General features: G+C 38.8%; 1 protein-coding gene and 1 gene segment (V, D, J or C); both read right to left on the bottom strand.

Annotated features, from left to right (window-relative positions):
* Positions 1-21,873: 21,873 nt before the first annotated feature.
* On the bottom strand, positions 21,874-71,012 carry LOC142988032 (uncharacterized). The gene is made up of 20 exons (XM_076137029.1): positions 70,961-71,012; positions 70,589-70,879; positions 31,795-31,863; positions 31,111-31,434; positions 29,860-30,186; positions 29,456-29,776; positions 28,990-29,364; positions 27,844-27,986; positions 26,157-26,496; positions 25,779-26,072; positions 25,383-25,694; positions 24,987-25,271; positions 24,487-24,786; positions 24,091-24,402; positions 23,695-23,979; positions 23,186-23,512; positions 22,775-23,089; positions 22,413-22,700; positions 22,140-22,294; positions 21,874-22,064 (listed from the first exon to the last, which is right to left on the bottom strand). The coding sequence occupies exons 1-20, from the start codon at positions 71,001-71,003 to the stop codon at positions 22,056-22,058; spliced, it is 5,115 nt and encodes a 1,704-aa protein (XP_075993144.1). The 5' UTR covers positions 71,004-71,012; the 3' UTR covers positions 21,874-22,055.
* LOC142987993 (immunoglobulin gamma-1 heavy chain-like) lies at positions 45,789-52,917 on the bottom strand. The segment is given in 10 exon segments: positions 45,789-45,854; positions 46,047-46,189; positions 46,648-46,986; positions 47,097-47,402; positions 47,531-47,815; positions 47,936-48,232; positions 49,138-49,180; positions 50,293-50,302; positions 52,428-52,740; positions 52,841-52,917. Coding segments are annotated over 10 exon segments (1,791 nt in total).
* Positions 71,013-72,089: the final 1,077 nt, after the last annotated feature.

Genomic DNA, 72,089 nt, shown 5'->3' with positions numbered 1-72,089 from the left:
AGCTTTGGATGTTTTTTGAGATGTTATTGGAGGAGTGATGTGTTTTGTATGTGTGTGTGTGTTTATTTAGTGAATGTGAAATGTAGAAAGCAAATCTTGACATTGTGCAGAGTGTTGCTCTCTCCTGTCTCACTGTGGCTCTCCAGCACAATAATAAACAGCAGAATCTTCAATATTAGAGGTTGTTGTAGTGTTTAGTATGGTGTTGATGTGGAGATACACCTGCTGCTGTCTGCTGCTGTCTCTGGAGATGATAAACAGACCTCAGATTAACTGACAGTGCAGCTCCTGTATATATACCTAAGTATAAAGACATTAACTATATGGGTATGTATGATGGGTATATCAGCTCAGTGTAAGCATGAGTACAGTAGGACTTTGTCCAGTTGCTCAGTTAACTTTAGTCCCTGTGGCTCTCCAGCACAATAATAAAGAGCAGACACAGATTAACCTCTGATTATTATTTATGAATATTGTCTCTATTGATTATGGGAATTTTCATCAGAGTTTTCTATCAAATCCAGCTTTTTATTTGTCCTTTGCTTGTCATTATAACTCATGATTATAATATTCATCATTACACTTTCATACATGCAAAGTCATTCAACCATAAGCACAGCTGTTTCTTTCACACTGACTTCACATCAACTAAGGAGCAGTCCTCATTGTCTTCATTTAAACCTCCTGCTGCCCCCTGGAGGTCAATATATAAAACACTTCTTTGGGTTTTTGTAAAGCCTCTCTCCTTGTTCTCATCACTGTGAGTCTCTGGCACAGTAATAGACTGCAGAGTCCTCTGGCTTCAGGTTGGGCAGTCTCAGATATGTTGTGCTTTGGGCATCATCTCTACTTAATTCTAAACGTCCTCTCAAACTGCTGACATACGTGTTTTTGCTTGCAGTAGAGTAACTGTTCCCTATCCATTCCAACGGTTTTCCTGCAGTTTGTCTTATCCAGGTCATAACACAGCAGCTAAACGTGAAGCCAGATCCCCTGCAGGACAGACTGAGAGTCTCCCCGGGATTCTTCACCACTGAACTGGAAGGAATGGACTCCATACTCTGACCTGTGCACCCTGCTGAGACAAAGAGATAGAGAGAAACAGAGAGACAGAGAGAATGACAAGGAACATAAGACAATGATCAATGAAATGTCCTTCTATCACTGAGTGATCATGAATCCATGTTGGCTGCTAAAAAGTCCAATCAACAAGAGGAGAACTCACGGGACAGAGAGAGAGCGAGAAAAAGAAGAAAAATCATCTTTTGACCTCTGAGGCTCAACACAAACACAAGCCCAGTGAGCAGGACAGAAATATACAACACACACCAGAGATTTGCATCAGGATGTCTTGGAGGGAGTGGCTACAGGGAGGCAGTAGCTCAGTGGGTAGAGCTTCCGCTTGGGAACCCTGCCGAGGTGCCCCTGAGCAAGGCACCGAACCCTCAATTGCTCCCCCCTCTGCGAAGGGTGGTAATGTAATGTAATGTAAGTCGCTTTGGATAAAAGCGTCTGCCAAATGCTCGTAATGTAATGTAATGTAATGCTACAGTACTGCCACTCATGTACAGCTTCTCTGTATCTACTGGATACACAGAAGCCAGAGACTGGAAGGAAGTTCACTTTGCATAGAAAAGGACACTGACAGGCTATAAAAGAGGCTCCAGGTCAGACTGTCCTATTACAAGCAGACAGTACTTGGATTGTGTGTATGAGTCATCTTTTAATATTTCAATACTTCCCCCAGAAAATGAGTTTATTTTTCATACATTAACTTAAACTGAATGTGTTGCAGGTCCTGCTGTATATGTTTAGATGATAATGTCCCTTACTCTTTATTTGTTATCTACATTTGAAGTGTATCAAGTATGTCACAGAAAGGAAAAACAAGATAATTGATTACAATGTGTTGATGCTCTTGTCTCAGACCTTCAGTTATTATTCAGTTCTCATCAAGTTTTAACTTGAAGGCTCCTTGATTTTGTTTGTGGTGCAGAGCAACAAAGTTTAAATATTTCATCACAGTATCAATAGATGAATTTGTCGTTTTGTGGAGTATATATAGTATATATCAATAATTATGTTTACTGGACTTCACATCTAAGTAAAATTTATATTTGTAGTCCATTATTTTTCAAAGCTCTGAAATATTTTGAATAAAAAAGTCAAAAAGTGATTAAGATAATATAATATTATGGAAATAGAGATTTTGTTCATGTCTGTATCACAAGTTCTGAATGCTAACCTGAGGAGCAAGAGATAATTTTACTTTCAATACCTGAGGATCCAAAAAATACTTGTACCTGAGTAAAAATTAACAACTACAGCATTTTACCTCATTGATGAATTATACTTGTAACAAAGTCATTTTTTAATAATAAATAAATGATGACTCTATACTTTTACACAAGTGCAGCTTCCAGGTACCTGCCCCTCCTCTTTGTTTCTGTTATATTTATTTTTCCACTTCACATAAAGATCATAAAACAGTTCTGAATCAGTGATCAAGATCATGTGTTTATGATCTTCATCATTATTGACAGTGATGAGTCAAATGTTGCTAAAGACTTTTTGGAGATTTCAGATTCACTGAGTGTCAAAATAATGTTTCAGCAGAATCTGTATTGTGCTTCATTCCTCTCTGTTGTAACTGCTCACATTATGAGTTAGAGAGAGAAAAGTCAAGAAATACAGTGGTGTGGTGGCGCCCCCTCTGGTGGCTTCATGAACAACTGTGCAGACACTGAGGGGTTTTTGTGCAGGTCCACTGATGGTTTGTATCATTGTGAGTCTCTGGCACAGTAATACACAGCAGAGTCTTCAGGCTGCATATTCTGTCCGTTCAGAGTCACTGTCTTTGTGGACGTTTCTAAGGAGATACTGAACTTGTTTTTCAGTGAATCTTTGTAGGAAGAGTCACCAGTATATTTCATTCCAATCCACTCCAGTCCTTTCCCTGCAGGCTGTCTGATCCAAGCTGTCCAATAGCTGCTAAGAGCATAAGTGACCTGACATCTGATGATCAGCTGTTGACCTGGCTGCACACTCACAGAGGCTGGCTGTGTCAGCTGTTCACACCTCACACCTGTAAAGAAAAACATGTTCAATCTTCAGTCGCTGTTGAACAGAGTGAGACCTATAAAAGAGTCTCAGTGAAACTCACAGGATCCAGCAGACAGCAGCAGCAGCAGCAGAGCTACAGAGAACATGGTTGGTATTGAAGGTGATCTGCTGGGAGCTTCTCTCCTTCTGCCTCAGCTGACAGCATGATAGGAAGAGTTTATAGCAGACTGGAAGGAAGTTCACTTTGCATAGAAAAGGACACTGACAGGCTATAAAAGAGGCTCCAGGTCAGACTGTCCTATTACAAGCAGACAATACTTGGATTGTGTGTATGAGTCATCTTTTAATATTTCAATACTTCCTATAGAAAATGAGTTTATTTTTCATACATTAACTTAAACTGAATGTGTTGCAGGTCCTGCTGTATATGTTTAGATGATAATGTCCCTTACTCTTTATTTGTTATCTACATTTGAAGTGTATCAAGTATGTCACAGAAAGGAAAAACAAGATAATTGATTAATATGTGATCATGCTCTTGTCTCAGACCTTCAGTTATTATTCAGTTCTCAACTAGTTTTAACTTGAAGGCTCCTTCATTTCAGATTATTGGAAAATTTCTGGGATTCATCATTGTAATTGTTTTTGTACAGAGTGTTGCTCTCTCCTGTGTCACTGTGGCTCTCCAGCACAATAATAAAGAGCAGAATCTTCAATATTAGAGGTTGTTGTAGTGTTTAGTATGGTGTTGATGTGGAGATACACCTGCTGCTGTCTGCTGCTGTCTCTGGAGATGATAAACAGACCTCAGATTAACTGACAGTGCAGCTCCTGTATATATACCTAAGTATAAAGACATTAACTATATGGGTATGTATGATGGGTATATCAGCTCAGTGTAAGTATGAGTACAGTAGGACTTTGTCCAGTTGCTCAGCTAACTTTAGTCCCTGTGGCTCTCCAGCACAATAATAAAGAGCAGACACAGATTAACCTCTGATTATTATTTATGAATATTGTCTCTATTGATTATAGCAATTTTCCTCATAGTTTTCTATCAAATCCAGCTTTTTATTTGTCCTATGTTTGTCACTATGACTCATGATTAATATATTCATCATTACACTTTCGTACATGCAAAGTCATTCAACCATAAGCACAGCTGTTTCTTTCACACTGACTTCACATCAACTAAGGAGCAGTCCTCATTGTCTTCATTTACACCTCCTGCTGCCCCCTGGAGGTCAATATATAAAACACTTCTTTGGGTTTTTGTAAAGCCTCTCTCCTTGTTCTCATCACTGTGAGTCTCTGGCACAGTAATAGACTGCAGAGTCCTCTGGCTTCAGGTTGGGCAGTCTCAGATAAACCATGCTGTTGCTATCATCTCTTGTGATTTCTGCACGTCCTTTCACACTGCTGGCATAAGATGTTGTGCTTCCATCGGTGTAAATCCACGCCAACCATTCCAAACCTTTTCCTTCAGCTTGTCTTATCCAGCTCATTCTAAAGCTACTGAAGGTAAAGCCAGTACCCCTGCAGGAAAGACTGAGAGTTTCCTGAGGCTGTTTCAACACTGGAGTGGAGGGAATGGACTCCATAGCCTGGCCATTCACAGCTGCCAAACAACAAGAGAACAGACAGAAGGTGAGAAAAAGGAGAATAAGGAGGAACTGTAAAACAACCAAAAACCTTTTTTCCTCTTTCAAGCAGCATGAAGCGTCACACACTCACAGGGCAGGAAGAGAGCTGTCAGCAGAAGGCACAGTTTGTTGGCCATCCTAGAGTTGAAGATGTGAAGTCAGCTGCTCCACACAGCACAGTGAGACAGCCAGTCAGTGTGAGGACAGATGTAAGCACTCTGCAGCTCTGTATTTGCATTGTGATGAAGGTCAGAGGTTATTCAAATACACCTTTACATACAAATGATGACATCACAACTGCCGGTGCTCCTGATCTTTACAAAGTGCACGCAACCAAAAACAGGGAGGAGGGAGTGGCTACAGTACTGCCACTCATGTACAGCTTCTCTGTATCTGAGTGGATTCAGTGTTAGTCATGTTTTATCTGTGTTGTTCCTGAAACCTGAGTAGCACAAAAATATGAAGAGTAATAATTGTAAATATATATTAGTAGATATTATGATGTTGATCTGCAGGATAAACTCCATATCTCACAATGTAACAGCAGGTCATGTTAGAGTTTACATCCAGCCTTGACTTTCTCGGATGTGGATGACATCATCATGTAATATTACTCATTTTACTACGCTGTCAGTTCAATTGTTTCTTTAAAATGTCCACACTTTCATAATTTTATATGAATGTCTGCATGATTGAATAACATTCAGTGGCCTCTAACATGTTAAGCAGGGAATCAGTCTTGAATGATTGTGAGGTCTCATAGCGCCTCCTCTGGTGGGTTTGTGGAACTGTGCAGACACTGAGGGGTTTTTGTGCAGGTCCACTGATGGTTTGTATCATTGTGAGTCTCTGGCACAGTAATACACAGCAGAGTCTTCAGGCTGCATATTCTGTCCGTTCAGAGTCACTGTTTTTGTGGACGTTTCCAAGGAGATACTGAACTTGTTTTTCAGTGAATCTTTGAAGGAGGAGCTACCAGTTCCTTTCATTCCAATCCACTCCAGTCCTTTCCCTGCAGGCTGTCTGATCCAAGCTGTCCAATAGCCAAGATCATAAGTGACCTGACATCTGATGGTCAGCTGTTGACCTGGCTGCACACTCACAGAGGCTGGCTGTGTCAGCTGTTCACACCTCACACCTGTAAAGAAAAACATGTTCAATCTTCAGTCGGTGTTGAACAGAGTGAGACCTATAAAAGAGTCTCAGTGAAACTCACAGGATCCAGCAGACAGCAGCAGCAGCAGCAGAGCTACAGAGAACATGGTTGGTATTGAAGGTGATCTGCTGGGAGCTTCTCTCCTTCTGCCTCAGCTGACAGCATGATAGGAAGAGTTTATAGCAGACTGGAAGGAAGTTCACTTTGCATAGAAAAGGACACTGACAGGCTATAAAAGAGGCTCCAGGTCAGACTGTCCTATTACAAGCAGACAATACTTGGATTGTGTGTATGAGTCATCTTTTAATATTTCAATACTTCCTCTAGAAAATGAGTTTATTTTTCATACATTAACTTAAACTGAATGTGTTGCAGGTCCTGCTGTATATGTTTAGATGATAATGTCCCTTACTCTTTATTTGTTATCTACATTTGAAGTGTATCAAGTATGTCACAGAAAGGAAAAACAAGATAAATGATTTCTTTGTGATCATGCTCTTGTCTCAGACCTTCAGTTATTATTCAGTTCTCAACTAGTTTTAACTTGAAGGCTGCTTGACTTCAGATTTTAGGAAAATTTCCTGGGACTTAGCATTGTAATTGTTGTTGTACAGAGTGTTGCTCTCTCCTGTGTCACTGTGGCTCTCCAGCACAATAATAAAGAGCAGAATCTTCAATATTAGAGGTTGTTGTAGTGTTTAGTATGGTGTTGATGTGGAGATACACCTGCTGCTGTCTGCTGCTGTCTCTGGAGATGATAAACAGACCTCAGATTAACTGACAGTGCAGCTCCTGTATATATACCTAAGTATAAAGACATTAACTATATGGGTATGTATGATGGGTATATCAGCTCAGTGTAAGGATGAGTACAGTAGGACTTTGTCCAGTTGCTCAGCTAACTTTAGTCCCTGTGGCTCTCCAGCACAATAATAAAGAGCAGACACAGATTAACCTCTGATTATTATTTATGAATATTGTGCTTTTATGAATATTATTTCTTTATTGATTTTGGAAAATGTCTTGCTTGTCACTATAACTCATGATTATAATATTCATCATTACACTTTCATACATGCAAAGTCATTCAACCATAAGCACAGCTGTTTCTTTCACACTGACTTCACATCAACTAAGGAGCAGTCCTCATTGTCTTCATTTACACCTCCTGCTGCCCCCTGGAGGTCAATATATAAAACACTTCTTTGGGTTTTTGTAAAGCCTCTCTCCTTGTTCTCATCACTGTGAGTCTCTGGCACAGTTATAGACTGCAGAGTCCTCTGGCTTCAGGTTGGGCAGTCTCAGATATGTTGTGCTTTGGGCATCATCTCTACTTAATTCTAAACGTCCTCTCTAACTGCTGACATACGTGTTTCTGCTTGCAGTAGAGAAACTGTTCCCTATCCATTCCAACGGTTTTCCTGCAGTTTGTCTTATCCAGGTCATAGCACAGCAGCTAAACGTGAAGCCAGATCCCCTGCAGGACAGACTGAGAGTCTCCCCGGGATTCTTCACCACTGAACTGGAAGGAATGGACTCCATACTCTGACCTGTGCACCCTGCTGAGACAAAGAGATAGAAAGAAACAGAGAGACAGAGAGAATGACAAGGAACATAAGACAATGATCAATGAAATGTCCTTCTATCACTGAGTGATCATGAATCCATGTTGGCTCTTAAAAAGTCCAATCAACAAGAGGAGAACTCACGGGACAGAGAGAGAGCGAGAAACAGAAGAAAAATCATCTTTTGTCCTCTGAGGCTCAACACAAACACAAGCCCAGTGAGCAGGACAGAAATATACAACACACACCAGAGATTTGCATCAGGATGTCTTGGAGGGAGTGGCTTCAGGGAGGCAGTAGCTCAGTGGGTAGAGCTTCCGCTTGGGAACCCTGCCGAGGTGCCCCTGAGCAAGGCACCGAACCCTCAATTGCTCCCCCTTCTGCGAAGGGTGGTAATGTAATGTAATGTAAGTCGCTTTGGATAAAAGCGTCTGCCAAATGCTCGTAATGTAATGTAATGTAATGCTACAGTACTGCCACTCATGTACAGCTTCTCTGTATCTACTGGATACACAGAAGCCAGAGACTGGAAGGATGGATTTTTTTTAGAGAATTATTACTTTCATGGATATGATATATTTTCAGAAATGATTATGTTTACTTCACTACACATCCAAATTAAAATATATTTTTGTAGTCCTTTATTTTCAAACCTTTTGGTGATGGAATATTTAAGCCACAGTAGTACAAAAATAAAGAATTAATTGCAACGTTTGTAAAAAAAAAACAAAAAAAATCAAATCAGAAAGATTTTGTAACTAGAAGTCAAAAAGTGACAAATATAACATAATATTATGGTAATTCAGATTAAGTTCATGTCTGTATCTGAAGTTCTGCATGTCACTGTGAGGAGTAAGAGATTATTTTACTTTCAATACTTGAGTAGAGTTATTATTAAAAATAGCTAAGTTCATTTTACTCAAACATTTTTCCTCATTGATGTATTTCACTTGTAACAAAGTCATTTTGGAATGAAGAATAAATGATGAATCTATACTTTTACACAAGTGCAGCTTCCTGGTTCTTGCTCCTCCATGTTGTATCTGTAATAGTTATATTTTCCACATCACATGAGGTTCACTAAACAGTTCTGATTCAGTGAACAATTCATGTGTTTATGCTCTTCATCATTATTGACGGTGATGAGTCAAATGTTGCTAAAGAGACTTTTTGGAGATTTCAGATTGTGTCAAAATAATGTTTCAGCATGTTTCAGCAACACTCAAACTGAATGTGTTGCAGGTCCTGCTGTATATGTTTAGATGATAATGTCCCTTACTCTTTATTTGTTATCTACATTTGAAGTGTATCAAGTATGTCACAGAAAGGAAAAACAAGATAATTGATTACAATGTGTTGATGCTCTTGTCTCAGACCTTCAGTTATTATTCAGTTCTCATCAAGTTTTAACTTGAAGGCTCCTTGATTTTGTTTGTGGTGCAGAGCAACAAAGTTTAAATATTTCATCACAGTATCAATAGATGAATTTGTCGTTTTGTGGAGTATATATAGTATATATCAATAATTATGTTTACTGGACTTCACATCTAAGTAAAATTTATATTTGTAGTCCATTATTTTTCAAAGCTCTGAAATATTTTGAATAAAAAAGTCAAAAAGTGATTAAGATAATATAATATTATGGAAATAGAGATTTTGTTCATGTCTGTATCACAAGTTCTGAATGCTAACCTGAGGAGCAAGAGATAATTTGACTTTCAATACCTGAGGATCCAAAAAATACTTGTACCTGAGTAAAAATTAACAACTACAGCATTTTACCTCATTGATGAATTATACTTGTAACAAAGTCATTTTTTAATAATAAATAAATGATGACTCTATACTTTTACACAAGTGCAGCTTCCAGGTACCTGCCCCTCCTCTTTGTATCTGTTATATTTATTTTTCCACTTCACATAAAGATCATAAAACAGTTCTGAATCAGTGATCAAGATCATGTGTTTATGATCTTCATCATTATTGACAGTGATGAGTCAAATGTTGCTAAAGACTTTTTGGAGATTTCAGATTCACTGAGTGTCAAAATAATGTTTCAGCAGAATCTGTATTGTGCTTCATTCCTCTCTGTTGTAACTGCTCACATTATGAGTTAGTGAGAGAAAAGTCAAGAAATACAGTGGTGTGGTGGCGCCCCCTCTGGTGGCTTCATGAACAACTGTGCAGACACTGAGGGGTTTTTGTGCAGGTCCACTGATGGTTTGTATCATTGTGAGTCTCTGGCACAGTAATACACAGCAGAGTCTTCAGGCTGCATATTCTGTCCGTTCAGAGTCACTGTCTTTGTGGACGTTTCCAAGGAGATACTGAACTTGTTTTTCAGTGAATCTTTGAAGTAGGAGCTACCAGTTCCTTTCATTCCAATCCACTCCAGTCCTTTCCCTGCAGGCTGTCTGATCCAAGCTGTCCGATAGCTAAGATCATAAGTGACCTGACATCTGATGGTCAGCTGTTGACCTGGCTGCACACTCACAGAGGCTGGCTGTGTCAACTGTTCACACCTCACACCTGTAAAGAAAAACATGTTCAATCTTCAGTCGGTGTTGAACAGAGTGAGACCTATAAAAGAGTCTCAATGAAACTCACAGGATCCAGCAGACAGCAGCAGCAGCAGCAGAGCTACAGAGAACATGGTTGGTATTGAAGGTGATCTGCTGGGAGCTTCTCTCCTTCTGCCTCAGCTGACAGCATGATAGGAAGAGTTTATAGCAGACTGGAAGGAAGTTCACTTTGCATAGAAAAGGACACTGACAGGCTATAAAAGAGGCTCCAGGTCAGACTGTCCTATTACAAGCAGACAGTACTTGGATTGTGTGTATGAGTCATCTTTTAATATTTCAATACTTCCCCCAGAAAATGAGTTTATTTTTCATACATTAACTGAAACTGAATGTGTTGCAGGTCCTGCTGTATATGTTTAGATGATAATGTCCCTTACTCTTTATTTGTTATCTACATTTGAAGCGTATGAAGTATGTCACTGAAAGGAAAAACAAGATAAATAATTAAATGTGTTCATGCCCTTGTTTGTGATGTGGAGCAACAAAGTACAAATATTTGAATACAGTATTAATGTATTTTTTCAGAGAATTATTACTTTCATGGATATAATATATTTACAGTAATGATTATGTTTACTTCACTACACATCCAAATTACAATACATATTTGTAGTCCTTTATTTTCAAACCCTTTTGGTGATGGAATATTTAAGCCACTATGGTACAAAAATAAAGAATTAATTGCAATGTTTGTAAAAAAAATAAAATGAGATAAAAAAAAAACCTGAAAGATTTTGTAAATAGAAGTCAAAAAGTGACAAAGACAACATAATATTATAGTAATTTAGATTAAGTTCATGTCTGTATCAGAAGTTCTGCATGTCACCGTGAGGAGCACTTGATTATTTTACTTTCAATACTTGAGTACTGGTATTATCCAAAAAACACTTTTGGTACTTGAGTAGAATTTACATCAACATCTAAGTTCATTTTTTCTCAAACATTTTTCCTCATTGATGTATTTCACTTGTAACAACGTCATTTTGGAATGAAGAATAAATGATGAATCTATACTTTAACACAAGTGCAGCTGTTTTCTGTTGATTATGGCAGTTTTCCTCAGAGTTTTCTATCAAATCCAGCTTTTTATTTGTCCTATGCTTGTCATTATAACTCATGACTATATTATTTCTTATTACACTTTTGTACGGGCAAAACCGTTGAACCATAAGCACAGCTGTTTCTTTCACACTGACTTCACATCAACTAAGGAGCAGTCCTCATTGTCTTCATTTACACCTCCTGCTGCCCCCTGGAGGTCAATATATAAAACACTTCTTTGGGTTTTTGTAAAGCCTCTCTCCTTGTTCTCATCACTGTGAGTCTCTGGCACAGTAATAGACTGCAGAGTCCTCTGGCTTCAGGTTGGGCAGTCTCAGATAAACCATGCTGTTGCTATCATCTCTTGTGATTTCTGCACGTCCTTTCACACTGCTGGCATAAGATGTTGAGCTTCCAGTGTCAAAATACCCCAACCATTCCAAAGCTTTTCCCTCAGCTTGTCTTATCCAGTGCATATCATAGCTACTGAAGCTAAAGCCAGTACCCCTGCAGGAAAGACTGAGAGTTTCCTGAGGCTGTTTCAACACTGGAGTGGAGGGAATGGACTCCATAGCCTGGCCATTCACAGCTGCCAAACAACAAGAGAACAGACAGAAGGTGAGAAAAAGAAGAATAAGGAGGAACTGTAAAACAACCAAAAACCTTTTTTCCTCTTTCAAGCAGCATGAAGCGTCACACACTCACAGGGCAGGAAGAGGGCTGTCAGCAGAAGGCACAGTTTGTTGGCCATCCTAGAGTTGAAGATGTGAAGTCAGCTGCTCCACACAGCACAGTGAGACAGCCAGTCAGTGTGAGGACAGATGTAAGCACTCTGCAGCTCTGTATTTGCATTGTGATGAAGGTCAGAGGTTATTCAAATACACCTTTACATACAAATGATGACATCACAACTGCCGGTGCTCCTGATCTTTACAAAGTGCACGCAACCAAAAACAGGGAGGAGGGAGTGGCTACAGTACTGCCACTCATGTACAGCTTCTCTGTATCTGAGTGGATTCAGTGTTAGTCATGTTTTATCTGTGTTGTTCCTGAAACCTGAGTAGCACAAAAATATGAAGAGTAATAATTGTAAATATATATTAGTAGATATTATTATGTTGATCTGCAGGATAAACTCCATATCTCACAATGTAACAGCAGGTCATGTTAGAGTTTACATCCAGCCTTGACTTTCTCGGATGTGGATGACATCATCATGTAATATTACTCATTTTACTACGCTGTCAGTTCAATTGTTTCTTTAAAATGTCCACACTTTCATAATTTTATATGAATGTCTGCATGATTGAATAACATTCAGTGGCCTCTAACATGTTAAGCAGGGAATCAGTCTTGAATGATTGTGAGGTCTCATAGCGCCTCCTCTGGTGGGTTTGTGGAACTGTGCAGACACTGAGGGGTTTTTGTGCAGGTCCACTGATGGTTTGTATCATTGTGAGTCTCTGGCACAGTAATACACAGCAGAGTCTTCAGACTGCATATTCTGTCCGTTCAGAGTCACTGTCTTTGTGGACGTTTCCAAGGAGATACTGAACTTGTTTTTCAGTGAATCTTTGTAGTAAGAGTCACCAGTATATTTTGATCCAATCCACTCCAGTCCTTTCCCTGCAGGCTGTCTGATCCAAGCTGTGTAATAGCTGCTAAGAGCATAGGTGACCTGACATCTGATGGTCAGCTGTTGACCTGGCTGCACACTCACAGAGGCTGGCTGTGTCAGCTGTTCACACCTCACACCTGTAAAGAAAAACATGTTCAATCTTCAGTCGCTGTTGAACAGAGTGAGACCTATAAAAGAGTCTCAGTGAAACTCACAGGATCCAGCAGACAGCAGCAGCAGCAGCAGAGCTACAGAGAACATGGTTGGTATTGAAGGTGATCTGCTGGGAGCTTCTCTCCTTCTGCCTCAGCTGACAGCATGATAGGAAGAGTTTATAGCAGACTGGAAGGAAGTTCACTTTGCATAGAAAAGGACACTGACAGGCTATAAAAGAGGCTCCAGGTCAGACTGTCCTATTACAAGCAGACAATACTTGGATTGTGTGTATGAGTCATCTTTTAATATTTCAATACTTCCTCTAGAAAATGAGTTTATTTTTCATACATTAACTGAAACTGAATGTGTTGCAGGTCCTGCTGTATATGTTTAGATGATAATGTCCCTCACTCTTTATTTGTTACGTACATTTGAAGTGTATCAAGTATGTCACAGAAAGGAAAAACAAGATAAATGATTAATATGTGATCATGCTCTTGTATCAGACCTTCAGTTATTATTCAATTCTCAACTAGTTTTAACTTGAAGGGTCCTTCATTTCAGATTATTGGAAAATTACTCATAGACGTGCGATTTATCATTGCTAATGTTTTTGTTTGTGATGTAGACCAACACAGTACTTTTCAGAGTACTTAACTTAGTAAATATATATTCAGAAATATTTGTGTTTACTTGACTACACATCCAAATTAAAATATATATTTGTAGTCCATTATTTTCAAACCTTTGATGATGGATGGATATTTAGGCCACTGTGGTACAAAAAATTAAAAAGAATTGCAATGTAGGCAAAAAAAATGTCAATGAAATATTTAAGATAAAAAGTCAGAAAGTGACAGAGATTACATAATATTATGGTAATTCAGATTAAGTTCATGCCGGAATCAAAAGTTCTGAATGTCACCAAGAGGAGAAAGAGATTATTTTACTTTCAATACTTGAGTACTGTTATTATCCACAAAATACTTTTGATACTTGAGTAGAATTTACATCAACATCTAAGTTCATTTTACTCAAACATTTTTCCTCATTGATGTCTTTCACTTGTAACAAAGTCATTTTGGAATGAAGAATAAATGATGACTCTATACTTTAACACAAGTGCAGCTTCCAGGTTCTTGCTCCTCCTCTTTGTTTCTGTTATATTTATTTTTCCACATCACATAAAGATTATAAAACAGTTCTGATTCAGTGAACAAATTCATGGGTTTATGCTCTTCATCGTTATTAAATGTGATGAGTCAAATGTTGCTAAAGAGACTTTTGGAGATTTCAGATTCACTGAGTGTCATTTAAAATAATGTTTCAGCAGAATCTGTATTGTGCTTCATTCCTCTCTGTTGTAACTGCTCACATTATGAGTTAAAGAGAGAAAAGTCAAGAAAAACAATGGTGTGATTGCGCCCCCTCTGGTGGCTTCATGAACAACTGTGCAGACACTGAGGGGTTTTTGTGCAGGTCCACTGATGGTTTGTATCATTGTGAGTCTCTGGCACAGTAATACACAGCAGAGTCTTCAGGCTGCATATTCTGTCCGTTCAGAGTCACTGTTTTTGTGGACGTTTCCAAGGAGATACTGAACTTGTTTTTTAGTGCATCTTTGTAGGAAGAGTCACCAGTATATATTGATCCAATCCACTCCAGTCCTTTCCCTGCAGGCTGTCTGATCCAAGCTGTCCAATAGCTAAGAGCATAGGTGACCTGACATCTGATGGTCAGCTGTTGACCTGGCTGCACACTCACAGAGGCTGGCTGTGTCAGCTGTTCACACCTCACACCTGTAAAGAAAAACATGTTCAATCTTCAGTCGGTGTTGAACAGAGTGAGACCTATAAAAGAGTCTCAGTGAAACTCACAGGATCCAGCAGACAGCAGCAGCAGCAGCAGAGCTACAGAGAACATGGTTGGTATTGAAGGTGATCTGCTGGGAGCTTCTCTCCTTCTGCCTCAGCTGACAGCATGATAGGAAGAGTTTATAGCAGACTGGAAGGAAGTTCACTTTGCATAGAAAAGGACACTGACAGGCTATAAAAGAGGCTCCAGGTCAGACTGTCCTATTACAAGCAGACAGTACTTGGATTGTGTGTATGAGTCATCTTTTAATATTTCAATACTTCCTCTAGAAAATGAGTTTAGTTTTCATACATTAACTCAAACTGAATGTGTTGCAGGTCCTGCTGTATATGTTTGGATGATAATGTCCCTTACTCTTTATTTGTTACGTACATTTGAAGTGTATCAAGTATGTCACAGAAAGGAAAAACAAGATAAATGATTAATATGTGATCATGCTCTTGTCTCAGACCTTCAGTTATTATTCAGTTCTCAACTAGTTTTAACTTGAAGGCTCCTTGACTTCAGATTTTAAGAAAATTACTGGGACTTAGCATTGTAATTGTTTTTGTACAGAGTGTTGCTCTCTCCTGTGTCACTGTGGCTCTCCAGCACAATAATAAAGAGCAGAATCTTCAATATTAGAGGTTGTTGTAGTGTTTAGTATGGTGTTGATGTGGAGATACACCTGCTGCTGTCTGCTGCTGTCTCTGGAGATGATAAACAGACCTCAGATTAACTGACAGTGCAGCTCCTGTATATATACCTAAGTATAAAGACATTAACTATATGGGTATGTATGATGGGTATATCAGCTCAGTGTAAGGATGAGTACAGTAGGACTTTGTCCAGTTGCTCAGCTAACTTTAGTCCCTGTGGCTCTCCAGCACAATAATAAAGAGCAGACACAGATTAACCTCTGATTATTATTTATGAATATTGTCTCTATTGATTATGGCAATTTTCATCAGCGTTTTCTATCAAATCCAGCTTTTTATTTGGCCTATGCTTGTCATTATAACTCATGGTTATAATATTCATCATTACACTTTCGTACATGCAAAGTCATTCAACCATAAGCACAGCTGTTTCTTTCACACTGACTTCACATCAACTAAGGAGCAGTCCTCATTGTCTTCATTTACACCTCCTGCTGCCCCCTGGAGGTCAATATATAAAACACTTCTTTGGGTTTTTGTAAAGCCTCTCTCCTTGTTCTCATCACTGTGTGCGTCTGGCACAGTAATAGACTGCAGAGTCCTCTGGCTTCAGGTTGGGCAGTCTCAGATAAACCATGCTGTTGCTATTATCTCTTGTGATTTCTGCACGTCCTTTCACACTGCTGGCATAATTTGTTGCGCTTCCATCGGTGTAAATATATCCCAACCATTCCAAAGCTTTTCCTTCAGCTTGTCTTATCCAGTTCATCCCATGGCTACTGAAGGTAAAGCCAGTACCCCTGCAGGAAAGACTGAGAGTTTCCTGAGGCTGTTTCAACACTGGAGTGGAGGGAATGGACTCCATAGCTTCGCCATTCACAGCTGCCAAACAACAAGAGAACAGACAGAAGGTGAGAAAAAGGAGAATAAGGAGGAACTGTAAAACAACCAAAAACCTTTTTTCCTCTTTAAAGCAGCATGAAGCGTCACACACTCACAGGGCAGGAAGAGAGCTGTCAGCAGAAGGCACAGTTTGTTGGCCATCCTAGAGTTGAAGATGTGAAGTCAGCTGCTCCACACAGCACAGTGAGACAGCCAGTCAGTGTGAGGACAGATGTAAGCACTCTGCAGCTCTGTATTTGCATTGTGAAGAAGGTCAGAGGTTATTCAAATACACCTTTACATACAAATGATGACATCACAACTGCCGGTGCTCCTGATCTTTACAAAGTGCACGCAACCAAAAACAGGGAGGAGGGAGTGGCTACAGTACTGCCACTCATGTACAGCTTCTCTGTATCTGAGTGGATTCAGTGTTAGTCATGTTTTATCTGTGTTGTTCCTGAAACCTGAGTAGCACAAAAATATGAAGAGTAATAATTGTAAATATATATTAGTAGATATTATTATGTTGATCTGCAGGATAAACTCCATATCTCACAATGTAACAGCAGGTCATGTTAGAGTTTACATCCAGCCTTGACTTTCTCGGATGTGGATGACATCATCATGTAATATTACTCATTTTACTACGCTGTCAGTTCAATTCTTTGTTTTTTTTAATTCTCCACTTTCATCATTTTTAATGAATCATCAATTCATATTTGAAGAAAATTAAAGAAAATATCTGCATAATTGAATAACATTCAGTGGCCTCTAACATGTTAAGCAGGGAATCAGTCTTGAATGATTGTGAGGTCTCATAGCGCCTCCTCTGGTGGGTTTGTGGAACTGTGCAGACACTGAGGGGTTTTTGTGCAGGTCCACTGATGGTTTGTATCATTGTGAGTCTCTGGCACAGTAATACACAGCAGAGTCTTCAGGCTGCATATTCTGTCCGTTCAGAGTCACTGTCTTTGTGGACGTTTCCAAGGAGATACTGAACTTGTTTTTCAGTGAATCTTTGTAGTAAGAGGCACCAGTACTTTTCATTCCAATCCACTCCAGTCCTTTTCCTGCAGGCTGTCTGATCCAAGCTGTGTAATAGCTGTTAAGAGCATAAGTGACCTGACATCTGATGGTCAGCTGTTGACCTGGCTGCACACTCACAGAGGCTGGCTGTGTCAGCTGTTCACACCTCACACCTGTAAAGAAAAACATGTTCAATCTTCAGTCGGTGTTGAACAGAGTGAGACCTATAAAAGAGTCTCAGTGAAACTCACAGGATCCAGCAGACAGCAGCAGCAGCAGCAGAGCTACAGAGAACATGGTTGGTATTGAAGGTGATCTGCTGGGAGCTTCTCTCCTTCTGCCTCAGCTGACAGCATGATAGGAAGAGTTTATAGCAGACTGGAAGGAAGTTCACTTTGCATAGAAAAGGACACTGACAGGCTATAAAAGAGGCTCCAGGTCAGACTGTCCTATTACAAGCAGACAATACTTGGATTTGTTTCAGAAGTTAGCATTTAATATTTCCCTATTTCCTGAAGGAATTTTGTTTACTTTTCAAATATTTGCTTAAAATTGCACTCTGTATGAGTACTGCACTGGAGTCCTGCTGTATGTGGGTTGATGATAATATCCTGTACTCTATTTTTGTGCCAGTCTGGTTCAGGCCCAGAAATGACATCATTCTTTGTCTGAACATTGCAGTAACACTCCTGCCTTCAACAAACTATTTGAACACTGGTGTAATTCCCTTAAGAGTCCTCCTCTAAGTTAAAACTGATAATAATTTTTTTTATACGGTTTCACATTCTTGTCTCAGATCTTCAGTTATACTACAATTATCTACTGGTCCCCGATGCATTCAGGAACCTTGACTTCAAATTACTGAAAAATTATGATTCAGGGTCAATGTGCAATTAATGATCATTATCGTTTTTCCTTTGAACTATCACATTCATGTTTGTTCACATCACAGCAAAGGTTTCTGAAAATGTTCATGCTCTTAATTAACTGTATAAAAGTCACTGTACAGCTCTTCGTCAAAACGTGTGGATTCGTGTTGGTCTGTATCCCCACCTAGAGGTGAAAACGATCATGGGCACGGTGGGTTCTACTCCCAGACATGTTGGTTGTATTGATTTCCTGCATTTCACTTCGGTGCAAAGGTAAAAATGGCTGACAGAGACGGAGCAAGTTGACTTCTGTTTTTCTTCAATCGGAAGTCACTTTGGTGGTTTAGGTGCAGTTTTATGGAAACATATCATGAAAGCCCACGTAACAGGAAACAAACCAACTGCAAATACAGCTGGTGCTTTCATTTTGACTTTGTGTGCGCTTGTGTATTTGTGTTATGTGTCCAGTTGTGTTTTTTTTGTGTCTTTTCTACATGTTTTCATAATAAGGCTTCCACAATCGCATAACCATAATAACTGTATTGATGTTTTGTTTTTCATTTAGTTGCATGGATAGTCGATGTACTTGCTAGGATGCACTTTAAATTATAATTAAATATGATGACTTGCTCTTTATGTGTCGGGAATGTTCATCGACATTGTCATGCTGTGCTGTGATTTATTTTAGAACTTCGGACTCAGAAGTTCTTACTTGTTTTTCTGGCAGAAATGTCCCACCCGGACTCAATCCGTCATGGTTTAAACCAGATTATTATTATTTTTTAATTACTGGGAAATGTGTGTCGCTGTCTTTCGACAACAAGATGGCGTCAACAGCTAGGAACCAAACTTTGCCTTAGCTGCTGATGTGTTATTGTCTTATTTAGAGGTGGTTTTTCGGACTTGTGATGCTTCTTGCTGAATGTTGAAGCTCTTACATGATGCTTACGCTCTGCTGTTGTATATAACTAGCTGTGGTATATAACTAGCTGTGGTTGTTACTTTCTTGGCTGTGTGTTTACCTTTTATGTTCATGTACAGCTGGAAATGTACAGCACATGCAATAGACCTTTTTCATTGCATATATCCTGCTTCTCATGAAAGCTGTTATCAAAAGTTTAGGATGTTGGGACTTCAAAATGACGTTCACCACTCTATTTGTGATATGCTATTATCCTAAGCTTTAACGAAGTGTTGAATGTGTTGCCGCTTCCGGTAAACCACACGAGCAGCTAACATATATGCCTTCCAAAAAACAGTCCAAGTTTGCTAGCGTCTGTCTTCATTCACCTGGAAATGTATTGGCTAATAGTGCTCTGGTGACACCAACAAGGATTAACTAGATTTACTATTGCACTTGACTTTTAACGAGCACTGAAATTGCAACACTTGTGTAGTGTACTGAAATGTCATTATTTTCATCCAAGCAGTTGGAAACTTGAGAGCAAGTAGGCTCGTCTCTAGCATTGACAAATTGTGCTCTTAGGACATCACCTACTCTGTCCTAGCTCCTCTGATGCTCTTGTTTTCTAATCTTTCATTTCTAATTTGTCCTTTTTTCTTTCATTTCTAATTTGTCCTTTTTTCTCATTCATCATAGTACCTAACTTATTGCACTTCTACTCTAGCTCTAGTTATGCTCTTAGCTGTTGGTTTAGGAAGGAAATGCGCTTACGATTTCTTGTGACCTGAAGTTCTTTTATCTACCTTTGTTGAACACACTTATTGTAAGTCGCTCTGGATAAAAGCGTCTGCTAAATGATCGTAATGTAATGTAATGTAATGTGCTATCATTACTAATCATGCTATCATTAAGTTCCAGGTTTAAATTCTGGGGTGAGTACTGTGGTTTTTACTACACCATCCTGCAAGTTTTCTGCTCTTCTATGTAGACTGAAATCCCAAATAACTGATATGTTATGTAATCTTCTCCTAGATCTTTAAGCATTGGTTCTCTGGGCCTTTAAGGCTGCATGAGTCCTATAGAGGAGTTAGCGATGACTCACCCAAATCATTTGAGTCACACCCCTTTGATGGAAATAGATTTTCAATTTCACAAGTACATTTTAGTTTAACAAATACATTTTAAACATAAACCTTCTTTTCCCCCTTCATTTATTTTTATTCATTAACTACATTCACCCATCACCGGGAGACATATTGTACATTGTATTTGTCAGTCCAAGTGTAAACACACATCGGCAGGATTTCACAACAGTCAAACCGGTGGGACAAAACCAAACCACACTTTTACTGAAAGTCGACTAGATGGTGCTATTTGACCACCTAATGAGCAACACATCAGCTCATCACACACTTCATGGATGGGATCAGGTTCACAGGAAAGCCTCACAATGTGAAATCCAACAACCATATTTCCGCCATCCACATAGCACATTATTCTATGTTTAAGGTAATTGTTGAATAGAAATGTGCTAAAGCAGACGTGATGGGACAGGGTGGTCATCTTTCCTTGGGAAAATGATGGAAAAGAATCACAACTGGAGGATAGCACTCCATCTCCCATTTCCTATGCATGGGCAATTTCTTAAAGTTATGATAGAAACACAGTATCTCCAACATATTTCACATCCATGATAGATATATATATATATAGATCTATATATCTATATCTATATATAGATATATAGATCTATATATAGATATAGATATATAGATATATATGTATAGAAACAGTCTAATGCATAGATTCATGAATAGATGTGTGTGTGTGTGGTGTGTTTTGTGCTGATGACCAACAGGTGGCTCTGCAGCTCTATCACAGCATCACAGCCTATAACCTCCTCCTATAAGACTCCTGTCACATCAATCTCGTTTTTCTTTACTATTTAAGTGTTGTTTATATATGTAACCTGATGAATAAATGACTCTGATTTGTATGTCTGAAGCATACTCTGTATTCTGTCCATACACATATGGAACAAAGAAGTCATAACCCTTGAAGGCTCAGATTTAGAGTTGAGGCTTTCATTTCTTTATGTGAGACATTAAAAATACTACATTCAATATTTGATACACTGTAGATATACAGTCAAATGTGTCCAACAGTACATGTATATACACTGGGCATGTGTGTGTATGTATCCAAATATAGCATAGTGTTCACTTTGTGTTTTTGTCTGTCTTTTCCCCTCTTGGTAATAGGACTTGTAGCCACATGTGAGCATTATTTCATTATTTCAGCATTCATTCAGTGACTCCATCCCACCACCAGCGTCACAGACTTGGGCCGGCTGCCACAGGGTCCTCTGCCAATAAAGGCCACGCACTGTGCTGTGGAGATGACTCCAGAGGCAGCCAATGGTTAGCCTGGATGAGCTAAGTGTCATCCCTCCCAGATGTGAATTCCTTCAAAGCTGCAAGCTACACAGCTCTTACTCACAGTGAGTGTGCATATATGTAAACTATTGAAAATGGAGCACACAGATATCTCTCTTGTCATGGGGATGTACCTTAATCTTGACATGTAAAAGTCCTCTTAAGACCTAACAGCACTGGCAAGCTGCAGCTCATGACGAGCATTTCATCTGGGAAATGTCAAATCACTACTGCTTCATGTAGAGCTATAGCTCACTCTTCTGGACAGTTTGAGTAACACAGAAAATGTTGGTACTGTGCCAGTGCACACAATGATTTGCACAAGTAACTTTAAAACAACAGACATGGAGTTTTGTGTCATAATGCATTTAATCACTGTATTCAAGAAGGCAGAAATGTGCTATTTTTCTCCAAAACTTTCTCCCGTTATGATGGAAAAAAAACACACACACACAAAATAACATGAAAAAACTAAACACAACTCAATATGTGAAGTGTGACAAAAATGCCAGGATTCTTTTGTTAAACCATGCTCCCTAAAAAATAAAAATCCATATTAGGGCCAGGAAATAGTGATCATCATCCCTCTGTGCTCCTCATCATTTGGTCTGAAATGAAAAAATCAGAAAATCAGACGGGATCTGTTGGACGGTTTTATATTCAAATTGAACTGTCAATCTCACCTTGATGAGCGTGACTAAGACATTATAGATGATGGACACAAGGAAAAGGAAGAGGACTGTGAAAACCATATACATGTACACATTCTCCTCCTCCAAGTCCCGGTTGACATCAGCATGCACGTTGTAATCAAAGACAGCACTTGTCTCTGGGATCACTGTAAAAGAATCATGTTGAGAGATGTCTGTTAAGTATGATCAACATTGACTTTGCTACAGTACAAGCTAGATAGTTGCATGGGAGTAAACCATTTCAATTTATGGAGCAACTGGCACCTGGTTTAGATATATTCAGGGCTATGGTGACAGTAGTGTGTGTCACGATGCAGTTGTAGACCACCCCAGATGCCCAAATGCCTGGGTCCAGACGAAGCCGGCTTTGGATGCTGAACTTTCCCTTTGGCCCTTGGTGGGGTTCACTGGTGTTATAGTCCAACAGCTCTGTGGTGTCATCCAGAAACCAGGTAATGTTGATGTTTGCGGGGCTGAAGCCAAACACCAGGCACATCAGCTCACCAGCGCCATGGAACAAGGTTGCAGAAGGTTGCGACGGGGTTACTGCAGCTGGGAATACACACATTGGTATGAATTGATGCTGGGGAGCTTCACGTTACTACAGCTATTGACTCTTTACTCACCAAAAATATCTGTTATTGTTCTTTTGAGAGGAATTTCAGATGATTCATGTTCAACAACACAAGAATACGATTCCTGCTCCTCTGTCCTGGATGCGTTGAGTCGACTGCTCAGTGAATAAGTGCTGCTCCCTGTGTATTTCCACGTAGGGCTGTTGGTGTAGTGAGATAAGGGTAGCTTGTCTCCCTCTCTCTCCCAGTACACTATGACATTGGATGGGAAAAATCCCGTAACCATACAAACCACTGTGAGCATGTTTGATGTTGTCAACTCAGACATTGTCGGCTGAATTATCTTCAGCATTGGTGGATGTAGGGCTTTAGAAAAAAAGAATGCACAATATTAATAGGGTTTACATTTTGCTGGGTCAGAATTAGCAATAACATTCTTATGCATAGTTGTTGGGATCCTACCTGTGCTTCTGCTTACACGGTCCTCGTAGACCTTATTGGAACATTTGTGCTTTCCTTCACAAGACACTTCTTTGTATGAATTCCAGGCCCTTGTTGATACATTGAGGAAGCTCAACAAAGTCTCTGTTCCATTGCTGTGACTGACGGGTGACATTGTAAGGACATTCAGTTGAGATTCTTTCCCCCCTATTTTCCAGGTGATCAAGAAATCTCGGAGACTCGGACCAACCAAAAGACAAGAGATATTCATCTGTCCACTGTTCTGGAGCTCTTGAAGGGTCGGTCCCTGAACATACACACCAACTATATGGGATGATGGTGGTGTAACTGAAAAACAGAATGTGATGGTAAACTTTTTATGGCACTTTTGTAGTGGATAAAATACCAATGTTTGACTCCACCTGAAGTTTGTTGTTATGGCGGTTGAATGTTTCTTTCGTACTACTTTATTTTACCTGCTTCCATTTGGCAGTGGGTTGAGACTGTTATTGTGTTAAGTTTCACTTTACCTGAACAGACGCTGATGTTCTTTGTTTCTTTTTTGATCCCTGACCGGTCAGAAACCTCACATGTGAAGACCTTCCCTGTTTTCCACTCTGTTTGAGGGACAGGAAGTTGACTTCTTATGCCCACACGTCCATTTGCACCCATGCTGATGTCACTGGTTGATGCAGGTGTTTGTGGGGACCCAGAAATCCATTTAATTTGAGGGTTGAAGCCCCATGCAGAGCATAGGAGTGTCTGTGGTTGTGTTTCTTCACTGGGGACAAGAGAGAGCTCCATTGATGGGTCCTCTAAATATATTGAAAAACATATATCAATCAAATGGTCCAATTAAAAGGAATAAAGAGGGAACTAAAATCTGCAAATCAACCGTTTAATGGAAGAACAGTAGCTGTGCTCACCAAATATACCCCCAATGGAGTTGGACTTCCAGCTGTTGGAGAAGCCTTGATTCACTTTGCATGTGAAAGTTTTCCCATCATTCCAGTAAAGCTCAGGGACAGGGAAGTGTCTTGTGACTGAATGGTGGCCTGGGGCTTCCGGGAGTTCAACAAACAGTTTTTCAGAGATGTCAACCCCGTTGGCCTGAAACGTGACATAAAGGTCGCTGGAGGAGAGCTGTGTGATGTCACACTCCAGCACAAACCTGTCTCTCTTCTGTACATCTGGCAACAATCTTCTGATGGCCACAGATGGAGTTGAAAGTGAAGGACCTGGGTGAGAACCAAAACATTATGTTTTTTCATATATTTCATTGGAACACCACAGCTGATTTGAGTGCTGCACAGTCCTCTTACCTGTAATATTCACAGGCTCCTCTTTGGTTTGGAAGCAGCTGTGTTTAGCGCTGCAAGATACATGCTTGAGGGTTTTCCACTTTTTTAAGGGAACTGTCAGATTGCTGATGATATGAGATGTGTTTCTGGCCTGGCTCACTTTCTTGGGTGTAGACCGTCCATCCATCTTCCAGGTCACTGTGGCATCAAAGACAGTGTTGACCAAGCATGTTGCCTTCACCTCAGACCCTGCAAGCATTACTGTCTTGAAGCTGGGGAGCTCCACATGAATGGAGGGAGAAGTCTCTGAATGAGTTGTTACTGGAACCACAGAAGAAGAATTATTTATAGCAGGATGCAAGACATAATCTTGAGTAGATTGCAATTTTACTAACAAAATATTTTTCATAGAATAAGACCATGACCCACTTAAGACTTTTCAATTACAAGCTTTTGATAAGAGCCATTGCTTCTATTTGGCAGTGGGTTGAGACTGTTATTGTGTTATGTTTTCACTTTACCTGAACAGACGCTGATGTTCTTTGTTTCCTTTTTGATCCCTGACCGGTCAGAAACCTCACATGTGAAGACCTTCCCTGTTTTCCACTCTGTTTGAGGGACAGGAAGTTGACTTCTTATTCCCACACGTCCATTTGCACCCATGCTGATGTCACTGGTTGATGCAGGTGTTTGTGGAGACCCAGAATTCCATTTAATTTGAGGGTTGAAGCCCCATGCAGAGCATAGGAGTGTCTGTGGTTGTGTTTCTTCACTTGGGACCAGAGAGAGCTCCATTGATGGGTCCTCTAAATATATTGAAAAACATATATCAATCAAATGGTCCAATTATAAGGAATAAAGAGGGAACTTGCATCTGCAAATCAACCGTTTAATGGAAGAACAGTAGCTGTGCTCACCAAATATACCCCCAATGGAGTTGGACTTCCAGCTGTTGGAGAAGCCTTGATTCACTTTGCATGTGAAAGTTTTCCCATCATTCCAGTAAAGCTCAGCGACAAGGAAGTGTCTTGTGACTGAATGGTGGCCTGGGGCTTCCGGGAGTTCAACAAACAGTTTTTCAGAGATGTCAACCCCGTTGGCCTGAAACGTGACATAAAGGTCGCTGGAGGAGATGGGTGTGATGTCACACGCCAGCACAAACCTGTCTCTCTTCTGTACATCTGGCAACAATCTCCTGATGGCCACAGATGGAGTTGAAAGTGAAGGACCTGGGTGAGAACCAAAACATTATGTTTTTTCATATATTTCATTGGAACGCCACGGCTGATTTGAGTGCTGCACAGTCCTCTTACCTGTAATATTCACAGACTCCTCTTTGGTTTGGAAGCAGCTGTGTTCAGCTCTGCAAGATACATGCTTGAGGGTTTTCCACTTTTGTAAGGGAACTGTCAGTTTGCTGATGATATGAGATGTGTTTCTGGCCTGGCCCACGTTGCTGGGTGTAGACGCTACATCCATCTTCCAGGTCACTGTGGCATCAAAGACAGTGTTGACCAAGCATGTTGCTGTCACCTCAGACCCTGCCAGCATTACTGTCTTGAAGCTGGGGAGCTCCACATGAATGGTTGGAGGGGAGTTTCCGTGAACTGTCACATAAAATAGTTCTGGTCAAAAACGTTACTCACTCTGATGGAGGCATTTCACGCTTTTACTGTGATACATTCACTTACCTGTACAAATGCTCATTGATGCATCGGATTCCCTGTTGCCATGGTTGGACTTGCATGTATACGCTGAGCCTTCTGTCCACTTCTTCATGTCCGGCTCAATCTGACTGGTTACACTGAAGGTTTTCCCCACCTCCTGCACACTCTGCAGCCTTCTTTGGATTGGCACAATGTTTAGAGTACTTTTGTCCACTTCCCATTTCACACTGAGTTCTCCTGGAAAGAAGTCACTTAGCGTGCAGATGAGTTTGACTGTTGAGGCCCCAAATTCACCTTCCCACACAGGGTAGAGTGTGATGTTTGGAGAGACAACCCGTAGCACTGAGGTAAGAACACAGGTTATTTTTTAACAATTAGTTTATTGTCCAAGCTCTGTCAGGACATTTTAGAAATGTACATCATTCAATCAGAAATGTAGATGTACATACCTTAAGTGATTGATCAAGGAACAACTATACAGTCTCAAATCTAGGTGCCTTATTCTTTTATTTAGACTAGATGGCAGACTTGTACTTTTACAGTTTCAGGTGGAAATGTAGCTGGAAGTCTGTTGCACAGATGTTGCAGAATGACAGAGCAGAGTGATCAGTGCGTGCAGCAAGCAGAAGCATTGGGTAACACCCAGAACACAAAAAGTCTCCGAAAAACAGAAGTGAAACATGACACTGAGCAACGGTGCATCACATACAGCAGGTGTGAGGTGTGGTTATGCCAGTAAGAGAAATATACTATACATTTGAATATCTCACAACTGTTTACATATGTTATCATTCAAATCCTTTTTACATGATAACTCGTGACTTTGATACAGGTTTCAGTTCTCATGGCTATTAATAATAGAGTTGAGAACCAACAGAGTATTTGCATATTGAATTGAACATGGTCTGTTGATTTCCAGATGCTGACCAGCTCAGAGACGTATGATAAAACATAATTATGAAGTAAAAAAATATGATACATAATTAAAGGTTTTAAAGGGGAAAGTGAGTAACAAACATGTTATAATTGATCATTCAAACTCAAAGATAAAATGGCTAAAGCAAGAACATGAAAAGTGTAATGGACATCATATTTTTAGAAATGGAAACACATTTTTAAATGCTATCTTTAGTTAAATGTTTATTTAGGTAGTAATGCTAATCTAAGTAAACCTGAACAAGACAGTGAGAACAATAACAAAGTATAAGAGGACGTCAATGTGGAAATGTTTTTAAACAGAAAGTTAATTTCTTTTCATTTGACCTGAAAAGAAAAACAAAACAAAAAAGTCTTAGTGCACAAACAATATAAACAAAAACACATACATTCTAATTCTATTTGAGCTTAATGCACATCATATACTGTATACAGATCATAGCTGCATCATGAAATGGAGGGAAACCCTCATGTGGGATCCATCTGGTTTGACCTGATTATACATCTCAAGGTTGAAATAAATCAATACATTGTTGCATGAACAACTCAAAACACTGAAAAATGTATAGATATATGCTAAACATATGATCAGTAAAATTTCAGAAAAAATAATGCTTTTGATAATATAATGTAACACTAAATTACATTATGATAATATAATAACTGTTCACAACTATGCACAACTATGTGTACAGCATATTTGTCATTATTGTCAGCACTATGCGATATGTATTTTGCCAACTTGATTTTAAGTCATTAAAAAATAAAATCATACCTTGAAAGCAGTGGTTCCAATGCTGTACAACAGAGTGATGAGGAAGAGGAGGATGAAGATGAGGCCTGTGATCTCCATGCTGTCTTCATATGCTGTCAGGTCTTTGCTTAATTGGCTGTCAGTCACAATCAGGTAATCTGGATCTATTTAGTATTAAGTCAGAGAGCTTCAGTTATTGCTTTTATGTAAGTGGCCATTCACAACAAGTTCTGGGTGTGTTTTGAAAATAATCACAAAGCTTTTTGTGCTGTGGCGTTTGTCTCTACAGGGGTCAGAATGCATTATGCCACATAGTTCATGGCTTCTTGGCAGTAATGAATATAAAAGAACTGCATGCTTGTTCTGAAATTAAAGTCACACTTAAGTCAATAGAAGGAGTTTTGGACAAGAGGGAGGATGAGAACCGAACTGAGATCCCAACCCCTTAAAAAACATAATTCTAGGTTCAGCTTTTTCTGCTGCCTCCAGCAGAACAAAGTAAGAGTGATATGGTGACCCTGACTTGCTAAATACAAGACTTCTACCCAGTTGTTGTAAAATTGACTTATTGCCGAATCTCCTTGAGCTCTCGTTTCGCATCATTAGGATAAATACTGGCTTGCAAAAGATTGGAGACCTAATTTCATGCCAAGTTATTGTGACTTGACACTTTTGTATCAAATCTAATAGTCAAGACCTATTTTGGACACCGTAGCAGTTACAATCATCCTGATTTGTTTCTGAAAGACCCCACAGGGATGCACGACTTGGACCCAGTAGAGGAACACAAGCAGACAAAGACGAGGCACAAACATTGATGGTGCACGGCTATATTTAGTTGGATTGAATGTTAATCTTAAAAGTAGTTGGGTGGATTAAATGTGAGAAAGTTTATGCCCTGCTATTTTCACTACACCCTGAAGCATATGTTTGATTGGAATACCTTGGCTTGAGGCTAATATAGATGAGCACAGCTGCACTTAAACACATAGACTGCACGAGACGTACATCAACAGTTACAACAGAGTTACAAAGTGATTTTTTTTTATTTTGATTTTGAATTTGCATTTAAAACACAAACAGCACATCATATCACACAAGCAACAAACATTTAACAACAAACAGCAGTAGACACAGCAAGACACCACAACATCTACTGGGCCTAGCACGTTTGAGGGACGTTCATGTTGAGGTTGACCAGGTTGACATTCTCACGTGATCTCTCAGCCATGGACCTCATAATGACGCCAGTTGAGTCCAAAATGGATTCGTGGTAAACTACACAGTTATATACCACATCATTATCTACCCAGTCCTCACGGCTGAGGGTTAACTGGCCATAGACAGAATAGGAGTCATTATTTTCTACAGGGATTGTGGTGGAGAATGTGCCCGCCTCTGCAGGCTTATCATCAATAAGCCAAGACACCGCAATCTGCTGTGGGTAGAAGTCTTTCACATAGCAAGTCAGGGTCACCATATTGCTTTTACGTTGTTCTACTGGAGGCAGCAGAAACACTGACGGACGCTGAAACTTTCCTCCTGCAATCAGGAAAGAACAATTAGGCCTTTATGCTGCAAACCTTCCCAGACATTTCTGCTTCAAACTACATTGATAATGACAATTTCTTACCTCTCTGCTTTTGATAAACTGTCTCAATTGGTGTCAGCAACTGTGAATGGTGTACATAACAGATTCTCTTCAATCCATCGGCCCAAGTTTCATAAGGGATTTCAAGAGAGAGGCTGAGTGATTTCTTTCCATTTTTTTTCATTGTTTTAAGCTTTTTCCCGTTCTCATCCTCCCAGATAATCTCGTTCAAATGGTCTGGATTTGACTTCAGTGTGACTTTGCACACCACGTTTGCTGTTTTGTTTAGAAACAATGTAGCAAGTGAAGGGGGGATGATCTCTACTTTCACCAAATCATCAGAGGGAGGCTCAATGGAAGGATCTGTCGGGTGAAGGATCAGTGATGTTTCATTGGGTTGTAATTAACTTACATTAACCAAAAAAAAGAAAAACAGGTCTACTCACCACTTCCACACTTCTTGCTCCAAGTTGCATTCCACGTTTGAGGACCTTCTGCATTTTCCCCGTTAAACTCGCATGTAAACACGCCGTCAGTCTCATTGGTCAGAAGAAAACTTGCTGCACTGTACACTTTGTTTCCATTGTGATACTCTGTTTCACCAGCAGGTGTTTTGATCTCATTATTGTCTTTCTGGATTTCCGTTCCATCTCTCAGCCATTTGATGTCATATTCTTTAGGTGAAAACTCTTTGGCAAAGCAGGAGAAGGTCCTTCCAGTCTCCTCATCAGAGGAGGCCAACACTTCAAGAGTTGGCGCCTTAAAAAACGGCACTGAAAAACAAACATATACACAAATATATGTATGCAGAAGCAGGGAATAATATATATGAAGAAGCAACGTGAACTATACCCTACAATGTTGTATTATTAGGTTATAATTTTCCAGGGAACTTGCATGTACAAATGCACACACTTGATGCGAACATGAAAGCTATTTGCTAAAGTCTGCAGAGGTGTCCAAAGGGAAAACAAACTAAAACGACTGAGCCCTTCATGCTTGCTTCTGCATATACATTGATTGTAGAGGCAACAGATTGAACCTTACAGGCTTTAACAGTGAATTATCATCGACAGATCAAGTGAAAGCAGTCAGCGAGGGGAAAGAACAGGGATTATGCAGATGGAGGGAAAAAAGCGGAACATTAACAAACCGCTAAAATAGGTGAAAAGAACATATATGAGTGTGAGAAAGTCAATGAGCATAAACAAACTTCAGCCTTTTCCTTCCACCTTCCTGTCTGGCACACAATTATAACTATTACAACTATCCATGGATCCATTTACATTAGTTTACAAACAAAATAGAATTATTGTTGGATCAGCAAAAGCAGCACAACTAGTTGATTTTGCTTACATATGTGGAATCAAAGTTTTCCAGACAAATGATCCTTATTGCTAATGGATTTAGTTATTCCCGTTTTACCAATCAAACGATGTTAGGTTGAAATTGTAAAAATAAATAGAACAGTACAGTACAGTGTGACTGATAGGACTTGGAATGCACAATAACAAACAGTCACTTTTGAATTCCGCCCCAATAAACTAGGATTAATCAATTTAGTACAAATAAATATAAACCAAGATATAGAGATTAGCTTTACGTAAAGATATAAAGGTGCAAATGGATATAGTATATATCAGTTAAATGACAAATTATTATTCCTATTAGTTATGTTGATAGTTTTAGAGTCTTACCGGGTGGTGGTGTTGGTGGTGGTGGTCGTGGTATCTGGGCATCAGTAGTATCTCCTCCTGGCAGTGTCGCAGAACATTTAAAAACGTTCGCGGTCGCGGTCCATTCTGCACGATTCACAGTGATCTTAGACACTCCGGTGAAAAAGTTGTTTTTCTGCACCGAAGGATATTGAACAAAGTCAGGCAGGTTGTTTCCATTTTGGGTCCATTGGAAGGTCAGTGCGGACGGTGAGAATCCGGTGGCAAAGCAGCCGAGAGTGACCGTGGACTCAGACCCAGAACGACATGATATCAGTGGAAACACAGTCGGTGCTCTTGGTGTGCCTGAGAGAAGACAAGCAAGCATGTGGCATTAAGATAATGAAGCAAAAAATAACCTCAGCATCAATTTTAATTCAAAGATCGCAGAAAACCAACAGTCACATTTAAACTTTGTGTTGCCCTATTCTTCATGACCTTCCTGATAATTAATCATATTTCATTCAGAGTAAGTTAGACAAAAAAACAAATTCAGCATTTCCCTCAAATATGAGAATGATATTAATGTCATTGATAGTCGATGATCATGGCAGCATTAATGTCACCCATATCATTTTATCCCCCTGAATATTACCGAATAAACTGTATATATAAGAAACTTTGCAATAATACAGCAATTATTTACAAGGACAAATCGATTCTTACCTGATGTCACAGTTACTGTTGTACCTTTGCCCCAGTAATCAAAAGCACCGTAGTACCACAGTGCCAAATCTACTACTACCAGTTAATATGTAAGGTCACTTTTGCTGAATAGTCAGTATAAAAACTCTGTCTTTACACTAACATGGTATTTCGTCATTAGATAGACAACTTGAATAAAAAAAGCCATGAAATACATTTCACACAGCAGTTTTCGACACAATGAGTAATACTGAGAAATAAAACTCTAAACATGGCGATGCCCAGTGTGAAACATGTGCCGCTGTAGACTCTAATGTATAAATATTAATCAAACTCTTACCTGATGATACTGTTACTGTCGTGCCTTTCCCCCAATAGTCAAAAGCCCAGTTATCACAGTTGTGAAATGTAATCTACACTGTTCACAAAAACTATCCTCCCATCATGTAGCACATTTGTACACTAAAGGTAATGTCATTTTCTAAAAATCACAATAACATTTCAATAATGTGATTACATTATTAACAGTCTCACAAATTATGTATTACTGCATTAAAAAACCTGCATCCACAAACCCACACAGGGCGTTGTATTGCCTTTATCTTGCGTTGGCTTACCTGTTTGGTTATCTGGATGAAATGAAATCATTTCAACCAACAAACTATTTTGCCGGGTTATCATGACACTCAAAGCATCACAATTGGTAAAAAAATACATTTCAATTCAAACATTTGGACACACTAAAATGAAGGGCTTACCTGATGTGACAGTCACCATTGTGCCCTTTCCCCAGTAGTCAAAACCATAGTCACAGTATAATATTCTGACACAATCAGCGTACAAAAACATGCTCCTAAAAGCTGTTGAATTCAGCCACTGTTTCGAATATTAATCATTAAACGGCGCATTTTGAGAATGAAAATAAAACAAAGCTTTTACCTGTTGTAACAGTCACCGTTGTCCCTTTTCCCCAGTAGTCAAAGTAGTAATCACAGTGACAGATTTAATAGCGCTTTAGCGCAAAAACATAGTCCAATTTGAATCACCGAATGAAATGATTCAATACATTATACGCCTAACACTTTCCCTGATCTACATTTGTAGTTTTCTGTATTCATCCTATTTAAAGGAAGGCTGCAATATACATCAACATAATGACAATTAAAATTGAAAAACAATATATCTTGACTTGACATTGATTCTAATATTACTTACCAGAAGTTACGGTGACTTGTGTTCCTTTCCCCCAGTAGTCAAAGTAGTCGTCACAGTGATGTCAAGTTATCTGTGTGTAATACAAATACCAAAACATAATTTAAATCAATAAAGACAAACGTTTTTCACTGACAAAGCCCCTCTTTATTAACCATATCCCATGGGATGTTCATTTCCTGTGGTCTGGGTTACATAAAATTAAGTGTGTTTGCTAACAGTTGGTGAAAACTTCCTCTTTTTCAAACATTCCTGCCAACTCTATTTCCTGCAGCATGTTCATACCACCAAACATACCAATGACAGAAAGAGGAGTGAATGACTATGGAGTTGAGATATGTACAATTCTTGCATTTTCAGAAAATGGCTTTTAGTATATTTAGGAAATCCTTCCAGACCATCGGTGAACTACCATACAAGTAGTAAGCTATTATAAGCTTTACATGCAAATGTGTTTGAAAATACAATACAATCATCTTCATTTCAAAAACCGAAATTGGCTACAATATTGAAACCTGTGGAGAGGACATCCAGGGCATTTCAGTAATATCTCACTTGTTGGGATTTGTGACCAAATCAACTCACTCTTCAAATTGGCAGATATGGTGTTTCTAAAGGCGGCCACGGGGACAGTAATCTCTATGAAAAAGGAAGGCAGCTACAGAAATGGTCATCAGAAAACGTTTGCAACAGTAACATAGGACGAGTGCAATGATTGCATATGATTAGTTACGATCAGATGTTAGGCCTGAACTGGGAAATGGACACAATGCTCAGATTTGTTGAACTGTGTGCCATTAACAGCTGAATCCAGTACAGATCAGACAATCAAGTTCTGGGAGACTTAGGGAAGACACCCATGAACATGATTGTCCAGGAACAATCTGATTGAAGTCCTCAAAGTCATGTGGGGAGCACTGATGATGAAAAAACAAATTCATTCACGGTCAAAAAGTTCTCATTCTTCTCCCAGGTGCACAATTCATACTCTAGGATAGATTATTTTCTTAAAGACAACTCTCTCAAATCCTGTGTCGCTTCCTCTGATTACCTAAGCATCCTAATATCTGACCATGCCCCCTGGATTATTACATATCCAACTGTCTACATACAAATCCTCCCCTCCCCTGTGGAGGTTTAACTCATTACTGCTGGCAGATAACAATCTCCGATTCCATTGATGACTTTCTTTTGTTTAGTGAAAACGACTCTACTTCATACTCATTGCTCTGGGAGTCGCTGAAAGACTTAGAGGTCAAATTATTTCCTACTCTTCTCACTCCAGTAAAAAACACAACAGCAAGGTTAAAAAACTCTCTGCTACCATCACCTCCCTCGACCAAGAGTGCGCATCGGATCCCTCCCCAGAACCTTTCAAGAAACGCCTTAACCTTCAGACCGAATTTGATCTTATATCCACCAAGGATACCGAGCGCCTACTACTACAAACCCGTGCTACTTACTACGAACATGGCAATAAACCCAGTCGTCTATTGGCACATCAGTTAAAAAGACAATCCACCTCCCGTCTGACACCCAAGATCTGTACTGAAACGAACACCCCCACTACTGACCCCGTGGAAATAAACACCACATGTAAATCATTCTACTCCTCCCTTTACAAGTCCGAATTTCCTTCAGACATCACAGAGATGAATCAGTTCCTTGCCAACCTCAATTTCCCAAACATCAAATCCGACATTGCGATAGCACTGGATTCTTCAATTTCTCTTGAAGAATTACACTCCGCAATCAGAGCCATGCAATCCAACAAAGCCCCAGGCCCCGATGGATTTCCCATAGATTTTTTCAGGAAATTCAGTACTAAACCTGCACCCCTACAATGTTTAATGAATCTCTAGAGAAAGGCACCCTTCCGCCCACCTTGGGTCAAGCTTCAGTAGCTCTCCTCCCCAAAAAAGACAAAGACCCCACCGCCTGTGGCTCCTATAGACCTCTATCCCTTGCAATGTCATGTAAAATGCTTGCTTCAACTAAAAACAACATTCACACCAAGTATCATAATCTAACCATCAAATAATATAGTCTAGGTCAAATAATACATTTGACAAACAAACCAAATATGTTTAATTTTAAGATGGAAATTTTAATACTAGATATCCTGATTTTTTTACTTGATTTGGGCATTTATCATCGGATGCCTGCCAACATTCAATATTCAATGTGGCCTTCTTCCTTCAGTGTGGCATTCTTTGTGTGCACCTGTCAGTCAGAAGTGTTACAACCACAACGACACCCGTGCCTCACCTACAGGTAAGGTCGGAAACTTGGGGCTGAGTCTGACACTAGAAATGTGTTAGTTTGGGGAAGCAAAGTGTGTGAAATGTTTTGTGATTGAATTTGAAGGTGCAACTTCTGTATATCAGTCTGCAGGCTTTATACGTAATTGGCAATCACGCCATTGTTGATTCGTCAAGAAAGCTGCATCGACTGAAGAATGCCACACTGAATGATGAATGCCACATCAAATAATGAATGTCGGTATAAAAAATGTAATGGTATGAAAAAATGTAACTGGGCACGAAAAGCAAAAGAAAGACAGAAGAGACAAAAATGGGGATGGGGGGTGCAGTTGGAATGGCAGAGACATGGGGGTCGGGACCCTCACCCATTTTAATTAGTTTTAGGGATAGAGTCAGCATGCTTAAGAGCCTGAAAGCGTTACAACAGCTGAGCAAAGGTTTGTCCAACAACAGTAGAGGATGGTATCATTTACATTAAAGTGATGCATTTGTAATTGTAGAGTAAATTTTATTGATAGATAACGAGAATTGAGAGTGGACCTAAACAGGAGCTTTGTGCGACATCTTAATTACATGTTTAGGCGTCAAAGGACTCTTACCACTCTTACTACATTTTATCTCCCAAAGGTACTAGTTTTTTCAGTAGACTCAGTAGATTCAGTGCAAACAATTCATTTATGTGTACCGGACAAACATCTTTTCTAATATAATTGTTTGAGTGAGTAATTCCAGAGCTGTTCTGCAGCATGAAATTTGCCACTGGTGTGAGAGCCTTTGGCCGTCACATTTAGTTAATAGGTTCCAGTCTGTGGTTTCAGTTTGTTAACTGGATGCGGAAGCACCTGTTGTGGTGAAGTTTCCTGTGTGTTATAGAAATATTACCCAGGAAGGATGTTGATTGCCAAAATGTTCAAAATGTGTACAGTTCTGAAAAATACCCCCAGATACTTTTTGAGTACAAAGGAGGAAGCTCACTACAGCCAACAGAGGTTTTTGTCATGCCATGTATCACTGTGCCAGTTCCCGTATACACAGTGACACATCCTCATACAAAAACCTCTGACCTTCTCTTTTAATGTTGATGTGTGGCAACGTTTTCTTTTCTTCAGCAGGCTCATTTATTTTGTAGTACCTTTGTTCCACAATCAAAGTCATCATAATAAATGTAATATTACTCTAGTTAAGCAAAAACAATAAAAATGCGACTTTCAACTTTTGACACTTTTCTATCTATAATTTTAATTATTATTTTATAATATTATTATTTATTATTACTATTTTATGTGTATAATATAATATAATCATAACACAAACCCTCTACACTCTCCTGGAATCTGAGGCATTAAAATTCAATTTCCTCACACATTTTTTGCCCCTTTGGATGACCTTACCTAAGAGGGTGATCATCTTTAGTTATTTAGAGAAGTGCAAGTAGTGGTGGTCTCTGTTAAAAATCAAATGATCCCGTTACACATGTTATTGTTATCTACAATCATTTCTTCTATGGAAAAAGCTCATATTGCGCATCAACAAGTGGATTGATTGCACATTAATAGAGACATAACTTTCAAGGATTGGAACGAGTGTTGTAATATAATATATGTAATATTATTTTCCCATTAAATCACTGTTATGATATTACTTTTCACACTTATGGGTAGTTGCTAACTGGTGCATGTGCTTGATAATGCACTCTATGTGAAATCGTATCAAATGTGTCACAAATTCTGCATGGACTCACTGTCGCTACATTTTACCTGTTGAATTGACAAAAGACAAAAGTCCGTCAGTGTAGTGAATTTAATCATCCAACTGACCTCTACTAACATAAAACATACCCCCGGATTCTTTGTGAGTACAAAGGAGGAAACTCACTAAAGTCAACAGGTTTTTGTCATGCCATGTATCACTGTGGTACCCACTGTATACACAGTGACACATCCTCATACAAAAACCTTTGACCTCCTCTTGAATCCTCGAATGTTGATGTGTGGCAACGTTTTCTTTTTTCAGCAGGGTAAATTATTTTGTAGTACCTTTGTTCCACAATAAAAGTCATCATACTAAATGTAATATGACTCTAGTTAAGGAAATTAAAAATAAAATGCAATTTTCAACTTTTGACACTTCGTGTATAACTATAGGTTGAATTCTGCTAATTCATTTTTGAATGTAATACATGTGCTTGATAATGCACTCTATGTGTAATCGTACCAATTGCAAATTTAATCATCTAACTGACCTCTACTAACATAAAAGAAAAATACCCCCAGATTCTTTCTGAGTACAAAGGAGGAAGCTCATTAAAGCCAACCGAGGTTTTTGTCATGCCATGTATCACTGTGCCACCCCCCCGAGTAGTCACAGTGACACATCCCTATACAAAAACCTTTCACCTCCTCTTTTAATGTTGATGTGTGGCAATGTTTTCTTTTCTTCAGCAGGGTCACTCATTTTCTTAGTACCTTTGTTCCACAATAAAAGTCATCATAATAAATATAATATTACTCTAGTTAAGCAAAAACAATAAAAATGCAACTTTCAACTTTTGACACTTTTATGTATAAACTTATAGGTTGAATTCTGCTTCATCAAACCTAAGCAAGTATTGTGGAGTAATATCAACTATTTTTGTTATTTGTTGTGGTTTGTGCTTATGCGATCTTGTTAAGCAAATATGTAGCAGGCTTTTTCTAACATCATCATCTTCTGAATGTAACTGGCTGGCTGACATCACCTTAGTTACACACTTAATGGTAGTCGTATGTTTTGGTCATATTATTTCACCTGGATAAATAAATCTCTTGAGCTCATATATTTCACTATCAAAAGCTGGATCTGTTTTAACCCCAGTTAATAAACCATCATGGGATACACGTGAATATTTTCAATGTGAGTGGAACTTTAGTATTGAAGACATTTTATAAAATTTCAAATATGTACAATATTAAAGAATTGGTGTCAAAAATGCCATATCAATTATAAAAGAATCCTCTATCAACCTCCAACTCTGCTGAAAGTCATTCACACATTGCAGAGTCTTTCCCTCTGGTTGGAGAGGGTGGTTTTTGTCATAGGTTATATCACTGTGGTTGCTATATGAACCACAGTGATACAAATCTTTACAAAAACCCCGCCCTGTGTATCAGTGCTTGATAATGCACTCTATGTGAAATCGTATCAAATGTGTCACAAATTCTGCATGGACTCACTGTCGCCACATTTTACCTGTTGAATAGACAAAAGACAAAAGTCCGTCAGTGTAGTGAATCTGATCATCCTACTGATCTCTACTAACATAAAAGAAAAATACCCCCAGATTCTTTGTGAGTACAAAGGAGGAAGCTCATTAAAGCCAACAGGTTTTTGTCATGCCATGTATCACTGTGCCCCATCCCCCAGTATACACAGTGACACATCCTCATACAAAAACCTTTGGCCTCCTCGTTTAATGTTGATGTGTGGCAATGTTTTCTTTTCTTCAGCAGGGTCATTTATTTTGTAGTACCTTTGTTCCACAATAAAAGTCATCATAATAAATGTAATATTACTCTAGTTAAGCAAAAAAAAAATGCAACTCTCAACTTTTGACACTTTTCTATATATACTTGTAATTATAATTTCATTATCTTATTATTTCATAAAATAAATAAATCTCTTGAGCTTATATATTTCACTATCAAAAGCTGGATCTGTTTTAACCCCAGTTAATAAACCATCATGGGATACACGTGAATATTTTCAATGTGAGTGGGACTTTAGTATTGAAGACATTTTATAAAATATCAAATATGTACAATACTTAAGAATAAGTGTCAAAAATGCCATATCAATTATAAAAGAATCCTCTATCAATCTCCAACTCTGCACATTAATAGAGACATAACTTTCAAGGATTGGAACGAGTGTTGTAATATAATATATGTAATATTATTTTCCCATTAAATCACTGTTATGATATTACTTTTCACGGGTAGTTGCCAACTGGAGTTAACTTTGTGCTCAATTACAGTAAAGTTGATGAACTGATTCCTATCTTATTCATTTTTAAATGTAATACATGTGCTTGATAATGCACTCTATGTGAAATCGTATCAAATGTGTCACAAATTCTGCATGGACTCACTGTCGCTACATTTTACCTGTTAATCAGACAAAAGACAAAAGTCCATCAGTGTAGTGAATCTAATCATCCAACTGACCTCTACAAACATAAAAGAAAAATACCCCCAGATTCTTTGTGAGTACAAAGGAGGAAACTCATTAAAGTCAACAGGTTTTTGTCATGCCATGTATCACTGTGGTTCCCACTGTATACACAGTGACACATCCTCATACAAAAACCTTTGACCTCCTCTTGAATCCTCGAATGTTGATGTGTGGCAACGTTTTCTTTTTTCAGCAGGGTAAATTATTTTGTAGTACCTTTGTTCCACAATAAAAGTCATCATACTAAATGTAATATGACTCTAGTTAAGGAAATTAAAAATAAAATGCAATTTTCAACTTTTGACACTTCCTGTATAACTATAGGTTAAATTCTGCTTTATTAAACCTAAGCAACTATTGTCATGTAATAATAAACTATTATCTACAAACATTTCTTCTTTTGAAGAAGCTCATATTGCGCATCAACAACTTTCAAGAATTAGACCTAGTGTTGATTTGCACTAAAACACTTCAGAGAGGTTTTGATCACTGTGTGAAGCACTGTGGGTCCCCGTGTACACAGTGAAACAAAGCACTGCCAAAACCTGCTGCACACTCACAACAGTGCCACCATCATTCATCCTTTCATTCACATGCATTTACATGTAGTTACTGTAAAACTGAATATTATCATCAAAGGCAGCATCTTTTGTTTTATTTGTAGTTTTGTTTGTTTGAAGGAACATTTTATTGTTTTTCAATTACACAAATACATTTTTGTTTTACAAATACCTTTGCCCCAAAAAGGAAATCACATGAGGCAACATTTAGAGTTTGTTCATTGCTTAACATCGTAGCTATTGAAATCTTGCAGTGCTGTTCTGCTGGTACAATCGAAATAACTCCGAACATTACACTGAATTACACTGAAATATAAATGTGAATGCAATGTGGAGCAAAAAACATGCAACTTAACTTGTCTGATTTGTGTTGTGCACATAACTGCAGGGGAAAGCGATTCTCAATTGAACTGAAATGAGTCATGCTCATCATTTATTCTTTTTATTCTTTACATACTCTTGATTAACAACAGCAGACGTGACACAATTGTTGTCACAACTTGGTTTTTGTTATGGTGTGTAACACTGTGTATATATTAACTTATAGGTTGAATTCTGCTTCATCAAACCTAAGCAAGTATTGTGGAGTAATATCAACTATTTTTGTTATTTGTTGTGGTTTGTGCTTATGCGATCTTGTTAAGCAAATATGTAGCAGGCTTTTTCTAACATCATCATCTTCTGAATGTAACTGGCTGGCTGACATCACCTTAGTTACACACTTAATGGTAGTCGTATGTTTTGGTCATATTATTTCACCTGGATAAATAAATCTCTTGAGCTCATATATTTCACTATCAAAAGCTGGATCTGTTTTAACCCCAGTTAATAAACCATCATGGGATACACGTGAATATTTTCAATGTGAGTGGACTTTAGTATTGAAGACATTTTATAAAATTTCAAATATGTACAATATTAAAGAATTGGTGTCAAAAATGCCATATCAATTATAAAAGAATCCTCTATCAACCTCCAACTCTGCTGAAAGTCATTCACACATTGCAGAGTCTTTCCCTCTGGTTGGAGAGGGTGGTTTTTGTCATAGGTTATATCACTGTGGTTGCTATATGAACCACAGTGATACAAATCTTTACAAAAACCCCGCCCTGTGTATCAGTGCTTGATAATGCACTCTATGTGAAATCGTATCAAATGTGTCACAAATTCTGCATGGACTCACTGTCGCCACATTTTACCTGTTGAATAGACAAAAGACAAAAGTCCGTCAGTGTAGTGAATCTGATCATCCTACTGATCTCTACTAACATAAAAGAAAAATACCCCCAGATTCTTTGTGAGTACAAAGGAGGAAGCTCATTAAAGCCAACAGGTTTTTGTCATGCCATGTATCACTGTGCCCCATCCCCCAGTATACACAGTGACACATCCTCATACAAAAACCTTTGGCCTCCTCGTTTAATGTTGATGTGTGGCAATGTTTTCTTTTCTTCAGCAGGGTCATTTATTTTGTAGTACCTTTGTTCCACAATAAAAGTCATCATAATAAATGTAATATTACTCTAGTTAAGCAAAAAAAAAATGCAACTCTCAACTTTTGACACTTTTCTATATATACTTGTAATTATAATTTCATTATCTTATTATTTCATAAAATAAATAAATCTCTTGAGCTTATATATTTCACTATCAAAAGCTGGATCTGTTTTAACCCCAGTTAATAAACCATCATGGGATACACGTGAATATTTTCAATGTGAGTGGGACTTTAGTATTGAAGACATTTTATAAAATATCAAATATGTACAATACTTAAGAATAAGTGTCAAAAATGCCATATCAATTATAAAAGAATCCTCTATCAATCTCCAACTCTGCACATTAATAGAGACATAACTTTCAAGGATTGGAACGAGTGTTGTAATATAATATATGTAATATTATTTTCCCATTAAATCACTGTTATGATATTACTTTTCACGGGTAGTTGCCAACTGGAGTTAACTTTGTGCTCAATTACAGTAAAGTTGATGAACTGATTCCTATCTTATTCATTTTTAAATGTAATACATGTGCTTGATAATGCACTCTATGTGAAATCGTATCAAATGTGTCACAAATTCTGCATGGACTCACTGTTGCTACATTTTACCTGTTAATTAGACAAGAGACAAAAGTCCATCAGTGTAGTGAATCTAATCATCCAACTGACCTCTACAAACATAAAAGAAAAATACCCCCAGATTCTTTGTGAGTACAAAGGAGGAAACTCATTAAAGTCAACAGGTTTTTGTCATGCCATGTATCACTGTGGTTCCCACTGTATACACAGTGACACATCCTCATACAAAAACCTTTGACCTCCTCTTGAATCCTCGAATGTTGATGTGTGGCAACGTTTTCTTTTTTCAGCAGGGTAAATTATTTTGTAGTACCTTTGTTCCACAATAAAAGTCATCATACTAAATGTAATATGACTCTAGTTAAGGAAATTAAAAATAAAATGCAATTTTCAACTTTTGACACTTCCTGTATAACTATAGGTTAAATTCTGCTTTATTAAACCTAAGCAACTATTGTCATGTAATAATAAACTATTATCTACTAACATTTCTTCTTTGGAAGAAGCTCATATTGCGCATCAACAACTTTCAAGAATTAGACCTAGTGTTGATTTGCACTAAAACACTTCAGAGAGGTTTTGATCACTGTGTGAAGCACTGGGGGTCCCCGTGTACACAGTGAAACAAAGCACTGCCAAAACCTGCTGCACACTCACAACAGTGCCACCATCATTCATCCTTTCATTTACATGCATTTACATGTAGTTACTGTAAAACTGAATATTATCATCAAAGGCAGCATCTTTTGTTTTATTTGTAGTTTTGTTTGTTTGAAGGAACATTTTATTGTTTTTCAATTACACAAATACATTTTTGTTTTTCAAATACATTTGCCCTAAAAAGGGCATGTTCATTGCTTAACATCGTAGCTATTGAAATCTTGCAGTGCTGTTCTGCTGGTACAATCGAAATAACTCCGAACATTACACTGAATTACACTGAAATATAAATGTGAATGCAATGTGGAGCAAAAAACATGCAACTTAACTTGTCTGATTTGTGTTGTGCACATAACTGCAGGGCAAAGCGATTCTCAATTGAACTGAAATGAGTCATGCTCATCATTTATTCTTTTTATTCTTTACATACTCTTGATTAACAACAGCAGACGTGACACAATTGTTGTAACTTGGTTTTTGTTATGGTGTGTAACACTGTGCCACCCCACCCCACCCCACCACAGTGGCATATGGGTGTGCAAAAACCTTGGCACACATTTTTGGATAAAGGAGCGAGGAAACCGATGCAATCACAGCAAATTGAGAGATTCCAGGTCACCTATACCCACTTGGAATAGGAATAGGAAACCAGACCACCCAAAAGATGATAACCGGGCCGGGTTTGACCACAGGACCTTCTGGTTATGAGGTACGCGTTGGGACCAACCTGGATTATTTTTATAATCCTCATTTGGAGCAGACAAGGGTTAAGCATTTTTAAATGTGAGACATCAGCGTTATGATCGACATCTTCGTGTTCTGGTCTGAGCCTTGATCTTGGGCCTCCTGGGCAGCGGTCAGCTACAGATTGCAGCAGCTTCTATTTTTTTAGGCTCATGCATATATAAATACACAGAGACTGGCCAAGAGGTCAGAAAATATGTACGGTCTTCCTCTCACTATACGATTCTACTGATAAAACCAAATCACAAATATGTGATGAGCCAGAGACTTTATAGTAGTTATATGTACCCATAATGTTTGTATTGTGTTGTTGTATTTCTTCTGGCTGTGCTTTAGGATCTTCAGTGTCAATTAAAGCTTGAACACTACTCATAAATACGTAAGTGTCGTGTGCTTTTCTGACCTTCCTGTGCTTCTTTCTTTCTTTTTAAAAGCTAGAAGTAAATAAAATTATAGCTTAATGATGGAGGTCACAAAATGAAATAGACATGGTCAGAACACTAAAATGTCCTTGATCTGTAATTTCTCACACTCTACAGTTACACCTTTTTATACTAACTGGGAGTATTGGCTCATTAGAAGTATTAGTAAAAGTAGTAGTCTTGCTAAAAGTACTGGTAAAGGTACTACTAGTTGTAGAACTGGTATGAGAATTGTTTTATTGTTATATTGTTGTATAATAGTAGTACTAAAAACACTTCCTCATAGTGGTAGCAGTCCTAGTATGAGTACTACTACTATGAAACGGTTGGCTTGGTCAGTTTGGTCACTGTTTTGGCAGAGCTTGGACGTCCTGGGCCTCTGGCCAGTACAAGTACCTATACTAGTATAAGTAGTATTAATACATTTTAATGACATGATCGTTTGCTGTGGATTAACATGTGTATGAAGTATGCACATGGATGTATTTTTCACCTATCTGTCACTTTTAATCTAGCTAATACTGCCCCCTCCTGTACGTCAGGGCCCCTGTACTGGTGAGTCACTGGTGAGGCTTGTGTCAACACAGTCATTACAAATATATAACCGTCATTCTATATTTGTTATGACTCAGCACTGAAAAATACATTAAGAACAGGATAGATTTTAAGTCCCTTTTAAACCAAATGTTTTGACCTTTTTACCCTGAAAATGTTTTATTTTGGAGACAAACAAAACAAGAATTTTAAAGGAGCAATCATTTATTTTAGAAAATTATTCTAAAAGCTGTATAAATGTATTTATTATGTATTTAGATCACATAAATTATTATCATGATGATTTATAGAACAGAGACGTTTGTGGAAAAAAGCTCTTTTTTTTTGTGAGACTAAATGTTTTGTCCAGTCTAGCAAAACATGAAAAGTCTAGAAGTCCAATGAAAGCCAATAAAAAAGAAATTACAATTACAAAGTCTACTGCCAGCACCGTTCTATTGTAACTGCCTGATGCTGATGTGACTTTAATTTTCATCCACTCCATTTGTTGGTATCTTCCATGTTGTCATGCAGCAAAGCATCTTAAAATGAATGTGTAGATTTCCTTAGTAACTGTTCTCACCACTAAAAAGGAAAACACATCAAACATTTATCTTATATGCACTGAAAACATTTATTATGCCATCCAGTTCAACACAACGAATACATCTAAGCTTAAATATTGCACATCCACTACCATACGCTGTAGTCAATGTACAAAAGAATAAAAAGAATAAAATACCATATGTATATGAAGATCTATCTATGCTATGGCTGTCATATGTAATTGCAGTAAGACAATCAGCACAAACACTTGATATACCAATGGACACACACCAAATGATGTTTGTCTTGTTTCGAGGAAGGTTATTTGTAGCTCTGACTGTTTGTGTGTGGGGTGGGGGAGGGAGGGGAAGCTCTCTAGGGAAGATATCTTTAGAAGCCACAGGAAACACAAATACCTCCTTCACTTAACTGATAACAGAAGTGAGAGCACAAAAGACCTCAAAAGCATTTACAAAGACAGTATCATACCAAGTTGGAGTCATTTACACGTTTGAACACATGTTACATCTGTATTCAGTTGTCTCTCCCCCTTAGTTTAAGAAAGCCCACTTACAGACATGGCCATAAAAGCCCAATAATAAATGTGGTGATATTTACTTTACAAACTGCCACAGATACATCTCATTTACATATCAATGGAATGTTAATTAACAAGTTGAAAGTTGTTACAAAAACTAAATCATTCCTTAGCAACATTAGGTTTGGGTATCATTTCATATAGGAAATATAGGTAACTTTGTTTTGCTTGTTTTTCTACGACTTCCATTTGTAAAAACAAAAAATCCAAAATGCCGATCGGCTACGACTCCCTTTACTGTCTCTGCATCTGAAAGAAACAACGAAAATGTAGTTAAAAAACAATTTAAAACTACAGCTAAACAGTTACAAATAAAAAGCAGTCACCCTCGCACTCGTGATTAACCCCTGCAGGCCCCCCTACAAATCTACAGGCTGTCCCCGTCTGTCCCATATTGTTCTTCTTATTGGTGCTAGAAGCTGCTTCCTGTCATTCGTTTACCTTGATCAGGCTGAATATCATGGTATAGGAGAGAGAGAATATGAAGAGGAATATGAAGGACGAGGCTGTGGACCACAGACTGCTGAACTCATCATAGTCCACGTCATTGTCTGTGCAGTTTAGAGCACAATCCGTAGGCAGCTCTACGAAGGAGAAGGTACATGAGATTAGCTGAGGTATTCTGTAAATGTGTATGTGTGTGTGTTTTATATTAGTGAAATTATACCAGAATTTAATCTTGGAATATGTATTATAGTATCTATAATATAGCAATTAAACTACTTGCATGATCAGCATGTGTGAAACTGAGTACAGTATGTGAGCTCTCTGCTGACACAAACCTTTCACTTTCTTTGCTCTTACTTTGCATTTAAGTCAAATCAAGGACATTCAACAAAAAGCGTCTCCATGCTGCAACATTTATTGAAACACGTATCACACTGACAATGCAGTGACTTGCACAGGTACAACATTAAGCACATAACACGACGACAAAAACCAAAGTGACACGTACAAAGCCATCACAGAGTGAACGTTTTCCACAGAGAGACAGAAGGGCAACATACACAAAAGACCACGTCTAAAGGTGAAGCCTATTTACTTTCACATGTGTTACGCTGCTCCTTAGACACTCCTCTTGGTTTGACAGCATAATCGGCGCCAGCATACCAAACATTGCAGGAGAAAACTACATTCTTTTCCCACTTTTCCTTGGTGGTGGTGTAAACATTTGTAACCGAGAAGCCATTTTGGGTCTCCCTTGGTGGGAAGGTGATGCCGTCAGTGTAGCTCCCAGTCTTATTGCCAACTTGTTCTGACCAGGTGATGTAGTAATCACACTGCGAGGCACTGGAGACCAGACACACCAGACTGACGGAGCCTGATTGGCTGATTTCCTCCTCTGGAGGCACATAGACTGTTACTTTAAGGTCCTTTCCATCTGAAACAGATATTTGGTTTACCATGGAGGCTGATATATGAGCCTTATGCCTATATGACATGTCTGTGTGTGTAGTTTAGTGAGTATAGTAACATCAGATGGCAACATACCTCCTTTGTGGAGAGAGAGATCTTGAATAACTGGTGTCATGTCCTCCCACAGGGCATAACAGCGGACTTTGTTAACAGTGGCCCAGTCTCTGCGAATCAGCGTGTTGGTTTTGCTGTAAAGTTTTCCTTCCTTCTTTAGCGGTAGATTTGTATCACTGCTGACATTTTGCCCATTAACCTGCCAACTGATTCTAGTGTTGGATACAATGTCGTTGTCCACTCCAGTAATGGTGCATTCAAACTCTGCCTGGTTGTTCTTGAAGATCACGTGTGCTCTTGGAGGATGCAGTGTCATTGTCACAGGAGCTACAGGAGGGAGTGACAGAGAGAGAACACACGTCCATGTCCACATGACAGGAGAAAGACACCATTCTGTCCTAATCCTTTCAATGCTAGATTACATTCAGATAGTGACAACCTGGCTCATACTGTACCTGTTGAGGCTTTCTTTGTAATGGTTTTTCCACTGTGAATGACCTCACAGCTATAGACATCGTTACTGTCCCACTCTGTCTTGTTGACCTTCAGGACACTGACAGCAGAATGGAGGGAACCCGTTTTCAGGGTGGACCACTTGTTGAAACCGTTCAGCTCTTGGTTATTTTTCTTCCATTTGACTGACAAGGTTACAGGGCGAAAGTCTTCAATCATGCATATGAGGGACTGGGTATCTCCATTTGGCACTGAGAGTAAAGTTACTTCTGGGTGAAATACAGAATCTGAGAACAAGGGGAAACATAGGTATAGAGGTCATTCATTGTCAGATATAAATATCAAAATGATTGTCTTCAATGAGTATATAAATCTTAGAAAGACGTAACATTTTTACTATCACATACTTTCTACAGTCACTGTTTGAGGGGTTCCTTCATGATTTACAGAACAACGAAAAGAGCTCCTGGAATCCCATTGAGATCTCGCTACATGGACCAGGCTGACCCCCGTATAAGCGTTGTTCCTCATAACCGAGGGATATTGTTGAGAAGACAATTCGCTGCCACTGCTACTCGTCCACTGGAAAGTGACAGCTTCTGGGTAGAAGCCATATGCGAGGCATCCCAGTGTGATTGTATTTCCAGCCCCAGTGCTGCATTGATGCAAAGGGACCACAGACGGTGGTGTTGTTGGGGTTTGAACTGTGTAAAGAAGTTGTAAAAGGTGTTATAACACATGAATACAAAGACATCTAAATTGTAAAAAAAGAAAAGAAAACTAAATGCACACAGATATTTACATTCAAACACAATTTATCGAATCTCTCAAACTGCATTTTTGTCACTGTAATCATATCAACAATATTAGTATCACTATGTTTCAACATGCATCTGCTGTAGAGATCTTTGAAAAATTTGGAAATTTCAATTAATAATTTCACAAATTACAATTACAATATACATTTGAAATTATTAAAAAAAATGGATTAATGGCAAGTTGCAAAAACAGAAGACTTATCAAATCAAAGTTATTTTTGATTTAAATAAAGGAAGATTACTCAAGAAAAACATTAATGTGACACAGTTTGATCGACGTCCACAGGACAAACAATTAATTACTTGAAAATGTAACGTTTTCAGTGAAATAATTCATTGAAAACGTTCCGATGATCAAGTTTGACCTGTAGTATATTTGCACTTTGTCGTTTTAAAACAAGTTTCTTGAAAATATTTACTTGCTGGTGTCTATTCAATTGTTAAGTGAAGGACGTGTTTTAGATTTCATATTTAACAACTATTGTTTACACACAGTATACTAAAGAAAACAAACTAAAGGATAATAAAGGCTCTACACAGATGCAGACATTCATCACCAGCAGTTACATTTTACCTTCATAAATTAATATCAAACTGTATAGTTACGGGGTTTTTTTCAGCTTTCTAAAAACCTGTTGCATCAAATATCTTTCATCTGTCTAACCTTAACCGAAAACCACAAAGACACCAAATCTGCTCTCTACCCTCAGGACACTTGACCTTGACACTTTCAAGGTATAAATGTAAAATATCCTGGTGAACAGTAGATATTCTGATCAAACGTGACTTACCTGAAGAAACGGTGACTTTGGTCCCACGACCCCACAGGTCAAAGTAACACAGTGATACATCTCCATTCAGTGCTTGAACAAAAACCCTGAGCATCTAAAAACCACACTAAAACTTCAGTAAATGCATGAAATAAACAGTAACATGGTTTATCATGTGGGTAATATAATATATTACAGTCATCCTAAATGTTTTAATGTTTTATTGATACATGAGCAGATCTATAAGTAACATTTACTGGAAGACGTATTCTTTTATCTGTGTAATAACCCAAACTTTTGCCTACTAAATAACTCACAAACATCATGACATAAGCGTTACGTCATGATATAAAGACAAGATACACAAATATGTTTTTCCTCTCCGATTTTCTCATCACAAATGTGCATAAACTTGAGGTTTTTGCACTTTGGTTTTTGTATAGGCATCTTTCTTAGTGGCCCCCATAGTGCCACAATGATACACACTGATACAAAAACCAAACTCCACTGGAAATCTCTCATGCACAGTGTTTACAATAGTGATATACTACGCAAACTACAGTATATAGAAGGATTAAAAGACATATTTCTTACCTCGAGGGCTCTGCTATAAATAGAACATTTTTCAGTTTTCAGTTGAGCTCTGTTTTCCTGTTGTATAAGTGTGTAGCTTCCACACACTCACAGAGTTCTGCTGCTGGGTGCTGACTGTAGCTAAAGAGCATACTGTATACAAGAAACACAAAATAATGGATGGATATTTGGGTGGATGAGTGGAAAGAAAATGTAGGAATAGACTGGCAGGAGGTCGAGCGATTAGACATGCAGACAGACAGATGGATGGGTGGGTGGGCGGGTGAATGCTCTGTGCTTGACTTGACAGAGTACAGGAGGGTGAGAAATTTTGTGAGACATTTACTAAGTCCAGAATGTCTATAAACATTAATTATCATTTACACTTAGTTTATCATGTTTGTGACTTGACAGAGTACAGGAGGGTCAGAAATGAAGGATTTTGCACAGCTGCTCAATCTACTCCAGTCACTCTGGCTCTCAAGCACAATAATAAACAGCAGAGTCTTCAGTCTTCAGGCTGTTCATCTGCAGATACACCTGGTCCATGTTGTTGTCTCTAGAAATGGTGAAGCGGTTCTTCACAGACTGGGAATACGATATAGTGCTACCACTCGGAGCAGAAATGTAGGCGATCCATTCCAGTCCTTTCCCTTCAGCTTGTCTGATCCAGCTGATATCAGCGCTAGAATCTGATATTCCTGCATATGTACAGGTCAGTTTGTGAGAGTCTCCATGCTGCTTTACCACTGCTTCAGACTGAGTCAGAGTCTGACTCCAAACACCTGCAGAGAAAACAGCTTGATGAGAACAAAACCAAAAAACCTTAACAATGAATGAAAGATATGTTGCGTCCTTCACCAGTCAAAGCTGACAGCATTAGAAATGTGACACACGTAGATCATCAGAACTTAGAGATGACATGAGCTCCTTCATAAAGATAAACATGATACATCTTATCCTATAATTGCATGCACAATGTCATGTTAAATGTTTGCTTCAATAAAAAAAAATAGCACAAAAAAAATAAAAAATAAAAAAATAAAAAAATAATATACATGAAACATTTTTTGCCATATTTCGTTTGAGTATAAAACTTGAAGTAAATAAATCTATAGAGTATAAACTAGAGAATGAGATACAATATACATTATGACATTTATGAGCTGGTACGTTGTAATGTACACATAATGAATAAATAATAATGTATCAAAATAGATTGTTAATGTATTTTCAATTGTTATTGTGAATGAAGTACTGTGTCTTTTTCCTTTTTTAGATAAGAGCAACAATTCCACCAACAACACCTGAGGAGGTGCAGTGTCAGGAAACTATGTGGATTATAAAGGAAGAACATTATGGACTTGTTGTGTTTTTAACATGAGCTCATTTGTTTCTGAGGTCATTTTATACAGCTGAAGCTTTTCATGATTGAAGACAGTGAGTGTTCTCAAAGTGTGAGTTCAGTAGGATTTTGTACAGCTGCTTCACAACTTCAGTCACTGTGGCTCTCGAGCACAATAATAAACAGCAGAATCTTCAGTCTTCAGATTGTTCATCTGCAGATTCAGCTGCTGTCTGCTGTTGTCTCTGGAGATGATAAACCGGCCCTTGACTGACTGAGAGTAGTAAGCAGTGCTACCACTATGAGTAGCAACCCACTCCAGTCCTTTTCCAGCAGCCTGTCTGATCCAGCCCATCCAGTAGCTGCTGAGTGTGAACCCAGAGACTGTACAGGTCAGTTTGTGTGAGTCTGCAGGGTTTTTAACCACTGCTTCAGATTGTGTCAGAGTTTGAGCAGCAACACCTGTCAAGATAATAAAAGATCATTATATACATTGAAGTGCATTCTTGACATCATTGGAAACATCAGATCCAGATGTGTAGAGCTTCACCTGCCCAGCAGACAGCTAAAAGCAGCAGTCCTGTCCTGTAGTCCATCATGCTAAAGTGTGTGTCCACTGTTCTCTGTCAGCCTCTCTGCAGTCACATATGTAGAGGAGGAAGACATCCAAGTTTTGCATTGACTCCTCCTCACAGGGAGGAAGGACACAACTGGACTGGACTTCCTCCTCATCTTCATATTCTCTTGCATGTTTGCATGTCTTAAGAAGAATAACTATCAACATTAACATAACAGCAAGCCTATAGGCCTTGAATAGTTAATATACAGTTCATCATGTCCCAGGTAACACACACATAGTGTTTATCAAAGGCAACGTGGGACATCTTCAACTCATTCAAATCTTTAAAGTATAAATCTAAATCCAACCTATAAGTTATGACCTCTTCATAAAAACAGAGCAATCTCTCCGTCTCTTTGTCTCAGGAGCTCATCTGCTTTCTTCTCTGTCTCTTTTCTCATTTTGGACAGAAGGCTGCAGACATTGGTCAGACTGGAAGATGTCATCTCAGATGTTAGAGACAAAAGTAACTGGGTTCTTTTTCCCAACCGTCTTACGTGTCTGAATAATAATCAAATTAATTTCTTATGAAGGTGTTGTGTCTTCTAATAACTTAACTAGTTTTTATTGTGGTTCACTAAATTGATTCTTCAAGATAATCATTGATAGATTCATATTTATACTTTAATAATTAAATGTATAAAATGAATACATTATACCTTAAATGTGTGTATATAGTGTATGTTGATGCAACATGAATTACTTTTGTGAGATCATTTCCCTGCTTGTTGTCTGTGGAGGTTTGGTCACAGCTGCTCCACTGTCTTCAGTCACTGTGGCTCTCGAGCACAGAAGTAAACAGCAGAATCCTCTGCTGTCAGGCTCCTGGCCTCCAGGTACTGAGTGCTGCTGGGCACATCTTCAGTCAGCGTGAAACGGCTTTCAAAGGAGCTGCTATAGCTAGCAGAGTTTGAACCTGTGTTCATTCTTGCCATCCACTCCAGAGCTTTCCCTGGTCTCTGCCGTATCCAATGAATATTGTAACTTGTCATGCGATACCCAGATATGACACATGACATCTTCACTGTCTCTCCAGGTATCTTCACCTGAGAGGGAGACTGGTCCAGTTTGATGTCACCTAACACTCCTATAAGCAAAGAAAAGGACATCCATCAAATGTTAAACTCTCATGTGAGTCAGTGACACAGAAAGCTTAAAGTGTGTAACTACACAAATCCCTGACTAACCATGAAGAGTTACTAGAAAGAACAAACTGCACACAATCATCTTATAAACAGTGGGATGAAGAGTTTTCTGCTCAAAGTTCCAGTTGTTCTGTCACAAATGTCACTGGTTGTTGGTATATAAAGAAGGAAGAGTTTGCATAGACCGCCCCCTACAGGTTTAAATAGAGGAACATGTTACACAAACAAGTTTCACTGTTCAGATCTCAGATGATGATGTGTGAGTCACAGCTTTTGTAGATATCACACATGTTTTTGAGTTTTTGGACAAAGATGAACAGTTTCATCATAGTTTCATTCAGATGAGTCTATGATCAACCGCATGTTATCAAAGATCTGTTAATATTGGGGACATGAATCTGTAATGCACTTGCACTTTATTGATCTGGGCTACAAGAAGACAGACATCAATAGTCTCCTATCATTCACTTCTTTATTTGTCAGGAAGAAACACAATCACACTAAGTTTTGCTTTGTTTATTCCTCTGTGTCTCATTGGGACAAACACACACAGCTGCATTCAGTCCTCAGTCTCTGCCCTGAAAGTGCTGCTTGCACAGGATGTGTCTCCAGCTGAGGGGTTTTTGTGCAGGTCCACTGATGGTTTGTATCATTGTGGGTCTCTGGCACAGTAATACACAGCAGAGTCTTCAGGCTGCATATTCTGTCCGTGCAGAGTCGCTGTGTTGGTGGAAGCATCTAAGGAGATACTGAAGATGTTCTTTAGTGAATCTTTGTAGTATGAAGTTGATGCCTGTTTTGTTCCAATCCACTCCAGTCCTTTCCCTGCAGGCTGTCTGATCCAAGCTGTGTAGTAGCTGTTAACAGAATAAGAGACCTGACAGGAGATGGTCAGACGTTGACCTGGCTGCTTACTCACAGAGGCTGGCTGTGTCAGCTGTTCACACTTCACACCTGTTTAAAAAAGAAATATGTGTGAGAAATTAGCCAGTTCCTTTGCAAAGGGAGAAATGCTGATGCAGTCCAACTCTGAGACACTCACAGCATCCAGCAGTCAGCAGCAGCAGCAGCAAAGTCACACAGAACATGATTGTGTTGGAGCTGAAGAGATGGAAGCTTCTGTTCCTCTTTAACCTCCACTGACAGGCGGATATGAAGTCTTTATATCTGAACATGGAGACTGAGTCATTTACATACTGAGCACATGACACACTGACGGGAATATAACAGAGAAGCAAATGGATGAAGTAGATTTGAGTCATTTGCAGAAACAGCTTACTGAGCTTCACTGTAACACTTCACTTCAACCTGCTGTCTGCTGGTATTACAGCCAGCTTATGATACTGCAGACTGTGTCAGACATGTTAGACTGGATTCTGGCTGTCAAACTTCATGAAAACTTCCATGGGCCTCATCATCAATATTTGTTCATATGAACAAAGACGAAAAGTCACGACTGGTTGATGAAATGTGCACAAGAGTTTGTTAGTTAGTTCATATATCACATGACAAGAAGAGGAAAAACATTGTTTCTGCTTATCAGAATACTTTCTGTTTGAGTGGAGTTGAGAAAAATACTTATTTTTACTGTGAATCAAGAATAATTCTGTTGAAGGTAAATTTATAGAGAGAGATTTATATTTATAATAGCTGTTAATAATCCAGTGCTGCTAATTCTCTCAGGGGGAGAGGATGTGCTGGCCCTCACTTATTCTACATGAGTCGCTCTAAAGACTTCATTTGAATTTTGTGAGACATTTACGAAGTCCAGAATGTCTATCAACATTAATTATCATTTAAACTCAGTTTATCATGTTTGTGACTTGACAGAGTACGGGAGGGTCAGAAATGAAGGATTTTGCACAGCTGCTCAATCTACTCCAGTCACTGTGGCTCTCTAGCACAATAATAAACAGCAGAGTCTTCAGTCTTCAGGCTGTTCATCTGCAGATACACCTGGTCCATGTTGTTGTCTCTGGAAATGGTGAAGCGGTTCTTCACAGACTGGGAATACAATTTAGTGCCACCACTCGGAGCAGAAATGTGGGAGATCCATTCCAGTCCTTTCCCTTCAGCTTGTCTGATCCAGCTGATAAAAGCGTCATCATCTGATATTCCTGCATATGTACAGGTCAGTTTGTGAGAGTCTCCATGCTGCTTTACCACTGCTTCAGACTGAGTCAGAGTCTGACTCCAAACACCTGCAGAGAAAACAGCTTGATGAGAACAAAACCAAATAACCTTAACAATGAATGAAAGATATGTTGCGTCCTTCACCAGTCAAAGCTGACAGCATTAGAAATGTGACACACGTAGCTGAAGCCATGATGATCTGCTCAGGAGTCTGATCTCACTTCTTCAAATACAGAAGGAACACAGCAGGGTTTTGCATCGACTCCTCCTCGCAATGATGAAAAGTCAAAATATGGTGTGTGGCTATCAGAGTTTGTGGTCGCTTCTCTGGAGTAATATCTTTGTTCAAGAGATGTAGTGCAAGAGAACAGTGCAGGAGTTGATTCAGTTTCTTCTACTTCTTGGGATTTTATTATTTTTTTCTTGCAAACAGAACCCATTCATGGCAGGAAAACAAACACATAATCTGATAATTAGTCAATTGATGACTTGCAGGATTTCTTTAATTTGGACTGATTCTTCTTGCAGATGAGAAGGCAAACCACCATCAGATCATCAGAACTTAGAGATTACACTACAATCATTTGGCAGACGCTTTTATCCAAAGCGACTTACATTACATTATATTACCACCCTTCGCAGAGGGTGGAGCAATTGAGGGATCGGTGCCTTGCTCAGGGGCACCTCGGCAGGGACTTGAACCGGCAACCCTCCGGTTCTCAAGCGGAAGCTCTACCGACTCGACTACTGCCTCCCAGATGAGATGACTTCAACGTCTTCATAAAGATATACATGATACATCTTATCCTATAATTGTATGTGCAATGTCATGTAAAATGTTTGCTTTAATAAATACAAATAGCACACAAAAAATTAAAAATAAAAAATAAAAAAATTAAGATATACATGAAACATTTTTTGCCATATTTCGTTTGAGTATAAAACTTGAAGTAAATAAATCTATAGAGTATAAACTAGAGAATGAGATACAATATACATTATAACATTTATGAGCTGGTACGTTGTAATGTACACATAATGAATAAATAATAATGTATCAAAATAGATTGTAGATGTATTTTGAATTGTTATTGTGAATGAAGTACTGTGTCTTCTTCCTTTTTAGATAAGAGCAACAATTCCACCAACAACAACTGAGGAGGTGCAGTGTCAGGAAACTGTATGTGGATTATAAAGGAAGAACATTATGGACTTGTTGTGTTTTTAACATGAACTCAGTTGTTTCTGAGGTCATTTTATACAGCTGAAGCTTTTCATGATTCAAGACAGTGAGTGTTCTCAAAGTGTGAGTTCAGTAGGATTTTGTACAGCTGCTTCACAACTTCAGTCACTGTGGCTCTCGAGCACAATAATAAACAGCAGAATCTTCAGTCTTCAGATTGTTCATCTGCAGATACACCTGCTGTCTGCTGTTGTCTCTGGAGATGATAAACTGGCCCTTGACTGACTGAGAGTAGTAACCATTGGCATTATTGTGATAAGCAACCCACTCCAGTCCTTTTCCAGCAGCCTGTCTGATCCAATGCATCCAGTAGCTGCTGAGTGTGAACCCATAGACATAACAGGTCAGTTTGTGTGAGTCTGCAGGGTTTTTAACCACTGCTTCAGATTGTGTCAGAGTTTGAGCAGCAACACCTGTCAAGATAATAAAAGATCATTATATACATTGAAGTGCATTCTTGACATCATTGGAAACATCAGATCCAGATGTGTAGAGCTTCACCTGCCCAGCAGACAGCTAAAAGCAGCAGTCCTGTCCTGTAGTCCATCATGCTAAAGTGTGTGTCCACTGTTCTCTGTCAGCCTCTCTGCAGTCACATATGTAGAGGAGGAAGACATCCAAGTTTTGCATTGACTCCTCCTCACAGCGAGGAAGGACACAACTGGACTGGACTTCCTCCTCATCTTCATATTCTCTTGCATGTTTGCATGTCTTAAGAAGAATAACTATCAGCATTAACATAACAACAAGCCTATAGGCCTTGAATAGTTAATATACAGTTCATCATGTCCCAGGTAACACACACATAGTGTTTATCAAAGGCAACGTGGGACATCTTCAACTCATTCAATTCTCTAAAGTATAAATTTAAATCCAACCTATAAGTAATGACCTCTACATAAAAACAGAGCAATCTCTCCGTCTCTTTGTTTATTTCCAATAACTTAACTAGTTTTTATTGTGGTTCACTAAATTGATTCTTCAAGATAATCATTGATAGATTCATATTTATACTTTAATAATTAAATGTATAAAATGAATACATTATACCTTAAATGTGTGTATATAGTGTATGTTGATGCAACATGAAGTACTTTTGTGAGATCATTTCCCTGCTTGTTGTCTGTGGAGGTTTGGTCACAGCTGCTCCACTGTCTTCAGTCACTGTGGCTCTCGAGCACAGAAGTAAACAGCAGAATCCTCTGCTGTCAGGCTCCTGGCCTCCAGGTACTGAGTGCTGCTGGGCACATCTTCAGTCAGCGTGAAACGGCTTTCAAAGGAGCTGCTATAGTCAGCAGAGTTTGAACCTGCGTTCATGCTTGCCATCCACTCCAGAGCTTTCCCTGGTCTCTGCCGTATCCAACCAATATAGTAATCTGTCATGTCAAACCCAGATATGACACATGACATCTTCACTGTCTCTCCAGGTCTCTTCACCTGAGAGGGAGACTGGTCCAGTTTGATGTCACCTAACACTCCTATAAGCAAAGAAAAGGACATCCATCAAATGTTAAACTCTCATGTGAGTCAGTGACACAGAAAGCTTAAAGTGTGTAACTACACAAATCCCTGACGCACCATGAAGAGTTACTAGAAAGAACAAACTGCACACAATCATCTTATAAACAGTGGGATGAAGAGTTTTCTGCTCAAAGTTCCAGTTGTTCTGTCACAAATGTCACTGGTTGTTGGTATATAAAGAAGGAAGAGTTTGCATAGACCGCCCCCTACAGGTTTAAATAGAGGAACATGTTACACAAACAAGTTTCACTGTTCAGATCTCAGATGATGATGTGTGAGTCACAGCTTTTGTAGATATCACACATGTTTTTGAGTTTTTGGACAAAGATTAACAGTTTCATCATAGTTTCATTCAGATGAGTCTATGATCAACCGCATGTTATCAAAGATCTGTTAATATTGGGGACATGAATCTGTAATGCACTCGCACTTTATTGATCTGGGCTACAAGAAGACAGACATCAATAGTCTCCTATCATTAACTTCTTTATTTGTCAGGAAGAAACACAATCACACTAAGTTCTGCTTTGTTTATTCCACTGTGTCTCATTGGGACAAACACACACAGCTGCATTCAGTCCTCAGTCCTCAGTCCTCAGTCTCAAACAGGTTAGACTGGATTTGGATTTGTTTCAATTAACCCATGTAAAAAAAAAAAAAAAAAAAAGGAGGAAAAAATCTGGCACTCAAACTTCATGAAAACTTCCATGGGCCTCATCATCAATATTTGTTCATATGAACAAAGACGAAAAGTCACGACTGGTTGATGAAATGTGCACAAGAGTTTGTTAGTTAGTTCATATATCACATGACAAGAAGAGGAAAAACATTGTTTCTGCTCATCAGAATACTTTCTGTTTGAGTGGAGTTGAGAAAAATACTTATTTTTACTGTGAATCAAGAATAATTCTGTTGAAGGTAAATATATAGAGAGAGATTTATATTTATAATAGCTGTTAATAATCCAGTGCTGCTAATTCTCTCAGGGGGAGAGGATGTGCTGGCCCTCACTTATTCTACATGAGTCGCTCTAAAGACTTCATTTGAATTTTGTGAGACATTTACGAAGTCCAGAATGTCTATCAACATTAATTATCATTTAAACTCAGTTTATCATGTTTGTGACTTGACAGAGTACGGGAGGGTGAGAAATGAAGGATTTTGCACAGCTGCTCAATCTACTCCAGTCACTGTGGCTCTCTAGCACAATAATAAACAGCAGAGTCTTCAGTCTTCAGGCTGTTCATCTGCAGATACACCTGGTCCATGTTGTTGTCTCTGGAAATGGTGAAGCGGTTCTTCACAGACTGGGAATACAATTTAGTGCCACCACTCGGAGCAGAAATGTGGGAGATCCATTCCAGTCCTTTCCCTTCAGCTTGTCTGATCCAGCTGATATCAGCGTCATCATCTGATATTCCTGCATATGTACAGGTCAGTTTGTGAGAGTCTCCATGCTGCTTTACCACTGCTTCAGACTGAGTCAGAGTCTGACTCCAAACACCTGCAGAGAAAACAGCTTGATGAGAACAAAACCAAATAACCTTAACAATGAATGAAAGATATGTTGCGTCCTTCACCAGTCAAAGCTGACAGCATTAGAAATGTGACACACGTAGCTGAAGCCATGATGATCTGCTCAGGAGTCTGATCTCACTTCTTCAAATACAGAAGGAACACAGCAGGGTTTTGCATCGACTCCTCCTCGCAATGATGAAAAGTCAAAATATGGTGTGTGGCTATCAGAGTTTGTGGTCGCTTCTCTGGAGTAATATCTTTGTTCAAGAGATGTAGTGCAAGAGAACAGTGCAGGAGTTGATTCAGTTTCTTCTACTTCTTGGGATTTTATTATTTTTTTCTTGCAAACAGAACCCATTCATGGCAGGAAAACAAACACATAATCTGATAATTAGTCAATTGATGACTTGCAGGATTTCTTTAATTTGGACTGATTCTCCTTGCAGATGAGAAGGCAAACCACCATCAGATCATCAGAACTTAGAGATTACACTACAATCATTTGGCAGACGCTTTTATCCAAAGCGACTTACATTACATTATATTACCACCCTTCGCAGAGGGTGGAGCAATTGAGGGATCGGTGCCTTGCTCAGGGGCACCTCGGCAGGGACTTGAACCGGCAACCCTCCGGTTCTCAAGCGGAAGCTCTACCGACTCGACTACTGCCTCCCAGATGAGATGACTTCAACGTCTTCATAAAGATATACATGATACATCTTATCCTATAATTGTATGTGCAATGTCATGTAAAATGTTTGCTTTAATAAATACAAATAGCACACAAAAAATTAAAAATAAAAAATAAAAAAATTAAGATATACATGAAACATTTTTTGCCATATTTCGTTTGAGTATAAAACTTGAAGTAAATAAATCTATAGAGTATAAACTAGAGAATGAGATACAATATACATTATAACATTTATGAGCTGGTACGTTGTAATGTACACATAATGAATAAATAATAATGTATCAATATAGATTGTTAATGTATTTTGAATTGTTATTGTGAATGAAGTACTGTGTCTTCTTCCTTTTTAGATAAGAGCAACAATTCCACCAACAACAACTGAGGAGGTGCAGTGTCAGGAAACTGTATGTGGATTATAAAGGAAGAACATTATGGACTTGTTGTGTTTTTAACATGAACTCAGTTGTTTCTGAGGTCATTTTATACAGCTGAAGCTTTTCATGATTCAAGACAGTGAGTGTTCTCAAAGTGTGAGTTCAGTAGGATTTTGTACAGCTGCTTCACAACTTCAGTCACTGTGGCTCTCGAGCACAATAATAAACAGCAGAATCTTCAGTCTTCAGATTGTTCATCTGCAGATACACCTGCTGTCTGCTGTTGTCTCTGGAGATGATAAACCGGCCCTTGACTGACTGAGAGTAGTAACCATTGGCATTATTGTGATAAGCAACCCACTCCAGTCCTTTTACAGCAGCCTGTCTGATCCAATGCATCCAGTAGCTGCTGAGTGTGAACCCATAGACAGTACAGGTCAGTTTGTGTGAGTCTGCAGGGTTTTTAACCACTGCTTCAGATTGTGTCAGAGTTTGAGCAGCAACACCTGTCAAGATAATAAAAGATCATTATATACATTGAAGTGCATTCTTGACATCATTGGAAACATCAGATCCAGATGTGTAGAGCTTCACCTGCCCAGCAGACAGCTAAAAGCAGCAGTCCTGTCCTGTAGTCCATCATGCTAAAGTGTGTGTCCACTGTTCTCTGTCAGCCTCTCTGCAGTCACATATGTAGAGGAGGAAGACATCCAAGTTTTGCATTGACTCCTCCTCACAGGGAGGAAGGACACAACTGGACTGGACTTTACTCTCAGTTGCTGTTTTGTCAAAATGTAGAACTGCAAAATTACTTTGTGTTCATGTATTTACATGTAAGAAACATACAGGATCTTTTTCTACACAAAGCCTTTGTCACACAGCACAACAGCAAAGATCACTGGTTGATTGTTTTTGTCATTTCATGACCATCAATGTACAACAAACTCAATCTACCCTTCATAGGTTTGAACAGGAAAATATGTTACATTTGTATCTGGAGGAATGAAACTATTCTCTAAACTTCTGTCTCCAGTAAAACATTATAAAATAATAATAATAATAATAATAATAATAATAAAGATTATGATGATGATGATGATGATGATGATGATGATGATGATGATGATGATGATGGTAATAATAATAATAATAATAATAAAAATAATAATAATAATAATAATAACATATTAGTACAGCTCAGCTTCATGGTGAAGTTTTGGATCAGTTCATCTATTTATTTGTTTATGAGGCAGTGTTTGGTTTTGTGTAATTTACTGTATTCATTTCTACATAATATATGCTAATTACACAAACAAATCAATAGTTCAATATAAATAGTTTGGAAAAAAGAGAGTGGGTCATGATTAAACTACTCTGATGTCAAATAACTGACAACAACTGACTAACATTCCAGTGCTTCAGCTAAATAGAGGAAGTGGTTTGTGTATGTTGTTCATTCCTTTGCCTAAATATGAGAGATATTCTTAATTTATTAACTCTATCATCTTTTGTTTATTTGTTCATGTGGACATTTCATTATCAATATTTTCCTAAATATGCGATAATCATTTTATTTTTTATTCTATATCTTATTCCAGCTGTAGCTCTGGTTAGTATTTTGGGTTTAAGAGGGAGAAATATAAAACTTTGTACAGTATTTAAGGATTCAAAGAGCTGTCAGTGATGTGAGACAGTGAGTGTTCTCAAAGTGTGAGTTCAGTAGGATTTTGTACAGCTGCTTCACAACTTCAGTCACTGTGGCTCTCGAGCACAATTAAATCATCCATAATCTCAGCAGCATCTTCGGTCACAGCTGCTCCACTGTCTTCAGTCACTGTGCTCTTCGAGCACAGAAGTAAACAGCAGAATCCTCTGCTGTCAGGCTCCTGGCCTCCAGGTACTGAGTGCTGCTGGGCACATCTTCAGTCAGCGTGAAACGGCTTTCAAAGGAGCTGCTATAGAGAGCAGAGTTTGAACCTGCGTTCATTCTTGCCTGCACTCCAGAGCTTTCCCTGGTCTCTGCCGTATCCAACCAATATAGTAACTTGTCATGTCAAACCCAGATATGACACATGACATCTTCACTGTCTCTCCAGGTCTCTTCACCTGAGAGGGAGACTGGTCCAGTTTGATGTCACCTAACACTCCTATAAGCAAAGAAAAGGACATCCATCAAATGTTAAACTCTCATGTGAGTCAGTGACACAGAAAGCTTAAAGTGTGTAACTACACAAATCCCTGACTTACCATGAAGAGTTACTAGAAAGAACAAACTGCACACAATCATCTTATAAACAGTGGGATGAAGAGTTTTCTGCTCAAAGTTCCAGTTGTTCTGTCACAAATGTCACTGGTTGTTGGTATATAAAGAAGGAAGAGTTTGCATAGACCGCCCCCTACAGGTTTAAATAGAGGAACATGTTACACAAACAAGTTTCACTGTCCAGATCTCAGATGATGATGTGTGAGTCACAGCTTTTGTAGATATCACACATGTTTTTGAGTTTTTGGACAAAGATTAACAGTTTCATCATAGTTTCATTCAGATGAGTCCATGATCAACCGCATGTTATCAAAGATCTGTTAATATTGGGGACATGAATCTGTAATGCACTCGCACTTTATTGATCTGGGCTACAAGAAGACAGACATCAATAGTCTCCTATCATTCACTTCTTTATTTGTCAGGAAGAAACACAATCACACTAAGTTTTGCTTTGTTTATTCCTCTGTGTCTCATTGGGACAAACACACACAGCTGCATTCAGTCCTCAGTCTCTGCCCTGAAAGTGCTGCTTGCACAGGATGTGTCTCCAGCTGAGGGGTTTTTGTGCAGGTCCACTGATGGTTTGTATCATTGTGGATCTCTAGCGCAGTAATACACAGCAGAGTCTTCAGGCTGCATATTCTGTCCGTACAGAGTCGCTGTGTTGGTGGAAGCATCTAAGGAGATACTGAAGATGTTCTTTAGTGAATCTTTGTAGTATGAAGTTGATGCCTGTTTTGTTCCAATCCACTCCAGTCCTTTCCCTGCAGGCTGTCTGATCCAAGCTGTGTAGTAGCTGTTAACAGAATAAGAGACCTGACAGGAGAGGGTCAGACGTTGACCTGGCTGCTTACTCACAGAGGCTGGCTGTGTCAGCTGTTCACACTTCACACCTGTTTAAAAAAGAAATATGTGTGAGAAATTAGCCAGTTCCTTTGCAAAGGGAGAAATGCTGATGCAGTCCAACTCTGAGACACTCACAGCATCCAGCAGTCAGCAGCAGCAGCAGCAAAGTCACACAGAACATGATTGTGTTGGAGCTGAAGAGATGGAAGCTTCTGTTCCTCTTTAACCTCGTCTGACAGGCGGATATGAAGTCTTTATATCTGAACATGGAGACTGAGTCATTTACATACTGAGCACATGACATACTGACGTGAATATAACAGAGAAGCAAATGGATGAAGTAGATTTGAGTCATTTGCAGAAACAGCTTACTGAGCTTCACTGTAACACTTCACTTCAACCTGCTGTCTGCTGGTATTACAGCCAGCTTATGATACTGCAGACTGTGTCAGACATGTTAGACTGGATTCTGGCTGTCAAACTTCATGAAAACTTCCATGGGCCTCATCATCAATATTTGTTCATATGAACAAAGACGAAAAGTCACGACTGGTTGATGAAATGTGCACAAGAGTTTGTTAGTTAGTTCATATATCACATGACAAGAAGAGGAAAAACATTGTTTCTGCTTATCAGAATACTTTCTGTTTGAGTGGAGTTGAGAAAAATACTTATTTTTACTGTGAATCAAGAATAATTCTGTTGAAGGTAAATATATAGAGAGAGATTTATATTTATAATAGCTGTTAATAATCCAGTGCTGCTAATTCTCTCAGGGGGAGAGGATGTGCTGGCCCTCACTTATTCTACATGAGTCGCTCTAAAGACTTCATTTGAATTTTGTGAGACATTTACGAAGTCCAGAATGTCTATCAACATTAATTATCATTTAAACTCAGTTTATCATGTTTGTGACTTGATAGAGTACGGGAGGGTGAGAAATTAAGGATTTTGCACAGCTGCTCAATCTACTCCAGTCACTGTGGCTTTCGAGCACAATAATAAACAGCAGAGTCTTCAGTCTTCAGGCTGTTCATCTGCAGATACACCTGGTCCATGTTGTTGTCTCTAGAAATGGTGAAGCGGTTCTTCACAGACTGGGAATACGATATAGTGCTACCACTCGGAGCAGAAATGTAGGCGATCCATTCCAGTCCTTTCCCTTCAGCTTGTCTGATCCAGCCAATATGAGCGCTAGAATCTGATATTCCTGCATATGTACAGGTCAGTTTGTGAGAGTCTCCATGCTGCTTTACCACTGCTTCAGACTGAGTCAGAGTCTGAAGCAGTGAATGAAAGATATGTTGCGTCCTTCACCAGTCAAAGCTGACAGCATTAGAAATGTGACACACGTAGCTGAAGCCATGATGATCTGCTCAGGAGTCTGATCTCACTTCTTCAAATACAGAAGGAACACAGCAGGGTTTTGCATCGACTCCTCCTCGCAATGATGAATAGTCAAAATATGGTGTGTGGCCATCAGAGTTTGTGGTCGCTTCTCTGGAGTAATATCTTTGTTCAAGAGATGTAGTGCAAGAGAACAGTGCAGGAGTTGATTCAGTTTCTTCTACTTCTTGGGATTTTATTATTTTTTTCTTGCAAACAGAACCCAGTCATGGCAGGAAAACAAACACATAATCTGATAATTAGTCAATTGATGACTTGCAGGATTTCTTTGATTTGGACTGATTCTTCTTGCAGATGAGAAGGCAAACCACCATCAGATCATCAGAACTTAGAGATGACTTGAGCTCCTTCATAAAGATAAACATGATACATCTTATCCTATAATTGTATGTGCAATGTCATGTAAAATGTTCGCTTCAATAAAAACAAATAGCACAAAAAATAAAAAAATAAATAAAAAAATAAAGATATACATGAAACATTTTTTGCCATATTTCGTTTGAGTATAAAACTTGAAGTAAATAAATCTATAGAGTATAAACTAGTGAATGGGATACAATATACATTATGACATTTATGAGCTGGTACGTTGTAATGTACACATAATGAATAAATAATAAAGTATCAAAATAGATTTTTAATGTATTTTGAATTGTTATTGTGAATGAAGTACTGTGTCTTTTTCCTTTTTAGATAAGAGCAACAATTCCACCAACAACACCTGAGGAGGTGCAGTGTCAGGAAACTGTATGTGGATTATAAAGGAAGAACATTATGGACTTGTTGTGTTTTTAACATGAGCTCATTTGTTTCTGAGGTCATTTTATACAGCCTAAGCTTTTCATGATTCAAGACAGTGAGTGTTCTCAAAGCGTGAGTTCAGTAGGATTTTGTACAGCTGCTTCACAACTTCAGTCACTGTGGCTCTCGAGCACAATAATAAACAGCAGAGTCTTCAGTCTTCAGATTGTTCATCTGCAGATACACCTGCTGTCTGCTGTTGTCTCTAGAGATGATAAACCGGCCCTTGACTGACTGAGAGTAGTAACCATTGGCAGTATCATGATAAGCAACCCACTCCAGTCCTTTTCCAGGAGCCTGTCTGATCCAGCCCATCCCGTAGCTGCTGAGTGAGAACCCAGAGACTGTACAGGTCAGTTTGTGTGAGTCTGCAGGGTTTTTAACCACTGCTTCAGATTGTGTCAGAGTTTGAGCAGCAACACCTGTCAAGATAATAAAGGATCATTATTTACATTGAAGTGCATTCTTGACATCATTGGAAACATCAGATCCAGATGTGTAGAGCTTCACCTGCCCAGCAGACAGCTAAAAGCAGCAGTCCTGTCCTGTAGTCCATCATGCTAAAGTGTGTGTCCACTGTTCTCTGTCAGCCTCTCTGCAGTCACATATGTAGAGGAGGAAGACATCCAAGTTTTGCATTGACTCCTCCTCACAGGGAGGAAGGACACAACTGGACTGGACTTTGCTCTCAGTTGCTGTTTAGTCAAAATGTAGAACTGCAAAATTAATTTTGTTCATGTATTTACATATAAGAAACATACAGGATATTTTTATACACAAAGCCTTTGTCACACAGCACAACAGCAAAGATCACTGGTTGATTTTTTTGTCATTTCATGGCCATCAATGTACAACAAACTCAATCTACCCTTCATAGGTTTAAACAGGAAAATATGTTACATTTGACTCTGGAGGAATGAAACTATTCTCTAAACTTCTGTCTCCAGTAAAACATTATAAAATAATAATAATAATAATAATAATAATAATAATAATAATAATAATTATTATAATTATAATTATAATTATAATTATAATTATAATTATAATTATAATAACCATAACATATTAGTACAGCTCAGCTTCATGGTGAAGTTTTGGATCAGTTCATCTATTTATTTGTTTATGAGGCAGTGTTTGGTTTTGTGTAATTTACTGTATTCATTTCTACATTATATATGCTCATTACACAAACAAATCAATAGTTCAATATAAATAGTTTAGAAAAAAGAGAGTAATAGATGGGAGAACTAGCTGTGTCTATGTAAGCGATCCACTCTGGTCCTTTACCCGCAGCCTGCCTGATCCAGTTCCACCCTGAGCTACTAAAACTAAACCCTGAGGTTGTGCAGGTGAGTCTGCGGGATTCTCCAGGTGTTTTGAGCACCGGTCCAGACTCGGTTATGCTCCAACCTTTAACACCCGTGCAAACAAACAGAGCAGCGAGCAAGAGCGTTAGCTTCATGTCAGCCATGTTTACAGCGTGCTTAGTATGGCTTCAAAGCAATGAAAGCCCTTTAAATATGATGGGAGCTGTCTCCCTCACACAATTTGTTTATTGCAAACTCCTCCCACATCTCAGCCAGCATCTGTGATTCCATGCATCTGGAGCAAAATATCATGCAAAACAAAAGAACATGTGAGTGTTTACAGTGGTGGTGTCATTAGTGTTGGTTATTCTATTGTTCAATATCAGGTTCTGGTTGATTTTCACTTAATGCCTTTGCCTAAATATGAGAGATATTCTTAATTTATTAACTCTATCATCTTTTGTTTATTTGTTCATGTGGACATTTCATTATCAATATTTTCCTAAATATGCGATATTCATTTTATTTTTTATTCTATATCTTATTCCAGCTGTAGCTCTGGTTAGTATTTTGGGCTTAAGAGGGAGAAATATGAAACTTTGTACAGTTTTTAAGGATTCAATGAGCTGTCAGTGATGTGAGACAGTGAGTGTTCTCAAAGCGTGAGTTCAGTAGGATTTTGTACAGCTGCTTCACAACTTCAGTCACTGTGGCTCTCGAGCACAATAATAAACAGCAGAGTCTTCAGTCTTCAGATTGTTCATCTGCAGATACACCTGCTGTCTGCTGCTGTCTCTAGAGGTGATCAACCGGCCCTTGACTGACTGAGAGTGGTAACCACTGCCACCATTATCAGTAGCAACCCACTCCAGTCCTTTTCCAGGAGCCTGTCTGATCCAGCCCATCCAGTAGCTGCTGAGTGTGAACCCAGAGACTGTACAGGTCAGTTTGTGTGAGTCTGCAGGGTTTTTAACCACTGCTTCAGATTGTGTCAGAGTTTGAGCAGCAACACCTGTCAAGATAATAAAAGATCATTATATACATTGAAGTGCATTCTTGGCAAAATGTAGAACTGCAAAATTAATTTTGTTCATGTATTTACATATAAGAAACATACAGGATATTTTTATACACAAAGCCTTTGTCACACAGCACAACAGCAAAGATCACTGGTTGATTTTTTTGTCATTTCATGGCCATCAATGTACAACAAACTCAATCTACCCTTCATAGGTTTAAACAGGAAAATATGTTACATTTGACTCTGGAGGAATGAAACTATTCTCTAAACTTCTGTCTCCAGTAAAACATTATAAAATAATAATAATAATAATAATAATAATAATAATAATAATAATAATAATAATAATGATAATAATAATAATAATTATAATTATAATTATAATTATAATTATAATAACCATAACATATTAGTACAGCTCAGCTTCATGGTGAAGTTTTGGATCAGTTCATCTATTTATTTGTTTATGAGGCAGTGTTTGGTTTTGTGTAATTTACTGTATTCATTTCTACATTATATATGCTCATTACACAAACAAATCAATAGTTCAATATAAATAGTTTAGAAAAAAGAGAGTGGGTCATGATTAAACTACTCTGATGTCAAATAACTGACAACAACTGACTAACATTCCAGTGCTTCAGCTAAATAGAGGAAGTGGTTTGTGTATGTTGTCTCTGTTACTGTTTCCCACTGTGTTCCTCTTGCACAGTGATACACTGCAGTGTCCTCGGCCTTCAGATGGTTCATCTGTAGGTAGACTTTCTGGCTGGAGTCGTCTCTGGAGATGGTGAATCTGCCCTTGACTGACTGGGAGTAAGAGATGGGAGTACTAGCTGTGTCTATGTAAGCGATCCACTCTGGTCCTTTACCCACAGCCTGCCTGATCCAGCTCCACACTGAGCTACTAAAACTTAACCCTGAGGTTGTGCAGGTGAGTCTGTGGGATTCTCCAGGTGTTTTCAGCACCGGTCCAGACTCGGTTATGCTCCAACCTTTAACACCCGTGCAAACAAACAGAGCAGCGAGCAAGAGCGTTAGCTTCATGTCAGCCATGTTTACAGCGTGCTTAGTATGGCTTCAAAGCAATGAAAGCCCTTTAAATATGATGGGAGCTGTCTCCCTCACACAATTTGTTTATTGCAAACTCCTCCCACATCTCAGCCAGCATCTGTGATTCCATGCATCTGGAGCAAAATATCATGCAAAACAAAAGAACATGTGAGTGTTTACAGTGGTGGTGTTATTAGTGTTGGTTATTCTATTGTTCAATATCAGGTTCTGGTTGATTTTCAGTTCATTCCTTTGCCTAAATATGGGAGATATTCTTAATTTATTAACTCTATCATCTTTTGTTTATTTGTTCATGTGGACATTTCATTATCAATATTTTCCTAAATATGCGATATTCATTTTATTTTTTATTCTATATCTTATTCCAGCTGTAGCTCTGGTTAGTATTTTGGGCTTAAGAGGGAGAAATATCAAACTTTGTACAGTTTTTAAGGATTCAAAGAGCTGTCAGTGATGTGAGACAGTGAGTGTTCTCAAAGTGTGAGTTCAGTAGGATTTTGTACAGCTGCTTCACAACTTCAGTCACTGTGGCTCTCGAGCACAATAATAAACAGCAGAGTCTTCAGTCTTCAGATTGTTCATCTGCAGATACACCTGCTGTCTGCTGTTGTCTCTGGAGATGATAAACCGGCCCTTGACTGACTGAGAGTGGTAACCACTGCCACTATTATCAGTAGCAACCCACTCCAGTCCTTTTCCAGGAGCCTGTCTGATCCAGCCCATCCAGTAGCTGCTGAGTGTGAACCCATAGACATAGCAGGTCAGTTTGTGTGAGTCTGCAGGGTTTTTAACCACTGCTTCAGATTGTGTCAGAGTTTGAGCAGCAACACCTGTCAAGATAATAAAAGATCATTATATACATTGAAGTGCATTCTTGACATCATTGGAAACATCAGATCCAGATGTGTAGAGCTTCACCTGCCCAGCAGACAGCTAAAAGCAGCAGTCCTGTCCTGTAGTCCATCATGCTAAAGTGTGTGTCCACTGTTCTCTGTCAGCCTCTCTGCAGTCACATATGTAGAGGAGGAAGACATCCAAGTTTTGCATTGACTCCTCCTCACAGGGCGTGAAGTTGGTCTGGACTCTAACTCGTGTTTGGTGAACTGTGAGTAGTGCTTGATTGTACATCTAAGGAGTTTGGCCGCCCCCTACAGGTTCAAGTAGAGACGACACAATCTCTGTATAAACGTGGAAAGGACTTTACAACTACTGTATATTATTGTGAATTCTGAATGACTTTAGGTGACATTTAGTTGATGTTTATTTCCTACAGTACTGCAGAGGTCAATGTTTCACATTTATAATGTTTCTACAAATGTTAGCGAGTGTTGTTTGTATCAAATATACAGCGTGTCATCATTGTGAATGGTTGAACTGCTCACTCAGTAGATCTTTTGTGCTTGGTTATTCATTAAGCAAATTGAATTATATATGGATGTTCAGTCTGTATTCATGGTGATGTAATACTTTATACTGTGGTAAGTAGACATTACAGTGGAGGGAGGGGAGGGAGGGTCGCTCTTTGAAAAGCTCTGTGATGATTTTGTTCAGCGTTGCTTGCTCTTGTGTCACTGTGCCTCACGAGCACAATAATAAAGTGCAGAGTCTTCAGCTTTCAGACTCTTCACCTCTAAGTACACAACATTTCGGGAAGTGTCTTTGGTGATGGTAAACTGGCCCTGGAGACTTTGGGTAAATACTGTTCCAGTTCCACTGTCAATACGTCCGATCCATTCCAGTCCTTTTCCTGGTTTCTGACGAATCCAGTGCAGCCATGCAAGAGGAAGTCCATCCACCTTACAGGACAGTGTGACGGACTCTGCGGCGCTCCTGACCACAGCCTCTGAGGAGGTGAGGGACTGGCCACCAACAGCTGAGAGACACACGCAGAGTTTAGATGATGGGAAGACAGCAGGCGATCCATTGTCCAACAGCGAATAAGTACTTCACTCACCTGAAATGAGAGCCAACAGGAAGACACTTTCCACAGCTGCCATGGTGGAAACCTTACTGAATCTGCCACTGCTGGAGATGAAGAGATATATGTGATACGGACAGACTGGGTGGAGACTGTGGCTCAATCCTCATATTTGCATTGTTACCAGTCTTGATCTGGAGGTACTTAAAGATCACAAAGACAAGCACTGTTTGTCAAATGGGCAACAGCTGATAGTGTGTGTGTAAATAGAGGAAATAGAGGAAAAGCAATCTTGAATGTTTTCTTCTTTCTGAATTATTCCCTTGTTAAAAACAAATTTGCTCAGATGTAAAAATGTGTTCTGTTCATGTTACAAACTTTGGTGCATTCAGTGTCACCCTAACCCCGTTTTGGCATTTGCTGATAATAGCTGGATGCCAATTTTACACTATGGCTCTGTGGTTTGGGGATTCAATGTGACATTTACTGCTATTCAAGTACTGCGATTTGTATTCTCAGCCTCGTCAAAAGTGATTTAATCTAGCAAACTCCATTGATCAAATATGTTTCCATTCGTCAGATGTGGAGTTGTCTTTCTGTTTTGGTGTGTTGGTTTAAATGATATAAACATTAGTCAAAGAAACTGAAGAGCGGTCAGACAAAACTGTTTTATTTGTTTTATTTTTAACGAATAAAGTTGTGCCTCCATAATAAAACATTGCCCTCCATGTGCATCTTTCTTCCTGATCAGTTTAAAGTGTGAAAATACATGGGCTCCTCCTCTGGTCACTTTGTGCATCAACTGTGCAGACACTGAGGGGTTTTTGTGCAGGTCCACTGATGGTTTGTATCATTGTGAGTCTCTGGCACAGTAATACACAGCAGAGTCTTCAGGCTGCATATTCTGTCCGTTCAGAGTCGCTGTGTTTGTAGACGTTTCCAAGGAGATACTGAACTTGTTTTTAAGTGAATCTTTGAAGAAAGTGTAATGAGTACTTTTCATTCCAATCCACTCCAGTCCTTTCCCTGCAGGCTGTCTGATCCAAGCTGTGTAATAGCTGCTAAAAGAATACGTGACCTGACATCTGATGGTCAGCTGTTGACCTGGCTGCACACTCACAGAGGCTGGCTGTGTCAGCTGTTCACACCTCACACCTGTAAAGAA

Source organism: Genypterus blacodes, unplaced genomic scaffold (assembly GCF_046128005.1).
Source record: "Genypterus blacodes isolate CSIRO-AG114 ecotype Tasmania unplaced genomic scaffold, CSIRO-AGI_Gbla_v1 ptg000291l_1, whole genome shotgun sequence".
Taxonomy (NCBI): domain Eukaryota; kingdom Metazoa; phylum Chordata; class Actinopteri; order Ophidiiformes; family Ophidiidae; genus Genypterus; species Genypterus blacodes.
This window is presented reverse-complemented; position numbering and strand designations above follow the sequence as displayed.

What these genes read in the sequence shown, in the direction of transcription:
- LOC142988032 (XM_076137029.1), bottom strand. Translation starts at nt 71,003, where the DNA reads ATGGCAGCTGTGGAAAGTGTCTTCCTGTTGGCTCTCATTTCAG. An exon ending in TTGGAACCACTGCTTTCAAG is followed by an intron (nt 26,497 to 27,843) that starts GTATGATTTTAT and finishes AATTGTTAAAAA; the next exon opens with ATAACCTGTGTTCTTACCTC. An exon ending in CTCCATTGGGGGTATATTTG is followed by an intron (nt 25,272 to 25,382) that starts GTGAGCACAGCT and finishes CAATATATTTAG; the next exon opens with AGGACCCATCAATGGAGCTC.